Here is a 72089-nt window from a genome sequence, read left to right as displayed (position 1 = left end):
ACATGAGAAGTAGCACCTAGACATGCATCTGGCCAAGCCCTCGAAAGAGGCTCTGTTTTTGTTGGTGTGTTTACATTTGTGCTTTGCGGCAGGGAGTCACGGTGTAATAAGTCCTATATGGCACTCCGTTAAGTCCTCATGAAAGGCATGCGGTCAAGGGTTCGTAATCAACCCCCGCCTAGTCTCATCGAGTCTGTTCAGTATGCGCACGCTTCGCGTTGCTCGCTTCTGAACCATCACAAGATCTTGTTATCGAGTATGTCAGGAAAAGGGTTCATGTAGCCGGACCCCCGCCTTTCCTATAGCTCGCGTCGCTCGACGTTGATGCTCGGTGTACGCACGCACCGTTTTCCTTTACGATCCGTGACGGCTTGGTTGCTGAGAGGGGTCCGCCCTCTTGTCTATGGCCCGATCATTTTCGCGAGGTCTAATGCTTGGTTGACTTGGGTTGAGCTGCTCCCCTTGGCTATGGCGGGACCGCTTTTCTACCATTCGGTCAGTACCGTTGGTTTTGTTTGCTTCACGAGCGGATGCTCGTTTGTGTGATATTATTGTGTGCTTCCCCTTTTTCTCGTAGGTTGTTAGCTTAGCTTAGATTTGCACCCTTTGTATGATAACATTAAGTAGCAAGCTTTCCCCCTTAGCTTAGGTCTTCCTCATGCATTCTTTTAAAACACAAACCACACTCTTTGATTTTCTTTTCTTAAGAGCTTGTTATTTCCGCTCCATTCCCAAGCATAAGCCTCCAAAGGTCGAGCAGCGGAGTGTGAATGTAACTTGTTCACCTAAAAAACACAAAACAAACAGAAATTAGTTAGCCGAGCTACGGTAGCTCTGATTCTGCAAAACAGATACGTAGGCAGCGGGGTAGGGCCCGTGCGAGCATAATCCTTTCTTTTCCCTACATTCTGCATTCATTTTAGTCCAGATTAGCGTAGATTTGCTTACACACCCATAGTTTTAGACACAAGCGTGGATACCATCGAGTACGATGGGCGCGAGGGGTGCTAACACCTTCCCCTCGCGTAACCGACTCCCTTACCCTTTTTCTCTGGTCGTGAGACCGTTGTTTTGTTTTGTGGTTTGCTGGCATTCCCTTCCTTTTCAGGATAAATATGTTAGTGGCGACTCTGTTAATTTTCGCGGTAGCGACAAGGGTGCTCCGAAAAAATTGAAGGCTACACCGAATGACAACTCGTCTACACGGTCTCTTTCTTATTGTGAGCATGTCGATAAAAAATTTCCCGATTCACCGACTCCTAAATCTCAAAAAAATTCAAACAAAGGAGCTCGCATAAGCAAACCGCCTCCAACACCTATTCCACTAAAAATTTCAATCATTGAAGAGATGTTATTTCCACCGAAAATTCCATTCATCGAAGATATGTCGGTTTTTATGCACTCTTACATCAAGCGGATCGTAGATGTTGCGGGGGACGGTAATTGCGGTTACCGAGACGTCTCGGCGTTGCTTGGTCATGGAGAGGATAACCATACGCTTGTCCGTCATCAACTCATCCAAGAGTTGAAGACGCATAAAGAAGCGTACACATGGTTATATGGAGAGGAATCTAAATTTGAAGCGGTTAACGAAGCTCTTGTTCCTTGGATGGGTGCTTACGCACCGTTGTCAAAATAGATGAAATTCCCAGAAATGAGACATCTTATTGCATGCGCCTATGATATGGTGTGCATTGACTACGCGTTATGGTTTTTCGGAATCCTTTTTCCCACTCTGCATCGCACCGCCTACAAATTCAAATGATCACATCATGTGTATTGGATGGCTTTCAAAAGCGAGTCACTTTGTGTAAGTTTACTTGAAATTGGGATGCCCCGTACCACCCACGTCATCAGTATTGGATGACTTTCAAAAGCGAGTCACTTTGTGAAGTTTACTTGAAACCGGCATCACTCATGTGTATTTATATGTAATATTTAATTTTCTATTGAATTTATCAATGTATTGCCGACCAATTTTAATTAATGAATGTTGTTTTTCTCGTTATAAATTTTATTTTTCTGATTTCTTGTTTTGAGTTTATTCTATAGATGTACATACAAAAATGTTTCATATGTGCATTTACGAAAGATTTTCACAAAAATATAAAAAAGTACTCCCAAAATTACATCTAAAAATGAACATTATTAGAAGCACATTGTGCTAAGAGACCCGACGTAGAAAGAGTTTCACTATATAGATCACATAAATTAATTAAATAATCTAAAAGTGGTAAGTTGTAAGTAACATTTACCGGAAAAGCAAAAAGCATGAGCTAAAACACCAAACATATTTCCCTTTCTTACGCTACTGGTACAACAAATACGCACACGTGAAGTTTGCACGCGCAACAGTAGATACGACTTTAAACTCAAATAGTGCAAGTGCAACTACCACAAAAACAAACCCACAAAACAAGACCATGCAAGCAAAATAGCAAATCTACCCCAAATCAGCACACCACCGACCATCTGACTTAGTCCCATTCACCTCCCACGCCGTTCAAACTTTCAATTTCAACCCTCTTACAGTCTTACTACAACAACAACTACTACTACAACTTCCCCTTCAAATTCAATTAATTAATTAATTAATCATACTCGTTTTCTCTTCATTTCAAACTTAAATCTCCATGCACCAGCCCCTACCGAGTTTTTCTCTCTTTCTGACTCTTTCAACGTTCAACGTTCAACCACACGCCATAACAAAAACAAAAACAAAAAATAACACTTAAACCTTTTATATTATTCATTTTTCCTCGTCTTTGAAATATTCTCAATATACTATTCCTCTCTTAGTCTTACTTAGCACCCTTTGACCCCGTGTCTCAAACAACCATCTATATTCCTATATATAAACAAATCCACACAACTCAACAACTACAAATCCTCCTTCAACACAAACAACACAACAACAACAACAACAACAAAAAAGTCAAAAACAAAAACATGGTTTTATCATGGACAAAAGGTAGTAGAGTTTTCCGTCGTGCAAGAAAAGGCAAAGAGTTATTATCAAACTCATGCAACGATCTACAAGTGGAGATAGCGATTCCAACTCATTTCCGTTGCCCGGTGACACTAGATTTAATGAAAGATCCCGTTACACTTTCGACCGGCATAACCTACGACAGGGACAGCATCGAGAAATGGATCGAATCTGGTAACAAAACATGTCCGGTTACGAAAACCGAGTTAACGTCCTTCGACATCATTCCAAATCACTCCCTTCGTAGAATGATTCAAGATTGGTGCGTTCAACACCGTTCCTATGGAGTTGAAAGAATCCCAACACCTCGTATCCCCGTTTCTGCGTACCAGGTTAAAGACACGTGTACGAGGATCCTGTCGGCGGCGCAAATGGGAGACGAGAACAAGGTTATTGAACTGGTGAAGAAGATAAAGGGTTGGGGAAAAGAGAGTGAGAGGAACAAGAAATGTATAGTTTCAAATGGTGCTGCTCTTGTTCTTTCGAATGTTTTTGATTCTTTCTCACGTGGTTCTATTGAGAAGAATTTTGTTGTTTTGGAAGAGATTTTGGAGGTGCTGACGTGGATGCGTCCTATTCCTGAAGAGGGTAGATTTCTCTATTTGGGATCTTCAAATTCTTTGAGTTGTTTGGTTTGGTTCTTAAATGATAAACAACAAACTTCAACTAGACAAAGTGCTTCTTTGTTGCTTAAGGAAATTCATGTTGACTCATTGGTGAAAGTTGAAGGAATAGTTGAATCTTTGGTGAACATGGTTAAGGTTAATGTCGGTGATGTTTCTACGAAAGCATGTTTGTCAACAATTTTCCACTTGGTTTACTCATCAAAGAGTAAAAAAGTGATTATAGAGAGGTTTGTTGAACTGGGTTTAGTTTCAATTTTATTGGAGATTCTAGTTGATGCTGAAAAAGGGATATGTGAGAAAGCTTTAGGCGTGTTGAACTGTCTTTGCGATAGTGAAAATGGGGTGCAAATAGCAAAGTCAAATGCTTTGACTTTGCCTCTTGTTATCAAGAAGCTTTTGAGGGTTTCTGAATTGAGTTCAAGTTTTGTTGTTTCTATTGTTTACAAGATTTGTGATGAGGCTGAAGAAGGTGTTTTAATTGAGGCAATTCAAGTTGGGATGTTTCAGAAACTACTTGTTTTGTTGCAAGTGGGTTGTGCTGATAGTACAAAGGAGAAAGCTACTGAGTTGTTGAAGTTATTGAATGGTTATAAGAGCAAAGCAGAGTGTGTTGATTCATCATTGGATCTCATGCATCTAAAGAAGCCATTCTAATTTGATTTATCCATGAAGATTAGATTTGAATTCATTTCCATTTTTTTTTCATTTGTATATAGGTATTGTTGTCTTAAACAGAATATACTCTTGTACAAAGTTACACAGTCACATACACAAGAACACAAATTGTATCTCTAACATTCAATTGAACTTATGAAATTCAATTTTTTTTAAGGAAGTTTTGATTTGAGACATACATATTAAGATGCTGAATGTTTTTGTTTTTAAACTTTTTATGTTTATCCTTTCCTATAAACAACAAAGACTGATTTGGTCCGTCTTTATACAAATCTCATTCATAGTACACGCCTTTTTGTGAAATAATCGATCATGGATTTGAAACCTTGCTTGAGATTGTTTTTTTTTTATAAGCAACAGGATTTTATAACAAGAGCACCAAGAGTGCAACTTAACAAACATTACAGAGAGCACAAAAACAAGAACAGCTCCTACAACTACCTTTAGATTACAAATTAAAGGAAAAATAGAGGTTGCTTATACCACTCATAGAATGAACAATCAACCTTCTTTTTACTTCCTATTGCCAACCACCACCATAGATACAACTTAACATTGTGGACTATTTCAGCCACATCTTCCACAAGATTGTTGAAAATGATGTCATTTCTTTGTTTCCAAATGCACCAAGAGACTGCTGCCCAAATTGCACCTACTCTCTTTGGTGAACATTTTGATTTCAGTTCAGCCATAAACTTCAGGAAAAAGCTGGCACAGTCAGCCTCATGCACCACATTTAAGCCTAACCACTCTTGAATACTTTCCCACACCCTTTTCAGTTTAGCACAGTACATGAAAAGATGATTAATGTCTTCTTTAATTGGGCAGCCAAATACACACAAACAGTCTTCATTGTCAGCTATTATTCCTCTCTTTAGAAGTTGCATTCTAGTTGGCAATCTGTCTTGAACCAATCTCCACGCGAAAATCTTCACTTTCGACGGCATCCTAGCTTTCCAAATTGCCTTCAAAAGCAGCCTATTATCTGACACTATATTTTCCACTGTGGCTACTGCCTGCAACTTGAGATAATAGGATTTAACAGTGAAACCCTCCAGTCCACCCAAAGGCCATACAATAGAATCTTGCCCAGCTTCCGGTAGTTCCACGCCCCTTAAAATATTCAGCAACTCATCCTTTTCCCCCTGCACCACACCGTTAGACTCCTCACCCGAAAGGTCAATCCTCCAATTCCACACTCGGTTCACTCTCTCACCCATTGATGCTACGCAACCATCACAATGAGGAGAAAGAAGAAAAAGATTAGGAAAGACTAACCTCAATGCTTCCTGGCCGAGCCACTTTCCATGCCAAAATGGTGTTTTTGTTCCATCTCCCAATTTAAAAGACAGCATTTGGACAAAACCACTCTCCTCTATATCATCACCAAGATCCATCATGTCCCTCCACCAGATTGACTTTAAATTCAAATTTGTACTCTTAGTTTTGCAAATGATTCGTTTGAACAACCCACCATACCTTTCCTCTAGAATAGCCTTCCAAATTGCGTTTTCCTCATTAACGAACCTCCAAAGCCATTTGGTGAGGAGAGCCTTATTAAAGAGAAGCAAATCCTTGATACCTAGGCCACCGTCTTCCTTGGATTTACACACCGTTTTCCAGCTGATCCAGTCCACTCCCTTCCTTTCCAATGCACTATGCCATAAGAAATTTCTTTGCAACTTAATAATCTCCTCATTCACCTTGATTGGAATTTTGAAAAAGGATAGGTAATAAACAGGGAGATTGGAAATAACAGAATCTATGAGGGTGACACGGCCGTCTATGGATAGAAGCTTCCCAACCCAAGGAGAGAGTTTTGCCTTCAGATTTGCCAAAAGAGGGTTCCAAAACTTTATCCTCCTCGGGTTCCCTCCCACCACAATGCCAAGGAACTTAAAGGGAATGCTGTCCAGTTTGCATGTTAGGAATTGACTAGCTGCCTGCATAAAATAATTATCATTCCCTACCGCATACAGCTTACTCTTCCACATGTTGATTCTAAGCCCTGAAACCATTTCTAAGCCTCTTAAAATTACTTTCAGCGCCCACAAATTACTCCAGCTCCCTTCACCTACCAATATGGTATCATCTGCAAACTGAAGCAGATCATACGAAACCCCCGCGTTAAAACTGAATCCTTTAAAGCCTCCAACTGCCACTAACCGTCGAACTAAAGCTGCCATGCCTTCAGCCACGATAGTAAACAAAAATGGGGACAGGGGATCTCCCTGTCTAAGTCCCCGGTTTGCATTGAATTCTGCCGTGGGACTACCATTCACAAGAACAGACATGTTACTATTAAACACTCCTGCTTCCATCCATTGCAACCACCTTCCTCCGAATCCCATACTGCATAGCATTTCCTTTAGGAACTCCCAGTCAACACAATCGTACGCTTGAGCAAAGTCCACTTTAAAGAGAAAACATGCTTTCTTATTCCTCTTGGCGTAATCCAAAATTTCATTTGTGACCAAAACCCCATCCAGAATCTGCCGCCCCGGTACAAAGGCCGTTTGTGTTCTTGAAATTAACTTGCCAATGACATTCCTTAATCTGGCAGCAAGAAGTTTGGAGATAATTTTATAGATGCAACTTATAAGGCAGATGGGTCTGTATTCTCCTAGTCCTTGGGGGTTATCCACCTTTGGGATTAATGCTAAGAACGACGCCGTAAAAGCACGAGGAAGCTTTGCTCTGTGATGAAACTCTTGTATGCATTTAACAATATCATTACCCACAGTCTGCCAGCATCTTTTGATGAATGTTATGTTAAAACCGTCAGGCCCTGGACTTCTATCACCATCACAGTTGAAGACCACTTCGTGTATTTCTTCCGTTGAGAATTCCTCTTCCAAAGCCAAACTCTCCTCCGTTGACAGTTTTTTGAAATCTGCACCTACAAACCTCGGCCTTGGCCTGTTGATTTTCCTGAATCTCTCCTCGAAAAATCTCTTCACTTCCGATTTTACCTCGCTAACCTCCTCAAGGACCCCTTGTTCCGATCGAATTGAGACCACCGAATTCCTCCTTGACCTTGCTCTGACAACTGAGTGGAAAATTTTTGAATTACTATCACCCTCCTTTAACCACTTCAGCCTGGATTTTTGCTTTAGCATACTCTCTTTTCGGTTTAAACTTCTCCAAATGTTGTCTTGAATTTTCTTTCTTTTATCCAATATCGCACCATTCAGCTGTGTGGCAGCAGCTAAACCATCATCCTCTATTTCATTTAACTCCTCCACATCTTCCTCAATACTCAAGTCCACCCTACCAAACACATTCAAGTTCCACCAACGCAAACGCTCCTTTAACATTTTGAATTTTTCCTTTAAAATGTGAGCACAATTTCCTGTTACCTTGAAAGCATTCCATTCCTCCTCAACAAACTTTAGAAAACCTTCATGCTGGAACCAACAATTGAAGACTTTGAATGGTTTGGGCCCCCAATTCAAGATGCTAGATTTGATCCAAACAGGCCTATGATCTGAAATGTCTCTCTTCCCTGTCACTTGCGCTACAACTTTCCACCTGTTAATGATTCCTTCTGACAGTAAAATCCTGTCTATCCTACTCCGAGCCTTCCCGTTTGAATTAATCCAAGTAAACAAGTTTCCTATTAATGGTAAATCCACCACCTCCATGAGTTCAATAAACTTTAAGAACTCCTCCATCTCCACCCTACTAGTCTGAATCTTCCCCTTCCTCTCCTCAACCATTTTCACCGCATTAAAGTCTCCTCCAATTATCCATTCCCCAGTGGGCAGATTTTGTTTCCACTCCAACACCCGATTCCATAATACTCGCTTCTCAGCAATGGCGCAAGAGGAATAAATGTTAACGAAATAACAATTTATGCCTTTCCAATTTGCATTTACTCCCAGAATTCCTTTGTCTCTGAAACTGAACACCGGCTCAATTACTCCTTTATTCCAGATAGTTAACAAACCTCCAGACAACCCTTCTGATCCCATCGCAGACCAATCACACTCCTTTAGACCCCACATGCTACTAGCCAAAAATCCCTCCATCTTCTTTATTTTAGTTTCCTGGATAAAGCACAAATCTATCTTAGCCAACTCCAAAATATGCCTGACTCGTCTTCTTTTCGCCGCATTTCCACCCCCTCTTATATTAAAGGTTCCTATATTCATGGAACCCTAGTTTCAATCCCCTTCCCCGCTTCAAAGCAACCTCGTTCTCTTGCTTCAATGTCTCTCACAATTCCTTCAAAAACCTCATCATCTTCGTCACCTTCGATACCAAGCTCCTTAATTGAACTCCATACTTTTGCTGGCATTCCTTCCACCGCCTTCCAAATTCGTTTATTGCACTGGTTTACCCCTGAGTCCGCCACAGAATCCTCACATAGGAACGACCCACTAGAACTTGAAGAAGAGATGGCTTCTGAATTAGCCTCGGCAGAAGATGGATTTTGGGGCAACATCAAAATAGGGTTAGATTGGGAATGTAGCAAAGCAGAGAAATATGACGGAGCGAAAGGAATTTTTAAGTTTTGATAAACTTCTTCTATTGGAATAGTCTTTTTGGGCTTAAGTATACTTGCAATACCAATGGGCCTAGAGGGGGATCCAGAGATTGGATCTGATACTTCCCTACCCATATCGAAACAGCCCAAGATGTCCTCATTTGGGTCCACACTAGCTGACCCTAATTTTATGATACTTGTTCCTTCAGAGTTTGGCACTCCGTCCACGTGGCCAACATTAAATGCTCCCTTACCATCAGCATTTAATGCTGACTTTTGCAACTCAGCATCAGGCACATTATCAACAAAATGAACCTTTGCAGATGCTGTCACCAACCCATAATCCTTCCCTAACGGCTCCGTACTGACTATTTTCGTAGACCCCATATGCTCCACTTCTCCTTCAGCCATATGATGATGATGAGTTACATCAGCTTGGTTTGACCTTTCCTTCCCACCTGACGAACTCTTCTCCCCACCGTCGTCCTCCTCCACCAAATCTTCACCATCTTCCCAACTTTCATCCACCGACTCCGATGAGTTACTACTCTGATCACCACATCTTCTTTCCTTTGGGACCACTATCCTTTTAGGCCCATGCATATCTTCCACCAGCTTAATGCTGTAAACATTGTCATTGACGCCTATATTAAAACTTTCATTCAGATTCATTGAATATTTGGTACGTATTAGAAATCTTGCAACATCCAGTTTTGAGTGCACCATAGTTTCCTCATCTGAGCACACAAAAACACCGACGGGCTTTGCTATAAATTCAAAAAACTCCTTCCTCCACACATGGCAAGGTAGCCCATAGCACCTCATCCACGTCAATCGTTCATTGTCTACGTCCATCGGCGACCATGGATGGATATCCGAGAACCACTTCCCAAGCCATTCCGAAGCTTCCCGAATCAACGTGGACATCTCCCCCACCTCTAAATCTTCAAGTAAGCACAAGTTAGCCCCCATTGGTGTGACTTTCACTCTGAAGAATCCTTCCGCATGGAACGCCTCCTGAATGTTATAAGTTGAGCCAGGTACCTCCGCCACGCCAACGAACGCTTCCTCGAACCGTTTCATATCACACGCCTCCACATTGTATTGGAGATGAGCGAACTTAGGCTTAAACTCCTTTTGATTCCACCCTAAGATCTTATTATTTAACAGGCCTGGTTGAGGAGGCGGTTTACTCTTCAAGACATCAGCATAACTACCACCGTTATTTCTTACCTTCTGATTCTGAAACTGTCTTTTTTCTCCACCAGCGTTTCCTCCTCTCACAGCCCCAACCCCTACACCTACACTTCTCAAGCCTGTTGGTTCCGCCCCTCTTTGGAACCTAGGAACATTTGCATGGAGCTTAACTCCATTAATGAATATATTATCCAGTTCTACCTCCAGCATCCTGCCATCCCTCACCTTGCGAAACCTTACAAAACCATATCGCCGACCCCGTTTATCTCTTTTTGGTGGTATAACCACTTCTACCACCAAACCAAAATCAGCGAAGATTTCAAACATCTCCTTCGCTCCATACTCCTCCGGGAATTCGGAGAAGTAGTAGCTAGTAATCACTTCCCCTTCAATCAAACCCTTTCCTCGCCTGAGATCCCACTGGTGTTGTAGTTTTTCTTTAGGTTTTCCTTTTCTGTTGGAAACTACCTTCCACTCTCTCTGACTTTCTTTTTCTCTTTCTCTCACTACATTCTCTCTCATGCTTGTTTTTTTCTAAGTTCTTGCTTGAGATTGTTGATCTCAGCACGAAGATTTAATACACCGATACAATCAACTTTGGCAAAACGTTCCTTAAGATCAATCCATACATCAATGGCGTTTTCCAAGAACATGATAGTTTGAGCAATAAGTGTTGTAACAAAGTTTAGAATCCATGAATGAACTTGATAATTGCATCATTCCCATGCAGCTCTATTGATGACATCAAGAATCTCAAGGACAAGAATAGATCTGTCAATGAAAGCGAGTTTGTTTTTGGCGCCAAGAGCTTGTTGCATCGATATAGACCAAGAGATAGTTTGATCCATTCATTTGAGGTGTGAGATTCCTAGAATGAGAACCTTCACTCAGATAAACGTAATAAACCAAATCAACATCGCCACTAGAAGGACGAGTTGCAGCAAGATTTGCACGTGGTGGCATGCGAAGTTTTGATGAAATTGCACAAATATGTGCAAAGAAGACGATTGAGCAAAGGAAGCACTAACCAATGTCAAGAACTGAAGAGAAACCGGTCAAATATGGTAACTGATACCATATCAACAAATAACAAACTCATAACTAACTTAAGTTCAAGGGTAAAAAAAAAAAATTTCCTTGAATTGATCAAAGCATCATGTGTTATAACATATAGGGTATATAAGGATCACCATAATCACTATATTGTACTCTAAATCATAATTAACTAACTAACTAACTTCCTCTTTTGGAAAAGCTCTCATTATTAAATCACATTCATAAGTTATACATATTGTCTTGTTGTCCGAAAAAGCCTAGCTCATGTACTTCTTTAGCTCTCATTTCATTGTTTTCTTCATTCACATGAAACCTAGAATTTCTCGAATCCATTCAAAGTAGCTTACTCTCACTCCACAAACATCAACATGAATATCAGGTGATATAGGAACTTCTTGTTTAGCCAAGGTCTCAATCGAGTTTAAGATTGGTGAGGCAATTTACATCTTCTACTAGAAATTTAGATTTCACATCAATATTTTTCTAGTTTAAAACGCCCCCTAAAGCACATGGAATAAGAACATCACATTCACGACCAAAGCATATTTTACTGATTATATTACTTAGGAGCTTATTGGAATCTTATTTTATAGTATTATTTTTATGGGATTACTTCTCTCACTCTTAGTGGTGAAAAAACACCATAAGAAAATCTAAAAATATTTTGTTAAATCTGGAAGTATATTTTTGGACACACTCATTTCATACTAAAACACGTTTTAATTGAGATACACTCCTATTTCCCACAAAATTAGTTCAAAAGTGTATCTTCGGACAATTCCCTTCAATGATTTTGTTCATTTAACAACTCAGTGACAAATACGAAAGTGTAATTGCGTATTTGTCGAACGAGAATTTGAAAAAAAAACCACCTTACATGTATTTTTCAACTTAGAGATTACTCCAAAAGTGCATTTTCGAAAATGTAAAACGAAAAATTTAATAAAACACAACTTTGCATGTTTGCTTCACTCATAAACAAAAACACTGTTTCTTCTTCAAACCCTACCAAAATCATCCTTCACACTGAACCAATTTTTCTACTTTAAAATAATATTTGTATGTTTTTTTTACTTCAAAAGGAGTAAAAGAAGTTGGAATTAAAAGTAATGTACATGTATTTTCTTCCTCATTAATTATATTAATTTGTTTTCAGTCTAAAAATACACTTTCTGATGTGTGATGATGTCATCCGAAACTGTATTTTTGGATTAGTTCAGTGTTGAGTTTGACAAGTTTTTAAATATTTTCTTTTATGATTGGCCTTAGATATGGTGCACCATGATGTTGTCTCCAAACCTATTGTTTCTACGAATTCCGGACCAGTTGATGTCAAGGTAAATGTCGACAAACAATTCACAAATGAACAGGAGTTTGTTATTTGTGATCGTATGCTCAAATTGAGGTTCGGTGTAATTGCATATTCAAATAATGGTCTAGATAGAAGACATGCTTATGTGACACTGAGATGTTAAAGAAATGACAAGTACACAAATCCTATTTGAAAGTTGAAACGGGATGACACTGGAACAAGAAAATGTGAGTGTCCTATTAAGTTGTGTGAGTATTGTATGACAAATAATACATGGAGATTTAATGTGATTCATGATATACATAATCATGACATATGTCGCAAGTTAGCCGATTATCCCATTGGATTTAGTCTTAAGGATGAAGAGAAGGAAATCGTTTTTGACAAGACATTGAGCATGGTGCAGCCCAAAAATACTATTGCAACTTTGTAACAGAAAATACCTCAAAATATCTCAAATATAAAGCAAGTATACAATGTTCATGCCTAAAACAACAAGGCGATAAGAGGGGATAAAACTGAAATGGAATAATTGTTGAAGCTTTTGGATGATAACCATTATGTATCTAGGTATAGAGTCTGCGAGGATGATGAAAACATTCGAGATATATTTTCGATTCATCCTGATTCCATAAATTTCCTCAATACATTTCCCAGTATACTCATTATTGATTCAACATATGAGATCAACAAGTACATACTTCCACTATTGGAAATTGTTGATGTTACTTTTACGAAAAAAACTTTTTCGATTGGGTTTGCATTTTTGAAAAGTTAAAATGAGGACAATTTTACTTGGGGTTTAGAAATGTGCCTCTCTATGTTGAAGGACCAAGAGAACACACCAAAGGTCATTGTCACCGATCGCGATACCCGCACGAACGAATTCGGTTACAAAGTTGTTTTCTACATCATATGCATTACTTTGTAGATATCACATAACAAAGAATTTGAGAAATAGACTTAAACCTACGGTATGGACCAAACAAATTAAGGGTGAAGATGGGAAATGGTTAAAGCGGGTGCGATATTGGAAAGCATAATGGATGTTTAGAATGTTGTAACAAATTCTTCTATGAAAGAGTTATATGTTGATTTTGTTATACATTTCCAGTAGTGTGAGAAATATTTGAGTTTCTTCCAATATGTTTAAAGTACAAGTCTATACCAGGTGAAGGTGAATATTGTTTGTGCTTGAACTAATCAGGTTATGCACTTTGGAAATACAACAACTAACCGATTTGAATCTTCCCATGCTACATTAAAGAATTGGTTGGAAAATAATAAAGGTGATTTATATAGAGAGTGAGAATTTTGTGAACCAAATGATCCAAAATTATCGTAATTAGAGGGCAACTAGGGAAGATTACCTATCTAGAAACCACATATTTGAAACCATTGTCGCAACCGTTAAAAACAAAGGGTGCTCCTAAGAAGGTCAAACCAACATCGAGTGACAATTCAACGATATAGTCTCCTTCCTATTTTGAACATGTTGATGGCATACCCCAAATTTGACTCATTAAGACTTGTCCTTTCTTATTGGCATATCATTTAAAATAGGTATGTATTAAGATATATATATATATATATATATATATATATATATATATATATATATATATATATATATATATATATATATATAAAAGTGTGATCAAGATTATAAATGCATGTATGCTTCAATTCAATCTCTTAGGCTTAACATCCATAAGATGTCATTAGATTTTATTGATTAAATGAGGGTATGCATTAAGTAAAAGTGTGTATTTAATTGGGTTTATTATTCATAAAATATGAGGCCCAATTTCAAAATTCAAAATTAATTTTAAAACTTGGGTTTTATAAACTTTCTTGGTTTATTTACAATATTTTGGATTTTTGTAATTATTTGTTTAAAAATATAATAATTTACTTGTAAATTATTTATATATTTTTTTAAAAAATAAATAAATATGTGCTCGCCTTTCATATGTTTTCAATTGGGTTTTTAATTCAAATAAATAACATAACACAATTGGTAATGAATAAGGCTTGCAAGTAAGAAGTCATAGGTTCGAATCTCATAAGTGGCATTTTCACACTTTTTTCTCCTATTTTTACTAATGGCAAATTTTGGGCTTTTGGATATGGATTATTTCCTTTTATGCATTTTTAACCTAATTTCCATCTCTATAAAAAGGGGTCTTGACAACCCTAAAAAGGGGACTTTTTTTTTACTTTACGTACAATTTTTACAAAGTCACTCACATACACTTTTTTTTCAATTTTTTAATTTTTTAATACGTTTCTCTTCTCTCTCCGAGGGTTTGTCTTAGGGTTGTCTTGAACAACCCTAACCTGCCGTTGTCGATCAACTGACAACGGCAGACAAACCCTTTCCCCCTTTCAAACTCAAAACTCTCAACTCAAACTCAAATTTTTGGCCAATGACTACATATGAGGCCTCCCTTTTTTGAAACCTTTTTTTCAAAACTTTTGTCTGATGATAACCTATGAGACCTCCCTTTTTTTAAAATCTTTTTTTAAGAAAAAAACTTTTGGCCAATGATGATACCTGAGGCCTCCCCTCTGAAAAATATTTATTTTGGCCAATAATTTCTATGAGGCCTGCCTTTTTTTTTTCAAATATTTGTTTTGGCCAATGATTTAACATGAGGCCATCTTTTTAAAAAAAACCTTATTTTTCCCAATGATGATACATTGAGGCCATTTTTATTTTCACTATACATGGTTTTTGCCTTTGGTCATTGTCGTCTCGATCTGACAATGACCCTATCAAAAGCCTTGGGTTTACCAAGGGTATTTTTTTATTGTTAATACTTTTTTTTACAAACCTTTTTTAACTGATGACTGAAATATTATATGAGGCCAACCCCTTGATTTTAATCTTTTTTTTATAAATATTATAATTTTTTATTAGTCAACAATTGTCAAAACCTTTTTTTATAAAACCTAAACCTAAAGATTAAATGGGTCCCCTTGAGTACAAGGGAGGTAAAGGGTGCCTAACACCTTCCTTTTTCCTAATTAACCTACTTACCAAAATCTCTTATTTCGTAAGGGTTTCTCACTTGCTTATTTCGTAAGGGTTTCTCCAACTTCATAATCTCAAAAAAAGTGTTTTCAAAGATGCCCGCAACAGTAAACCGTCTCCTATGCCACCTTTACCAAAAATCAAACACATTGAAGAGATGTTAATTTTTATGCAAAATTAAATTGAATGGATTTTAAATGTTGAGGGTGACGGTAACTGTGGTTATCGAGTTATTTCATATTTTCTTGGTAAATGAGAAGAGAATCATACACTTCTCCGCCAACAATTTATCAAAGAGTTAAAGGCGCATAAAAAATCATACACATCGCTATACGGGACAAAAAATAACATTTGATGCAACTCATGAATATTTTATTCCATTTGTTAGTGGTCCGACACGGAGAAAAAATGGATGTGCTTCCCTGGAATGAGTCATCCTATAGAAAATGCATATACTAGGGTGTTTAATGATCTGACAAGATACGAGTTTCCAAAAACATTTTTTCCACTTTGGAGTGCCCCACCTCAAAATCCTACGAATCTCATTATGTGAATTGGGTGGCTTTTAAAATCACGCCATTTTGTTCAAGTTTATTTAAAATTGAGATATGTCCTATACCACGGACATCACTGAAGTATATAACTCATTCAACAAAGGAAACTAAAACTTGACTGAATCATTTTTTGATAGAATGAAAGAATTCACCAAGTTGAGCGAGATTGAAAGAGAATCAAATAAACAAAATTTGAAGGCAGAACCATCCGTAGATATAAATTTAGGTGGTGACACATGTTTTGATTCATTTTAGTTTTTTTATCTAACAACTTATTTAAGTGGTGACACATGTTTTGTATGTAATGTTTTATTGATATTAACGATGTAAATTGTATACATTGTGGCAGTTGATTACTTCACCAAGTGGATCGAAGCAGAGACTTTAGTGAAGATTACTGCTACCGAAATTCGGAAGTTCTTCGAGAAGAACATCTTGGCTAGGTATGAAATATCACAATCCATTGTAACAGATAACGAGACATGGTTCATGGATAAGAACTTGAAGCAACTCCATGAAGAATTAAAAAGGCGATGCAACACTTCGACTTATTAATACATCCTTAGATAAACAGGCCAGCTGAAGCAATGAACCAAGTTTTATTGAGAGGACTAAATTAAATACTAGAGGTGGCTAAGGGAAATTAGGCAGATAAGATTCCACCTTCCTTAGGTATATCACACCACATCCCACTCGATGATAAGTGAAACACCTTTTCATCTTACCTATTGAACCGAAGTTGTAATTCCTATTGAAATATAGGAGCTTAGTTTGAGGATGGAACGCCTCTTGCTAGGAGAAGAAAACACATAGGCTATCAGGGAAGAAGTCAACTTTTTAGAAGGAAAGAGATCATTTATCATTCTTATGAGTTCCATTGTGAAGCAAGCAACCGCATCCAGATACAACAATTGATTCCTACCTCGAGAGTTCTAACCTAGAGACTTTGCACTAAGGCAAGGTGGTGTTGGAAGGTATAATGACATGGATGGTAAACTTGCACCTAACTAGGAAGGACCATGCAGGATCAAAGCTGGTATCAGAAATGAAGCCTACACGCTAAAAAACCTAATCAGAGAACCAATACCTAGGACATGAAATGCAGTCAAGCCTTTATGGTGCTTTAGTTGAATACCACCCAAGTTGCCTAAGCATAAAGTGACTAATTAATGCCAGATGTAATGCTTTTAGATAAATAATACAAAATTATTTTTGTTGGAAATTTATATGATTGTCTCCCATAAGAGAGCATGGTCAAAGACCAATTAAGCACACAAAACAATAATTGGTACACCTCTCCTCTTGGTAGTTAGTCATTCCATAGTGCATGCGTTGAAGCCTAGGATATGTCAACCTTAAACGTGGCCTTCACCTGAGGGCATGGAAGAGGAGCCAACCTTTGGCCGAGCACGATTCCTAAAGACTTTGAAGCACACTCCAGTCCCCAACCTATGGCGACTAAATGATAAAATAAAGTCATGGAAGACAAAACGAGGAAATGAAATCGTGTGAAATAAAATGATGAAGTAAAATCATGAAAGACAAAATAATGAAACAAAATCATGGTTGGAAAAATGATGAAATAAAATCATGAAATACGAAATGAAGAAACAAAATCATGGGCGACTAAATGATGAAACAAAATCATGCATGAAAAAATAAAAGTAGATCAAAACACTTAATCGAGGGAAAGGATAAATCATCGCAGAGTCATTACTTGGTCAGTAAAAATTTATTACAAGTTCCATAAACAACAACAAATTACAGATATTCATCATAAAATGTATGAACCTTCTTCCTCCTAAAAAACAATTATCTTCCCTTCAAGGAATTACTTATAAGGATCCATCAAATCTCTAGGAACCAGAATGTTCGGGAATATCACCTCTATCTAGTTGATGGAGTTTTGGAAGGCCTTAAAAACATATTAGATGCTACTGTCAACAAAATCTTTATGTTTTTTCCTCACCAACACCGAGCTATCCTCGTTGTCTCTCACCTTCTTCTACTCCTCCTCCACCTTTTCCTTCTTCTCTTTCAAGAAACTCTCTATGTTAGCTACACGAGAGGTTAGCATTACCTTGACCGCTACAAAGTTGGTCACTGAAGTCTTCACGTATTAGGGAGTCTTCTCCTTCTCATACAGGGACGCCTTCAAGGCATTAATTTGTGATGCCAGGTTAGAAAGAGCACCATGGGTCTCCACGTCCTTTAAGAAGCCATTGAACTTTTTGAAGAGCTGGTTACACTCATAGACAATACTTATCCTTCCATTTCTTTTTCTCCTTCAAATGGTTTCTAGGAGCCATACCTTACCATGGCCACCCGCCTTCAGAGACATCAAGGTAACACCGTTTTGAATGAGATAGGTAATCTCCATTATCGATTCCACTTAGCCCTGTCGATGTGGTGTAGAATATAAGAATAATCCCATGAGTGATGCAAGGTCACACCTCTTGAGAAGCAGAGGAAGATCGGTCATTGAGATTCTTGTTTCGACTCTCAAAGGAAGAGCGTCCCTATTCAAGCACATTCACTTGTTCCCCAAGAGAAGCCTTGTTTCCCCTTTGATCCATTTTGATATCCGCTTCTATTTGGACTAGAGTAGGAGTTGGAGTAGGGGATGTGAGCACCTAATCTGCAGCTAGGGACTTCATCCTCTTTAAAATATACTTGAGATACGCCATGTTGTTTGCAAAATAAGACAAAAGATAGTTAGCATAATATTATGATAATGACAAAGGAAAACATAAAAATATTTCCTCTCCTCACCAAACATATTTTTCCTCTTGAGATTAGTGGCCGTGTCCACAACTGCTCTTGTATTAATAAAATGCTTCTTTTGTTGGATAGACGGTCCTTCCTAAGGGACATCACCCTTTTCATAGAGTGTCTCTCCCAAAAGGCTACCTACAACTGCCTTCAGCTTTTCTTCCTCCAAGAATAGAGAGTTGGATGAGCAGGCGCAAGTCCCCGATCCCTAGATGAAATGGTTTTGAACCCAACATCTAAAGACCTGGTCCTTGTATTTCATTATCTTATATCCTGAAGGTACATGGCAAGGAAGTGTTTCCTTCTAGGACCTTGAAACTTTTCCAACTTTCAAGGTAAACATCAAACACTTTAGTTGGCTAACAAAGTGGGCCTCCAAGGTCAGAGGATTCATAAAAAATAACAAACCTTGAAACTTCTCCAACTTTCAAGGTAAACATCAAACACATTAGTTGGCTGACAAATTGAAAGCAACCCTTGTCCCTAATTCCTGTCGATAAAAGTCTGTGTCAGGGTAAAGATGTTGAATAATAGATTCATCAAAGGTTATTTTTCCTGATACTCGCACTAGTACTAGAATATCTTGACAAAGGCCCGGGCTACCGGGTGCAACTAAGACAGAGCAATTCAAAAATGCTTCAACACACCTTCTCCAAAGTCATTGAAAGGTAGCTTGAACTTCAATATAAAGAAAAGTATTCGTAGATTGGAATGGAACATCCGTCAAAGGAGCTGTAAATTCTCTTGAAACTTTCAACGTGGGAGGATCACACATATGTATAGATGCTCTCCAAAAAGAAATCACTATTCAAATAGAAGACTAGCCCCACTGATTCTTCTTCCACCCATGAAGTACCAAGCCCTGGAGCTCCTTTGGGACCATATATTCCCAACTATCACGAAAAATATAATGTTGGTCATGATTCACAAATGGTTTCAAAATTTAATGTGATCTCTAACCTCTCCATCACTACGATATCTTGTTCATTCACCACCCTAAAATATTTAATAAAGCGGTGAGTCATTTGTTCATAACGAACGACCTCAATAAGCTCTAGATCTATATGAGACCATATAGGAGGAAAGAGATTAGTACCCACACACCTACAACAAGACTATCATGGTTTGTCCCTTCATTTCATGCAAAGGAATGTTTTGTACCTCTGATATAATGAAGACTAGAGGGTTCATTATCATCTTCAACGAAACTCCCATTAGACCAAGAGATATCGTTAAGCACGATAAGATTTACAATGTGTTGGTTAACCTCTAATGAGTCAATGTTTTGTATTCACGGATTCACTATTCTAATAGGAGGAGAAGAATCATGACTATTGGGTATATTTATTATATTTGTAGGAACATCTCCAATGTTAGCGATAACTAGAACAATGAACTATAAACAAGAAAGAAAAATATGGTACCTAAAAGAGCTGAAAATGGAGGTAATAGTTAAAAAAGGTGATTCAAAAGGCGTAGTAGACCAAAATAAATGTACAATTCAAATAGGGAAAAAGATTGACGAAAGGGTGTTATCGAAGCTCGGAGAAGAAAATTAGAGTTTGTAGAAGAAAAAAAATTGTGGTTTGTGTAAAAGGATGAAAAGAGTTTTTGAAATGCCAAATAACCATTATATGGAGAAGTAAGGTAATTTAATAAATGGCCCAAAATAAAATAAAATGGAGAGGCAAAAAAAGACATTTGGATTTTGCCTCAGGGATACAACAACATTTGAGTGCACTAGAGTATCCTTGGAAGAGGCGTCGCTCCCTAAATTTATGGCCACGTGTCAAAGAAATCTTGTGAAACATTTCAATGACGAGACTAGAATTTAATGCACTTGCTCCCTAGGTTATTCACGTCGGGTGCTAAACCTCTTATGTTTCTCCAAGCACCGACTTTGTTGCATGGAACCGAACCCAGTTCTATGAATGACTTTACGTTATCATGCCACGAGATCCTTGGAGGCAATTGTTTTGGATCGACCAAATACCCAATAAGAAAAAGCACAGATCTAATTCAGGTCTTGAACACCTCAACCAACTTTCATATATAAGGAATCCCACATGAAGAAAAAGGCATGATTCGAATTCATTTTCACTCACACGTTACTTCTCATTCTCTTTATAACTTGAACGTTAGATTGTTAACCTTATAGTTCAGCTATATCCCCAATGCATCAGAAACTTGCTTTGTCATACCAAGATCTTATTTCACTGTTCATCCAACATTTTATTTCAACAATGGAACATTTTTTAATTAAAAACTTAGTTACCACTTTGACATGATTTGTTGGTGTTATCACTGTCTCTACCCACTTATACACATAATCAACGGCTACAAGAATATATTACCTTTTAAAAGCTTGGGCAAATTATTCTATAAAACATGTTCTACACTTCAAACAATTCAATTTTTAAAATATTTAATAGAAATAGTTAGTTTCATATAGGGTAATACTAACATATTCCCTTAGGGCACACGTTAAGAGTTAAATGTGAAAAAAAAATCTTAGAAATTGTACATTGTTTTCATTAAAAGTTGATAATTAATATATTTATTATGTTTTCCAATACAAATTTTTTATATTTAAATTTCTTAATATGTGCCCACATGTTAGCTTTATCTAATGTCTAATAAGAAATTAAAATAAACCTCAACATAAAGAGAATTATAGGGTAGTTTATCCTAAATTTAATAAAGAGGAGACATAGCTTCTCCGAACTTGCTTATATAGAAGTCAATGATCATATGCATCAGCGAGGGTTTTCCCTCCCTTTGTCAGTCCAAAGTAGGCAGAGATCCGGAATGTCATGCATGTCCTGTGTATGCAATTTGCAATACTACAACATATAAAAAACGGTCAGATTTCAATTTTCTTCATTCATATTGCAGAAACAACACTTCCCAATACTCTTCAAAACTTAAAAAACATCCACCATCACCTCAATGCCATAACAAAAGAGCACATAACAAAAACAAAATCTGGGTCAAACTGTTGACTTTCTACAATTCTACAAAAGCACATTACTCATAAAGTCACAACATTAAACTATCACAAATTAACCCATTAAGTCAAAACTCTCACGATCTACCTCAACTTAGTGCTTACCACAAAATATAATATCCTTAACACTTGACATTAAGAAAATGCTTATAATCTGTACATAAAAATGGGTACCTTCCATGCTAAGTCATCATGATTAAACTCAAAATCAATCATAACAAATATGAGTTCTAATACTAACCCTCCAAAACCCTTAACCACCAATTTACTCTTTATTTTCCTCATTTTATTCACAAATCTCATAACACTCTTTCTTTCTTCCACTTACAATTCCTCCACGTGTACACCAATTTTCTCAACCGCCACCACATCCGCCGCCGTTGTAGATAGCGGCGAAGCCGTTGTAGACGGCGGCAATGACGACAATTTCCCACCGGAATTCTATGCTTCCACGTCACCACAAAAACTCCCTCTTGGCTTCAACCGAAACTTCAACTCCGATACTGTCCACCCTCCCGCCGGCAGCGCTTGCACTCTCTTCCCCGACGATCTCCGCAATTTCATGTCCTACGACGTGAACGGATCTTGTCCTGACGACGAGGTTCTCTCTCAGAGACTCCTCTTAAAGGGATGCGAGCCTCTACCTCGTCGCCGCTGCCGCCCGGCGGCGCCAAAAAATTTCCCGCCGCCGATCCCTTTCCCTGCCAGCCTCTGGTCCACACCTTCCGATTCCTCCGTCGTGTGGACCGCTTACACGTGCAAATCCTACACGTGTCTCATCGATCGTTCCCGCACGCAGAAAGGCTTCGACGATTGCAAAGACTGTTTTGACCTCAACGGCCGAGAGAAGCATCGCTGGACAAACCCTAAATCCAACGGTCTAGATTTCAGCATCGACGATGTTTTAAAAACGCGAGAACCCGGTTCAGTTCGGACCGGTTTAGACCTAGGTGGTGGAGTTGCAACATTCGCGGTTAGAATGAAAGATAGAAACGTTACAATCATAACGACGTCGTTAAACTTAAACGGTCCTTTTAACACTTTTATAGCTTCAAGAGGGGTTGTTCCTTTGTACATGAGTATCTCTCAGAGATTTCCGTTTTTTGATAACACTTTGGATATTGTTCATTCGATGCATGTTTTGAGTAATTGGATACCCGAAACTTTGCTTCATTTTTTGTTGTTTGATGTTTATAGGGTTCTTAGGCCGGGTGGGTTGTTTTGGTTGGACCATTTCTTTTGTGTTGGGGATCAGTTGGAGAATGTTTATGGGCCTATGATTGAGAGTGTTGGGTTCAAGAAAGTGAAATGGGTCACTGGGAAGAAGCTTGATAAGGGACCCCAGTTTCAAGAAATGTACCTCTCTGCTTTGTTGGAGAAGCCATTCAAGGATTCTTGGTGAACAATAAGGTTTTGAAAATTGTTGAAACAAATTGCAAAAACAATGAGAATTGAACAAATCATATCGTTTTAACTTTTGAATAGACACACTCTTTAGTTTTTTTCTTCTCTTTTGTTAAGGTTGAAAGTTTAGGTAAATCTTTTCTGCGATCCTTGTGATCTCTAAGTTCTTTGTACTTTTAAAATTTAAAGAACATCTATCGAAATACTTAGAGATCACTTATCAAAAAGATTTTTATTTTAATTTAGATATTTGTGTTTTTCGAATATAGTTTTATTTAAGTTTAAATAATTTTTAGTAGTTAATTCCCTCTCAATTTTAGCTACAAGTTTCTTTTCCCAAACAAAAATGTCATTAGTTATTTCGAATTTTGTGTATTTTTTATGAGGTGTATCAGCTATCAAAATGGGCCGAAGCCCATGGGCCGGTCCATCTGGCCTGAAAATAATTAAGGCTTGAGCCTTATTTTTTGAGCCCATTTACATTCGGGCCTTTTTAAGTCCGGCCCTAAAAAATATGGACCGGTCCATATGAGCCATGGGTAGCCCGCCGGTAGGGGTGGGAATAGGCCAGGCCGACTAACAGGGGCCTACGGCCCAGCCTACATAGGCCTAGGTCAGGCCAGGCCTTTTAGATAAATAGAAAAGGCCTAGGCTTTTTTATAAGCCTATTTAGCTAAAAAGCTAGGCCACAGGCCACATAAAAAGCCTTTTAAGCCTAAGAGGCCAGCCTATATAATTACATATGAATAATTTTATTATTATTATATTATAGTTTTTACTTTGAATTAAAAATATAAAAATAAATTTTAGTTATCTTGAAGAAATTATGAAAATTAGATGAAAAGAATCTTATGAACAACGTCATAAGTTGTTTCGATAAGTTCTCTCAAACAAATAATATCACAAAACTTATGCTACTAGGTAAACTCAAATAAACTAATGCAAACAAACATTTAATCTCATTGATCTTTTAATTTGTTAGTCTATATAAAGACGAGTTGAATGACTTATTTACAAATGTTCAAATGAAATAGGCTTTTAAGTAGGCTAATAGGCCAATCAGGCCTTCAAAAAGGCCAGGCCCAGGCCAAAAAAATAAGCCTATGATAGGCTACAGGCCAGGCTTAGGCTTTGAATATTATAGCAGGCCAGGCTCAGGCTTGGCAAAGCCTAGCTCGGCCCAGCCTATTCCCACCCCTACCCGCCGGTCCAAAAAAAATTAAAATTTTTAATATAACTAGAAATTATCCTTTCATAATTCATAAAGGTATTCTATAAACAATTTGCTTATTATATATTTTAATTTATTTTTAGCATTATAAAGTTATAAATATCAAACAAAAGTTGATGGTTTGACTTAATTTCAAACTAAAAGGTTTCATCCTAATATAATGATGTAGATAGTATAGAAAAAACACCATGATACATTTTAATCAAAAATAAGGTTGAAATGGGATTTAAAAAGTTATGATGTAATTTTTTATGGTAGGATAGAGTTTTTTTTGTTTTTGTTTTTTTTTTATCACTGGTAGGATAGAGTTAGTACAAATCATATATATAACAATTTGCTATAAAATAATATCCCATCAATCTAATTATAATTGTTATAAAATTTTATAACAGTTTTTTGTTATGATTGTTATAAAATTATAATTGTCATGAATATTTATATCTTAAAATTTGTTGGAACAAGTTATTTAATTTGTGTGCAAAATTAAACATAATTTAAGATGTATTTTGAATAGTTGAAATTAAGTTAATATGTTGTTTTACATTTTAATTGTAACTTATATATATTAATTAAAAATCGTAATTATATATATATAATATATATATATATATATATATATATATATATATATATATATATATATATATAAGTATTATTGCATGCAATTATATGGTTATTAGAAAAATAAGGAAAAAATTTTATTTTTTTAGAAATACGCCCATTTATGGCCGGATAGCCCGCAGCCCTAGACGGGGCTGGGCTTGGGTAGTAAAATTGGAGCCCATTTAAAAATGGGCTTTTTGGGCCCGACCCTGAAAAGCCCGATGCCCGCATGGGCCGGCCCGTTTAGGGCCGGGTAGCCCATTTTATCAGCTCTAGGTGTATGCATCGGATATTTTTTTTTTACTAACTTGTTTTAATCATTTGATTTGGGTTGAATATGTATTTTTAAGTTTCTAAATTTAGAAATGAAGTTATAAATACTAATCTCATCGGAAGTCAAATATAGACCTTTTAAAAAACTTCAACTGATTTTTCTAAATTAGAATATCGTAGGTTTTTCAAAATTGTGTGTGGAAGGATTAAAACTAAAATATGAGAGTTATACCTTTTTGGGAACTTTATCATGTTAACACTTAATCAATTCACAAAACCAAATATGGTTTTGTGATACAAAAAAAGGTAATCAATTGATTTCGTTGTATATTTCACAAGATGTGTTTATATAACGATTCAATATCAATTAATTCTAACCTCGAAAGTTTCTCAAAATTTAATCATCACTAAAGCTCATTTACACACTAATTCTAACAAAACCAAATCTTACTTAATAAATTGCTACTAGTTGAATAAACGATAAACTACGCTAAGAATTGAAATCCTAAGCATGCAATATCCTACAAACAAATTAAATGAGAGAGAGAGAGTACAACAGGATATATAGTGGCTCGACGTTCATCCTCGCATTGCCTAATCCACTCTTCAATGGTTTCCCATTGGAACCTACTTTCTTCCTTTTTATTTTGACAAATATTGCAAGAGTTCATACAATCATTAATCTACAATAATGCCTATCTAATAAATCTTTTATCTGGATCTTGACTTGTATACAACGTAATGCCAAACTCTTACACGTAATATTTACTCAATTCATGCTTCTTGAATCTTCTAGCTTCACCCATCTACTCACAGCCTTCACGTGTGGCAATCACCCCTTGATCCCACAGATTTATTGAGCGATGATGTAACACCCTATATTTTCTATTTATTAATTTAATAGGAATTTAAATTAATTATTCGGAAATTCGATATTTTAATTGGATTAACGGGAGAAATGTGGAATATAGCTATTGGGCCAGAGTTATGGTTAGTAAAGAGGAGGTATGATTGTTAGACTTTTTTATTAAAATTATACTCTATTTTCATAAAAGAGGGAAAATGAGGAAATTAGGAAATATAAGAGCAAAAGAGGAGAAAGAGAAGAACGTGAAAGAGAGGAAGAAGAGCATAGAAAGAGGAAGAGGAAGAATCAAGCTTTTGGCTAAGGTAAGGGGGGACTCTTCCAATTACCATCTCTTATGTATTTCATGGGTGATATAATTGATTTGGTGTATTATTGGGTCAATTAGAATATGTTAGGTTTTGGGAATTTTGGGTGATTTGATGCAATTAAATGAATGATGTTGTGTATGATGTTTGATGCTAAAACATGTTAGAGTTGTGTTATAATGTGTATTCTTGTGTTGTTTTATGATACCATATGTTTTGACACGATTTGGGTTGAGTATAGAATGGAACAAATGTTGTCAAACTAGTATTTTTGAGTTGCAGGTACGAGGTAACCGGTTACCTGAGGGGGGTAACCGATTACCTGAAGTTACGTAGACGAAAAAGTGTTTTTCGTTGTGAAGTAACCTGTTGCATGAGGTGAGGTAACCTGTTATCATTGTTGGATTTGGTGTTATTGTTGTTGTCTGGGAGGCAGTAAGCGGTTTCTTGGATTGAGGTAACTGGTTACCGCTGTTACGAATAGGGATGTTGGTTTGTCTGCCAGGAAGTAAATGGTTACTCCAATTGAGGTAACCGGTTACCACTGGGCTTTTTCAAAATAAAAAGTTTCTACCAGATGCAGTAACCGGTTACTTGGATTGAGGTAACCGGATACCGCTGTGTGTTTTTGAAAAATAAATTATTTTCTAAAATTTGTATCTTTTGAACCATGTATCTATTTTGAGTGTCGTTTTGGATGTTGCGAAGCTAATTAAATATTCTATATGATGAAATGGTGTGATGGGCAGTGACTGATTTTATCTTAAAATCCCGATTTAATTAGTTTTGTGAAATTAAGCATTGTGTGCATATGATGTTAGGTGTAACAATGTATTTGATGTGATGATGGATTGATTGTGATTATTATTATGATTGTGTGATGAATATGTGAATGATTTGAATGATGCTGATGACATGTACATAATTTATTCGGTGATATGGTGTTGAGATGAATTGTTCATCGTTATTGGTGATGGTAAGTATGTTATATGTGCATGCATTCATAATCAATTTGGTTGCTGAATCCCGGTGATGTTTTGGATCAGTGAGGGCATAATTCCCATTGTGTGGAATTTGTGCTTGTAGGGCCGTATCTCGGTGATGTTTATATCGGTCGGATGGGTTAATCTCATGTTTGGTACCACATGCATAGAGTTAGTATATCTCATATGCATTATTGTTATAACATGAATGAATGGCTTCCAGTGTTATATTTTGGATGTACTTGTTGTTGTTGTTGAATGCATGTCTGAAAATATGAATATATTGTGATTGGGTGAATGGCATACTTATGACGTTTTATTATTTATGAACACATAATATTTGTTAATTGTGAATGATACTCCCCCTTACTATTGACATTTTTCAGATTGAAGAGTAGCGGCTTTTGGCTTGGTGAGGATAGCTTATAGGCTAGTCCGTTTAGAGTAGCGTCAGTGTCATGCTCTGATTTGTAACACTGGAGAACGCTAGTTTGGAACTATTGATTATTATTTCGGTTGATTTCGGATTTTGTTTTCTTTTGAATCCTGTTTTGGGGAAGATTAAACTATTCTGTGTTGAACTATTTCCGCTGTGATGAACATGATTTTATAATATACGATGATTTGTTCCTCGTGAAGCATGACATTTAACTGCGATGTTTTATTTTGTCTGAATTGTGATACCCTTGTTCATGTTTAATCTGATTATTTTATTAATTACCGCGGAATTTAGAAGGGTGTTACAGATGAGATGTGTGAAGATTTGAGAAGAACTTCACCTTGTCTGTAGCCTTCCACACAGTCACTACCAAGTAGGGATGGAAATAGGTTAGGCCGAGTTAGGCTTTGCCAAGCCCGAGCTTGGCCTGTCAAAAAAACAGAAGCCTAAGTCTGACATGCAGCATCTTGTAGGCTTATTTTTGGCCTGAGCCTAGCCTTTTCGAAAGCCGGGTTATTCTGTTAGCCTACATAAAATCCTATTTATTTTAGACATGTGTAAATAAGCAATTAAAATAATGTTTAGATAGATTAACTAACTAAAAAACCAAGAGACTAAAAATTTATTTGCATTGACTTATTTTAACTTACCTATTAGCATGAGTTCTGTGAGACTATTTGTTTAAGAGAACTTATGAAAACAATGTTCATCACGTATTTTCATCTTATTTTCACATGGTCTTCAAAATAATCAAGTTTTATTTATGTATTTTAATTCAAAGTACAAAACATAACATAATTATAATAAAAAATTATTCATATTTATTCATCATATTTGTTAAAATCATGAGACTATTTGTTTAAGAGAACTTATGAAAACAATGTTCATCACGTATTTTCATCTTATTTTCACAAGATCTTCAACATAATCAAGTTTTATTTATGTATTTTAATTCAAAGTACAAAACATAACATAATGATAATAAAAAATTATTCATAATTATTCATCATATTTATTAAAATAAATGATGGAGGAGAGAGAGAGAGAGAGAGAGAGAAAAATCATGACATATAATCTCCACTATCTATTTTAAAATCGAATCGTTCAGATTCATTATCATGTTCTCATATAAAAATGACATTCTCATATTAACTAAAGTTCTCATTTGATATATATATATATATATATATATATATATATATATATATATATATATATATATATATACATATACATATGAGAATAAGTAAGTTATATGAGAACGTGAGAATGTAATAACAACCATTGGATTTATATTTATTGGTTGAAATTAAAAGATATTTTTTAAAATTTGATTCCTCTTACTGACACATGATTTATCAAAAATTATAATTTAATCTCAACTATTCTTTTTTCAATCTAATGGTTCTTATTCATTCTCACATTCTCATATAACTTATTCATATATATATATATATATATATATATATATATATATATATATATATATATATATATATATATATATATATATATATATATATATATATTATATTATATTAGTTTGGAATTATTGTCACAAATATTTAAATCAATAGTAAAATTGTTGTATTATTATTATTCAATATTTTGATGAATAATTTTATGTTTCCGTTAATATTCAATAGTTTGATCAATGACTTCATGTCCCCGTTAATATCTAATATTCTAATTAGTAATTTCATGTTCTCGTTAATATTCAATAGTTTGATCAATAATTTCATGTTCCCGTCAATGTTCAATATTTTGATAAGTCACTTTATGTTTTCGTTAATATTCAATATTTTGACCAGTAATTTCGTATTCTCGTTAATATTCAATAATTTGATTAGTAACTTCATGTTACCCTGAATTTTCAATAGTTTGATCAATAACGTCTTGTTCCCCGTTAATATTCAATATTTCAATTAGTAAATTCACGTTTCCGTTATTATTCAATATTTTGATCAGTAACTTCATGTTTCTGTTAATATTTAATATTTTGATCAGTAACTTCATGTTCCGTTAATATTCAATATTTTGATTAGTAACTTTATGTTGTTCTTAATATTTTCTTTAATATTCAATATTTTGATTAGTAACTTCATATTCCCGTTAACATTCAATAGTTTGATCAATAACACCATGTTTCTGTTAATATTCAATATTTTAATTTGTAAATTCATGTTTCCGTTATTATTCAATATTTATATCAGTAACTTAAAGTTCTCGTTAATATTTTATATTTTGATGAGTAACTTCATGTTACACTTAATATTCAGTAGTTTGATCAATAACGTCATGTTCCCGTTAATATATAATATTTCAATTAGTAAATTCACGTTTCCATTATTATTCAATATTTTAATCAGTAACTTCATGTTCCCGTTAATATTCAATATTTTAATCAGTAATTTAATATTTTTGTTAATATTTGATATTTTGATCAGTAACTTTATGTTTCGTTAATATTAAATATGTTGATTAGTAACTTTATGTTGTCCTTAATATTCAATGTTTTGATTAGTAACTTTATATTCCCATTAATATTCAATATTTTGATTAGTAACTTCATGTTCCCGTTAATATTCGATAATTTGATCAATAATGTTATGTTCCCATTAATATTCAATATTTTAATTAGTAAATTTATGTTTCCGTTATTATTCAATATTTTTATCAATAACTTCATGTTCCCGTTAATATTTTATATTTTGATCAGTAATTTAATATTTTTGTTAATATTCAATATTTTGATTAGTAAGTTCATGTTCCCGTTAATATTCAATATTTTGATTAGTAACTTCATGTTCCCGTTAATATTCAATAGTTTGATTAATAACTTCATGTTCTCATTAATATTCAATTTTTTTATCAGTAATTTTGTGTTCTCGTTAATATTCATTTTTTTACCAGTAACTTCATGTTTCCATTAATATTCAATATTTTGATCATATTTTTAAAGGAAATATATATTTTTAAAATAAAAATAAATTTGTTTTACCAAAATTATTTTATATCAATAATATATATTTTGATTTTGCATATATTATCTTGAATAATTTTGTATCTTGAATTATAAATAATTTCAAAATAAAAATATTAGAAACATAAATGATTAAAAAATAAAACATAACATTTTTATCGTGTTTGGATCAATAAAGTATTTTTAATTTCATTTTTTTAATTGTGCCAAAAATATAATAATTCGCACGTATGCACGGGTTTTGATAGTGTCACTCATGCAAACACATGATAGTGGTGTGTTACTCGTGCGAACACATGATACTTGTTCTTGCTATTATTCAATATTTAAATCAATAGCTTAAAATCTATAGCCGTATTACTCGTGCGAACACATGCGCGTACCATATCAGTAGTCGTATTTTAAAAAATAATAAATTAGGATTTGAATAAATAATATATTTTTCCCCTCTAAAAAAATAAAAAATATTATATCTATTTTAGCGTTATTTATAAAAATATATGAATCAATAGTAAACTTAGTCCCACTTATAAAAATAACATTGTTTAAAAATATTTGATGATAGTAAAAATATTTTATAATAATAAAAATATTAAATTGACAAATAAATAGTGAAGAAATATTCAATCAAATTTATTAATTCAATCAAGTTTGTTAAAAATATTTTATAATAACTATTTAATATAATTGATTAAAATCAATTTACAAAGCAAATATAGTATTCTATATATAAAAATATAAATATTTTTGTTTCAGAATTATTTATAAAAATATTTAAATCAATAGTAAACTTATTCTCGTTATTATTCAATATTTAATTAATTATGTTAATATTAGTACTATATACACATACCATATAAGTATCTATGTGTATCCGTACTTTATTATTTTGTATTTTGATGAAATTGACTTTGTTAAAGTTTAAATTTTATATATGACAAAAAAATTGTATGATTAATAAAAAATGTCATATAATTTTGTATTTATTAGTATTTATAATGAAGTTCATTTAATTCATTTAAATTGTATGATTATTTTGTATCCAAAAAAAATTTGTATGATTATTTATTTATATAAATCTATTATCTTTTGCCCATATACATTTTAAAAATTTGACGCCAATAAAATGTGCGATTCTCCTATCAACTTATAGATGAAAAACTCTATACACTATTTTATTTATAGTAATAAATTATTGTGTTCTCATATTTAATATTTAATTATCTTTTATTTAATACTTTACTAAACTTTTTATAAATTTTTTATATATTGTAAACTTATAATAGAATAATTGTGTACATATTTTTCTTTAAAATATCACGAGTCTTAATAACCAAAAATAATTTCTTTTTATTTTTAAACAAATTTCACATTCTTTTTTTAATTATTTTATAACAAATTAAATTCTAAAACTTAAATTAAATAATGAAATTTATAAAATTTTAATTAAAATACGTATGAAAACTCAAAATATATTTAATAAATTTTTAAAAAATGAATAATGAGTTCATAATAATTTGATTGTTAATAAAAAAAATTAAACAAAATATTTTTTTTTGAAATATTTAAATTTAGACGAAACTTATCAATTTCATTTTTTACTTTTTTTTTTTAATTTAGAAGGTAACTATTCTGCGGTCATTATTTAATATTTTTTTTTTTTGGAAAAATAGAGATTGTGATTAATTCCAAAAAACACAAAGAAATACATGGCGATCGCTCGGATCCAGCCATCATGGAACCAAAAGGAACAAAAAGCCTAGTTTAACATTAAACTAACAATATGAGGCTTAAGACTTGGGATATACCACCCTCTAAAAATAATTTTTGAGATAATGTCCTGAATAACACTTTCTCTATCCATAACTTTACCAAAACAAGCACTATTCCAAAACATCCAGATACCGTAAATAGTTTTCGCGGCTGCTAGTTTAAACAAGGCAGCCCTCCAACCCTTACCTTTACCCATCTTGATACACCATTTGAGTTCCTCATCCCAGTTCTTAGGATTATGATTTATTTGGATCCATTGAAGCACACTTTTCCAAATCAAATTCATAACATCACATTCAAAAAACACATGCTGAATAGACTCTTCTTTCCTGCAAAAAAACATAGTCATTGTTGGCTATGAAGTCCAATCTCACCAACCGGCTCTTTGTGGCCAATCGTTTATAACACACAAGCCAAAGAACAAATCTCGCACGAGGACGAGCATGATTATTCTGCACCAGACCATAACAGCCCTATACTGAACCATTTATCATACTCTTATAAGCAGTCTTCATTTGGAACTTGTCACTACTTAATAAGGAGTTCCAAACAGTAGGATTTTGAAGGATAAACTCTCGCTGATCCAAGATTTTCCACGTGATCCAGGTACTGTTAGTTGTAGCCTTGACATCCATAATGTCATTCCTCTTAAGATAGTAAGCATGAATCCAACGCACCCATAACGTATCACTCTTCTTACAGAGATTCCAGAGCAGCCTAAGCATAACACATTTGTTCCAAGTCTCCAAATAAATAACACCAAGGCCCCCCTTCTTTTTAGACTTGCAAATATTATCCCATGCTACCATACTTTTCCTGCATATAACATCAGTTTCAGACCATAGAAAAGAACGACAAATAGCATTGATTTTGTTGATCACGGCTTTGGGAATGGGGAAACAGAAGAGCCAGTAATTGGCCATAGAAAAAGTGACACTGTTAATCAATTGCAGCCTACCAGCATAACTAAGAAATCTGGTAGCCCAGTGACGAATCCGACAAACAATCTTATCCACCAGGCCCAAGTAGTGACAAATATTTAATTTTTTACTTGAGAGAGGAACCCCAAGGTATCTAAAAGGTAAACTACCTTCTCTAAAGCCAAACATATTCAGAATCATAATTTTAACGGCCCCATTAACATTAGAAAAGTAGATATTACTTTTATTAGCATTAATTTTCATACATGTCGAAGAAGCAAAGTCCCTGAAGGATGAGAGCATAAGAGAAACCGAAGTGGAGTCACCTCTTGAGAACAACAGGACATCATCAGTAAACATGCGATTAGTTAGCTTCAAATTTGCACATTTAGCATGATGTTTGAAGGAAGGATTATATTATATGTGGTAAAGGCATCTGTGAAGATATTCCATAATGAGGGTGAAAATTAAGGGCGATAGCGGGTCACCTTGCCTAATACCACGCTTAGCTAACATCAATGGAGACAAGGAACCATTAACCTGAAACTTGTAAGACACAGCTGAAACCCCTTACATAATCCATTGAATGAAAGTGGGATGGATGCCAATCTCTTGCATGATACTTTGTAATGATGTCCAACTGATCATGTCATATGCCTTTTGCATGTCAATTTGAACCATACATCTAGGAGGCCCTTCATTCCTACTGTAGCCTTTGATAAGCTCATAAGCTAGCAAAATGTGATTTTGAATTTGCAGTCCTGGGATGAAAGCAGCCTGGTTTGGACTCACAATGTTACCAATAACCTGACCAAGCCTATTTGTCATAATTCTCGAAATAATTTTATAAAAAGTGGAACAAATAGAGATAGGTCTAAACTCTTTCACACTCTTTGCATCATTGTTCTTTGGAATGAGAGAGACAATGGTACAATTGAATGCTTTATAGATTCTACCTTTTTCAAAATATTCATGGACAGCTGCTATTAAGTCTGTTTCAATAAGATGACAACTTTGCTTGAAAAATTTGGAGCTAAAACCATCCATTCCTGGGGATGAAAGGTTGTCAATCCCTTTAAGACTATTGAAAATCTCTTCCTCACTAATAGGCTGCACAAGACTGTCCCTCTGCATTCTTCTAAGTTGAGGACCATTCCTCATAGCTCTAACATCAATACTAGACAATATCTCATCACTTTTTCCCATCAGCTGACCAAAAAAATCAAGAACCTCTTTTTCAATGTCTTCTTGACTGGTAGCAACAAATCCATCATCTTTTTCCAGTCTGTACATTGCTTTGTGATTTTGTCTAGCCTTGACAGAAGCATGAAAGAAAGTTGAGTTTTCATCACATTTTATGATCCGATTGATTTTGGATCTCTACTGCAGAATATCCATTTCAATCTTGTTCCAATTGACCAAATCATCTGTACATTTTTTCACAGCTGCAATCTTGTCACTACACATCCTGTCAGCAGCAAGAGCACATTGAGCTTGGTCAAGTAATTGTCTTTCCTGAGTAATATTCTGCTTTGCTAACAGAAGAGGTTTATGTATTTTGTAAAGAACTGGTTGAAGTGTCTTATGCTTTTTCCAGAGCACAAACATTGGGCTACCATTAATCTTCTCATTCTAACTATTCTTCACAATATCATTATAACCATCCACTTCAGTAAAACAATTAATAAATTTGAACCTGGGCCACCTCTTACTATGTCTAGACTGATTGGCAACATACAACAAAGCAAGATCAGAAATAAGAGGAGGAAGATGCTGCAAAGTGAAGGGTAGATTACTATTAAACCATTCAGGGTTAGCAATAAATCTATCAATCCTTGAGTAGATAGGATCAGCCAACTGCTTATTAGACCATGTAAAGTAATCTCCATGACTCTCCATCTTATCCAGTTGATTATTATCCATAAACACTTGGAGATCTTGAAATTCTTCCTTTGTGACTAGGCTCCCACCAATCCTATCCTGAGCCTTAAGGACATTATTAAAGTCTCCAATGAGACACCAAGGACCAGTCTGCTGTAAGTTCTGAAGATCTGTCCACAATTTTTTCCTTTGATCCAGTCTATTGAGGGCATATATGGCTGTAAGACAAAATTTAAAGACACCCTGGATATCATACACTTCACAGTGGAGCATTTGGCTAGAACCAGCAGTGACTTTAATATCAACACTAGTAGGGTTCCACTGCACCCATATCCTACCATTATTATGGAAGTTGTAATTATCCACAAACCTCCCACCTATATTAAGCTTATTCCTAACAGATAGAGCTTGACCAGCCTTAGCTCTAGTTTCAATCAACACATTTATATCCGCATTAATCTTAAGGAGACGGGAGCTAATCTCCCTTAGCTTAACCAGTTTATTACACCCCCTAATATTCCAAGAAACAATCATTAAATTGTTTTTTGAAGCTCTTACAGATCACTCAAAATCCCAAGAGCATCAAAACCATTGTCACATAGCACAGTATTAGCAGGAGTATCAATCATAGGTTTCTTACCTCTGTCCTTTCTTGAATTATTGAATTCAATTCATTGCTCATTAGCTGCATCTGTTTTCCCCTTATCATCATCAGCAGGGTTCTCCTTCTCTTTAGCAGTCTCTGCAGTAATACTCACTTCTGGTGGCATAGGTTTGGGCTTCCATTGCATAACATTTGTCTTGATCTTTTCACAATTGTGCCCCACTTTTTGGCATTTGCCACAGTAGAGAGGCCTCCATTCATATTCTATTCATTGCAACATCTTTTCACCATCCCTGTCACGTATGGTAATGGTTTTTGGTAATTCCTTAGTGATATCCATTTCAACCAAGATCCTAGCATAAGAGACTCTGAGACGGTTCGCAGTGCATTCATCTGTGACAATTGGGTTACCTAAGGCACTACCAATCTTGTTTAGGCTAACATCTCCCCAAAGATATAGTGGCAGGTGAGGCAATTTCACCCATATAGGTAAAGTACGCAGCAAATCGTCTTTCAAGTTAAAGTCTGGTCTCCATTCTCGAATTAGAAGGGGCATACTGCGAATCGTATAAGGTCCTTTCATCAACACATCATCTCGTTCCTTGAATGATTTGAACCGCAGAATGAAGTACCCCTCTTCATGGTAATACATGTCTGGAAGTTGAACAAAATTCCAACTCTTCGTCATAAAGGCCTTGACTGCGTTCATACTAAGTTCTCCACCCAGAGCATAAAGGACAAGAAACTGTTGCCAAAACTTCAGTTCATCTATGATATCCTCAACCTCAATCTCTCCATTGATAATTTTAGGTGCAATGAATTTCATCTGTCTTCCCTTAGCAGGGTTCCTATTATCATTCAGAACATCGACCCATAGCTTTCTCTCTTCTACCTTGAATCCTAAGGTTTCACCAATCTTAGGAATTTCAGTAGGAATAGGTTCATCTTCATTTGTAATTCCATCTGGCTTACTGGAGCTTGCTAGATGACTTTGAGTATCAGCGTGGACAGCATTCTCGACAGTGGTCACCGTGACGCTGGCCGGAGAAAGATTAGAGTTTCGTGCCGGAGGCACCGTCTTCTTCGGACGCCCTCGACTCATCTGCTGCAAATAGAGACACCCATTATATTTGCTAATATTTGCTTTTTTTGTTATATAATGTTTTTTAATATAAATTTGTATTATATTTAAAAAATTATAAATTCTATAGCATTTTTTTTTGAAATAAAAGATTTTATTTATTTCAATGAGCAAAAACACTCAATGTCAATACAACATAATTTGACAAAACTTTACATAAGAATATTTACATTATGCTTTCTAATCTTGGGTTTTATCCACCCCCTATATACAATGGAATCAATTATATTTTTAGTAACCCTATGAATATCACTGTATGTCCCTTTATTACCAAATATTTTGGAGTTTCTGTACATCCAAATGCCATAACAAGCTTGTAGCAGCAGCTTTGATCACTTGGTTTTTCCAACCTTTTCCTTTTGCCATTCTTTTTAGCCAATCAAGGTTCACAGTTCACACACTGATTCAGATCCATGTTCATCCACATCATCATGTCTTTCCAGATTTGAGCAGTAGCTGGAGAATTAAACATCAAGTGGTTCATATCTTCCTCTTCCACATTGCAAAGCTGGCATGTAGAATGGTGTAACAGGCTCATGTTCTTCATTCTAACCTTGGTTGCTAATCTGTTTTGACAGACTAACCACATGATCACCTTAGCTCTAGGACGAGCAAAATTGTGAGCTATCATGTGATACCAGTCAATCCTATTGTTATCTTCAATCAGCAATTCATAGACTCGTATCATACTAAACTTCTGATTAGCTTTCATGTTGTTCCAGAATGAGCCAACTCTCCCTATCATCTCCTTAGAAGCTGAGATATTCTAGTAATCCAAGTGCAGTTGTTATTTTGGATGTCACTGAGCACATTTTAAATAAATTGAATATTAATTTATTTATTAAAAAATTTGTGAAGATTGTTTAAAATTGAGAATAAATAATATTTTATTATAAATTCACATTTTTATTTAAAAGTATGTTTTTTTATAAGTTTTTTTAAGAAATTTATATTTTTTTTATTAGTTACGTGAGTTTTTAGAAAAAGATTTTATTTAATAAATGAAAATTTATTTATTACCAAAAATTGTCAACTATTTTTAGTATGAATTAATTTATAGTATCAAAAGTTTAATAAAGACGGAAATCATTAGTATAATATATTTGTGTAGTTTAATTTTTTTTTGTAAAGAGAGATCAAATTGGACCAATAAATTATTTATTTTTAATAAATAATCAAACACAAAATTTGAATTTTAAAATAAAAATATTAATTTGAATATAGACATTACATTGGTTTTTAAATAAAAATACTATATCCTTATAAAAGCATTTTAATATAAAAATATTATGAAGTATAAAGCATGAATAAAATTGGAAATAAAATAATTTTTTGAATCACAATAACTTTTATATCTCACCGATTAGTATTCTACATAGGCATAAAATATTTTTTTTTATCACATACATGGGCATAAAATTAAAACTTACAATAATGGACTTAAAAAAACAATTTACAAATCTGCTATACCACTAGATTTGTTTATTCCAATTTTAATGGATTTGTGGGTAACTGTCTAAACCTAACGTTAAATTAATTATATTTTAAAAGGAACACTGATGTAATTTTTTTAATATTAATTATATTTTAAAAGGAATACTGATGTAATTTTTTTAATGAGTATTGTATTTTAAAAGGAATACTCATGTAATTTTTTTAATGAGTAACTTAATGGTTGGAATTTTCAAATAGGATATTTTGAGTTCAAACTTATCTATATCACTAAATAATTTTCAAAATTAGTTTAACAGTGTTAATTTGTAATTCCTTGTGTCGAGGCAGGTTGTTACTCGAACACAAGGTGTGTCTAAATGTGTAACAGTTTGTTACACATAAGTTTGTTTTAAATTTAGATAGTTTGTTTTAGATTTAAAATAGATTAGATTTGATTTAGCTCCAAAATAGGTATTTTGGGCTTTTATAGTTTTGGGCTTTGGCTTAGGGAGAAGGCTAACCTAAATCTATAAATAGGGAGTAACCCTCATTATTTGTAATCAAGTCATTAATCTTGTATTCACAGAAGTTGCAGTTGCAAGTGAATAACAGAATTTCCACAGTTTGTGGGCAGAGAGAAACTCTGCAGAAAATACTTCCTTCTTCTCTTTTAATTTCCGCAAACCCTAATCCTAGTTTTGTTCCTATTTTCTTCATTGTCATCTTTAACGATAAGGAATTACTCAAAGGTTTGAGAGTCTAATTCCAACATCTGGTATCTAGAGCTCCGGTTAATCGATTCAAGGCAAGAAGAATGGCGATGGCAATGAATCATCCGAATGGGCATTTTCCAGCAACACTACCAATTCTGAAAGGAGATAACTATGAGAATTGGTGCAAGCAGATGAAGGTTGTATTCTGTTGTCAAGATCTTTGGGATCTTGTAAAAGAAGGGGTAGAACCGCTTGCAGAAGGTGCGAAGGAGGAAGAAAAAGCTGCTTATAAAGAATTGAAGAAGAAAGATTATAAAGCTCTCTTTATAATTCATCAATGTCTGAGTCCAGATAATTTTGAAAAGGTTAGTGATATAGAATCTTCAAAAGAAGCTTGGGAGATTCTTGAAAAATCTTTTGGAGGTGCAGAAAAGGTGAAAGAGGTGAGGTTACAAACTCACAAGAGAACATATGAATTACTTCAGATGGAAGATAGCGAAAGCATAACTGATTTCTTCACTAGGATTACGAAACTAGTGAATCAAATCAAGATATGTGGAGAAGTATTAACAACAAGAGCTGTTGTCTCAAAGATTTTAAGATCTTTGGCTCCTAAGTTCGACCACATCGTGGTAGCCATAGAAGAGTCGAAGGACTTGTCGAAATTGACAAAAGAAGAGCTTCAAGGGACGCTTGAATCTCATGAACAAAGAATGGCTGAAAGAGCTGCGGGCAAGTCGAAGAGCGATGTGGCTCTGCAGGCTCAGTCAGCAAACGAAAAGAAAGGCAAAGGAAGCTGGGCTGGAAATAAAGGTAGAGGTGGCTACAACAATTCGACTGGTCGAAATCAGCAAGAAGGAAATTGGTCGAATCAGAGAAAACCCTCATATCAAGGCAACCAAAGAGGTGGTGCTGCAGGTAGAGGAAGAGGTGGTGGTCGAAAGCCTGACAAGAGTCACATTCAATGTTTCAACTGTCAGAAGTATGGTCACTATTCGACAGTTTGTCCAGAAAAGAATAAAAGTCAAGAAAGTGATGCAAAGTTTGCAAAACAAGAAGAAGAAGAGATGTTGTTGATGGTCACAACAAAAGATGAACATAAATTCAAGGACCAATGGTACTTGGATTCAGGATGCTCATCACACATGTCTGGAAGAAAAGATTGGTTTGTCAACATAAGACCCTCGATGAAAAATATGGTGAAATTTGCAAATGACAATACTCTAGCAGCTGAAGGTATTGGTGATGTAATGATTACGAGGAAAGATGGAAAGAGGTCAGTAATTTCCAATGTGTTGTACATACCAGGCATGAAGAGCAACTTACTCAGCATTGGGCAGTTAGTCGAAAAGAATTACAAAGTTTCGATCGAAGACAAGATGATGAGAGTTGTCGATGCAAGTGGGAGGTTAATCTTGAAGGCTCCTATGTCACAGAATAGAACCTTCAAGATCGAACTCAATGTGATGGAGCACGAGTGCCTTGCAACTGCAGCTAGCAGAGATGAATGGATATGGCACTATCGACTAGGGCATCTCAACTTCAATGACATCAGAGACTTGAAAAGAAAGAATATGGTTTCAGGACTGCCAGAAATCGACATTCCAAACGAGGTATGTGAGGAATGTGTGCAGGCGAAGCAGCACAAGAATAGCTTCAGCAAGGATGCAGGAAGTAAGTCGAAGGCTATTCTCGAAATCATATACTCTGATGTATGTGGACCAATCCAGGTGGATTCGAATGGAGGTAACAAATACTTTGTTACATTCATAGATGATTTCAGTCGAAAACTATGGACTTACCTGATCAAGAAGAAAAGTGAAGTGATCGAGGTATTTGTCAAGTTCAAATCTATGGTCGAAAGACAAAGTGGTCGAAAGCTCAAGGTTTTGAGAACTGATGGTGGTGGAGAATATGTGTCGAAAGACTTCGACATGTTATGTGAGAAAGAAGGGATTATGCATGAGGTGGTGCCACCCTACACTCCACAGCAAAATGGAACTGCAGAAAGGAAGAATAGAACCATCATGAATATGGTGAGAAGTATGTTGAAAGGAAAGCATTTACCTAAGGAATTTTGGGGAGAAGCAGTGTCGACTGCAACATACATTCTAAACAGATGTCCGACAAAGAAGCTAGAAGGAATTACTCCAGAAGAATGTTGGTCTGGTGTGAAGCCTAGCTTGAGCCATCTGAAGGTATTTGGATCTATAGCACATAGACATGTGCCAGATCAGTTGAGAAGAAAACTTGATGACAAGTCGAGTCAAATGATACTTATAGGATATCATTCGACTGGAGGATACAAGTTGTTCGACCCAGTGAACAAGCAAGTAGTGATCAGCAGGGACGTGATCATAGATGAGCTTAAAGAATGGGATTGGACTGAAAATGTCAAGAAGGATTCAGTGAGAATTCTTTATGACGAACCAGCTACTGAAGTCGAAAGAGAAGAAGTTCGACAAGAAGAAGTCAGAGGTGATGCAGGCTCAGGCAGACCTCAGAGAACAAGACACATGCCTGCAAGGTTGCAAGAATGTGTGATTACATCAGATGATGTAGTCAATGATGAAGGTGAGCTGGTACATTACGCTTTCTACGCAGATGTCGAACCTGTCAATGCAACTGAGGCATTGAAGGATTCGAAGTGGGTGAAAGCTATGAATGAAGAATTGAAGTCCATCGAAGACAACAATACTTGGTCACTTGTCGAATTGCCTCAAGGCAAGAAGGCAATTGATGTGAAGTGGGTATACAAGGTGAAGTGTAATCCAAAAGGTGAAGTGACTCGATACAAGGCGAGGCTTGTGGCAAAAGGATTTCTTCAGAAGGAAGGAATTGACTTCGATGAGGTCTTTGCACCTGTTGCCAGGATCGAAACGATCAGGTTGGTTGTTGGTCTGGCGAACATGAACAATTGGCACATGTGTCAGATGGACGTTAAATGTGCATTCCTGAATGGACCCTTGGACGAAGAAGTCTATGTTGCACAACCAGTTGGGTTTGTGAAACATGGAGAAGAGAAAAAAGTGTACAGACTGCATAAAGCACTGTATGGGCTGAAGCAAGCTCCAAGAGCTTGGAATAAGAAGATCGACAGTTTCCTAAGGGAGAAAAAATTTGTGAAGTGCACAACTGAACATGGGGTATATGTAAGAAGAAGCAAGAGTGAATTGCTTATACTATGTCTCTATGTCGACGACTTGTTGATAACAGGTAGCTGCAAGAAAGAGATCGAAGGCTTTAAAGGTGATCTCAGCAAGGAATTTGAAATGTCAGATTTGGGCGAAATTTCATACTTCCTTGGTATTGAATTCTACAAGAGTAGTAGAGGTTTGATGATGCATCAAAGAAGGTATGCAAGTGAAATTCTCAAGAGATTTGAGATGGAAGAATGCAATTCGACTTCGACACCTGCTGAAACAAGATTGCAACTGTCGAAGAACCCAGATGAAGAAGATGTCGACCCAACCCAATACAGAAGACTTATTGGGTCATTGAGATACCTTTGTCACACAAGGCCTGACTTAGCGTACAGTGTAGGTATGATAAGTAGATTCATGCAGAAGCCAAAGGTATCACACCTAGCAGCGGCGAAGAGGATACTGAGGTATCTGAAAGGAACTCTCGACTATGGCATTCTGTTTCCTGCAGCTGATAAGGGAAAAGAATGCAAATTAGTGGGTTACACCGACTCGAGTTGGTGTAGTGATGCTGAGGATCGAAAATCCACAGCAGGATATGTGTTTATGCTAGGTGGTGCACCAGTTGCTTGGAGTTCGAGAAAGGAACCAGTAGTGGCACTATCATCATGCGAAGCAGAGTACATAGCTGCTTCTCTTTGTGCATGTCAAGCAACATGGATGGTGAACTTGGTCGAAGAGATAACAGGTAAAGATCATGGAGCAATTACCATGAAGATTGACAGCATGTCAGCTATCAATCTTGCGAAGAACCCGATAGCACATGGTCGAAGCAAGCACATCGAAATGAGGTTCCATTATCTTCGAGAGCAGGTAGCTAAAGGAAAGATGAATTTGGAACACTGCAGAACTGAGAATCAGATTGCAGATATCATGACGAAGGGAGTGCTGGTCGAAATTTTCAGAAGACTAAGAGCTATGATGAATGTGGATAGCTTAGACACAATGAATTAGGTGGTGTGTTAATTTGTAATTCCTTGTGTCGAGGCAGGTTGTTACTCGAACACAAGGTGTGTCTAAATGTGTAACAGTTTGTTACACATAAGTTTGTTTTAAATTTAGATAGTTTGTTTTAGATTTAAAATAGATTAGATTTGATTTAGCTCCAAAATAGGTATTTTGGGCTTTTATAGTTTTGGGCTTTGGCTTAGGGAGAAGGCTAACCTAAATCTATAAATAGGGAGTAACCCTCATTATTTGTAATCAAGTCATTAATCTTGTATTCACAGAAGTTGCAGTTGCAAGTGAATAACAGAATTTCCACAGTTTGTGGGCAGAGAGAAACTCTGCAGAAAATACTTCCTTCTTCTCTTTTAATTTCCGCAAACCCTAATCCTAGTTTTGTTCCTATTTTCTTCATTGTCATCTTTAACGATAAGGAATTACTCAAAGGTTTGAGAGTCTAATTTCTTCTCTTCCACATACACTTGTATCTGTTGAGAATCAAGTGTGAGTGTGGATAATAGTCCCACATTGGAAATGTGTGTGGTGACTTGAGCATATATAAGTGGGAGAACCCACTCACCTATCACCTTAAGGTTTTAGGTGGAGAAGTGGTGTCTCTCCCACAAAAGTGTGTTGCCCAAAGGAATGTCCCGTGATTATCAATGCTCCCGAACTCGACTCCCCCGATGTTGCGCCAACAAACAGAATTACATGATAAATTATTTATACTTGAAAATAATAATTTATTTTAGGAAAATCGGTTGAGCATTGGCACTTTTACTATAAAAAATAAATTAATATAGTATTGAATAACATTATCTGATTTGATCATATTTGCTAACTCATTTAAATTTAAAATAGTAAAATCATTGATGTGTTTATATTTCTTTTAGGACTAATATCTTTTTGATCTTTTATGTTATTTTTGTGCTTTAATTTAAATATTTTTTATTTAATAGACGACGAAAAACCTTAAAAATTAATAAAATCATTGTTAATTAGACACAAAAATGTTAATATGATATATTTTGAATAGTTAAAAATCAATATAATTTTTAATTTAAGAAAACACAATGAATTCTAAATTAACATGCAATATATAAAATATTAAATTTTATTTTATGAATAACTGAACTATTTTCAAAATATTTATCGGAGCATTGAGTCACCTATTTTTAAATAAAAATCCTAAGAAAATATTATAAATTTCATAACAAGTAATTTTATTTCTTTGAAGTAAAATCCACACCTGCTTAAAATAAAGTACAATAATAAAACAAATAAATTAAAAATATTCAAAGATTAAAAAATTAAATCATAGACAACTAAATTCCCATTATAGGTTTGGCATGAGTTGTAACTTGTAACCACCATAATATTAATTTAATTTTTTTCTTTTAATAAGAAAAACGTTTTTCCTTATAAAAACATTTTAATATAAAAATTTATTGCAGTATAAAACACAAAATTTAATGAAAAACATTTCCAATAAATTAAATTTTATGAGGCACAATAACATTTATGTGTTACGATTTATGCCTGTATAAATTTGTAACTTACCAATAATGTTTAGGAATTAAAAACAATTTGTTCCAATCTTAATTGACCTGTCCACTCTCTTTCTATATCGTGCTTATATATAGAGTTCATCTTCACACTAAATTTCATCAGCAAACTTTTAATTTATTTTAATTCTATTCAATTTTACTTTAAAAAAATGTTGTCTAAACTAGTCTTGCTCATGCAAGGCCTTTTGGCCATGATTATTTTGATCTCTTCCATGGGAGAAGCTAGGAACTTGGGTAAGAATTCTCCAATCTTGAGTAGTGAGACATTTTCCCCTCTTTCATTGATTAGTTTATTTTAACCATAGTAAATTCAAGGTTTATATGATGCTTCGACATATTGATTAGCTTATTTTAACCATAGTAAATTCAAGGTTTATATGATGCTTCGACATATTTGTTGACTTTGTGTATGAATATATATATATATATATATATATATATATATATATATATATATATATATATATATATATATATATATATATATATATATATATATAATTATTATATGGCTTATCAATATTATATACATTATTCTAACAAAATTTGTGTTTTATTATTCATAAATGACTGATATATTTGAAGGAAGATTTTTTTTAAATAAGTGACTTGTGTTTTATGTTTTTGCAGTTGAGGTCGTTACAAAGAAAAATAATGATGGTGGAAGTTCTGATTCTCTCATACCTGGACTTCCAGACATTCCTGGACTCCCACCCATTCCAAGCATTCCCGGGATTCAATTCCCGCCCTTTGGTATTCCATGCATTCCTGGATTTCCACCCATTCCTGGAATCCCGTGCACCCCAATTTCAATACCACCTTTTCCAAAAATTCCAGGCATTCCCAGCATTCCAGGATTTCCCAGTCCACCTTCTGAATCTTCCAAACTCGAGGTTGCTACAAAGAAAAATAATGATGGTGTAAATTTTGATTCTCTCATACCTGGATTTCCGGACATACCTGGAATCCCACCCCTTCCAACCATTCCTGGAATCCCAATTCCACCCATCGGTATTCCATGCATTCCAGGAATCCCACCCATTCCTGGGATCCCATGCACCCCAATTTCAATACCACCTCTTCCAAAAATTCCAGGCATTCCCGATATTCCAGGATTTCCCAGTCCACCTTCTGAATCTTCCAAACTCGAGGTTGCTACAAAGAAAAATAATGATGGTGTAAATTTTGATTCTCTCATACCTGGATTTCCGAACATACCTGGAATCCCACCCCTTCCAACCATTCCTGGAATCCCAATTCCACCCATTGGTATTCCATGCATTCCAGGAATCCCACCCATTCCTGGGATCCCATGCACCCCAATTTCAATACCACCTCTTCCAAAAATTCCAGGCATTCCCGACATCCCTGTAATTCCAACGCCTCCTTCTGAATCATCATAATTTGCCTCCTAAAACATTATGTTTTTCTTCTAGCGTAATCTACTTTAGATTATTAAAGTGATTTTTAGTGAAAATAATGTTAGTTATATCATTTTGTGATATCAATTAGCACAAATAACAATTTTGTTGATTTAACTATGAGAATGCAATACTAAAATTTTCAGTCCATTTTTAGAAGAGAAATATGTGAAATATGTTTTTAATCATATCATAGTTATATAATTAACTCAATGGGTGTGTTTATTAAGAAGAATAAAAATAATAAAGTTATTTAGACATCTTTTTAGGTGTCCAACACCATATTTTTATAGAGTTTTGTATGCAATATTACTTTTTATTATTATGTTGTCTCTTTATTTACCTTTATAAATGATGTATTTGTATATGATGTTAGAATGCCGAGTCAATATTTAAGTGTTAAAATAACACAACTCATTTGAAAAACATTCTTATCAAAACCCCAAGCATTGAATTAACCTAATCGATTATTTTATTGAGACCCAACAAAGTTAAGGTCTTTTATATATTATTAGACATGGTATACTGATACACCTCAATTACATATTAAATTACTTATATACTCAAAAAAATTTATCATTTTTCTATTATTTTAGTATTCTTTTACTAACCAGCCATAATTAGTGTCCTTAGCACGCTATCTTCATGACTCGGATTTTTTAGTCATTAATACAGTATTTTAGTATGCTGATAATACTTTTTATTGTCTAATTACCAATCAAAAGTTATTATAATATGTTATTACTCATTTCCATATTTATTTAATTATGATCTCTTAGTAATTTAATCAATAACAACTTAAAGAGTTCTCCAATCTCTTAGAAATTTACAATGTAAAGCTAAGCATTTAAATTTAAGAGAAATATGTAGGTTTTAAAGGTTCACCATGGTCCACCATCTCTATTCAGTGGTAGGCGAGAATATCTAGTTCAAACTATTTACTAATTTCACATTCATTTCATAAAGTAAATCATAAATCATTTTGATTGGTGATTAGACAATAAAAAGTATTATCAGCATACACTATGATAAATAACTTAATAATACTAATTAAAAAGAAAAAAAAGTTATTTAAGAATATAAGGTTATTTTCAAAACCATAAATCAATCTTCTTTCACAAATGGGAATCCATTTATTCATAGCTAAAATAAGACTGACGAATAGAGTAGCAAAAATATTCCACATAAATGAATGTTAAGAGAAGCTCAAACTCCAAAATTAAAGGGCGCCTTCTCTTTTCTTTCTTGTGTTTTTCTCTTTAAAATGGTAGTTGTCTCACGAAAACCTTTTTTTCCCTCCCATGGTATTTGCTTATATAGTAGTACAAGGGATCCTATTTTAGATTGTGATGGCGTAAAAATGTGCTAACTGAATTGAGAATGAATTTTAATTGAAGAAGAAAAGCATTGTAGAAGCCTGGACATATTGCATTTTCGTAATAGGAAAACGCATTGCGCCTTGATGGAACCAATGCATTCCTAGAATGTGCAAAATTTGTTTGGACTAGGCCAAACGCATTGTTGGACACGTCAATCCTTCTTTTTGGTCATCAATTATCCAAATTTCCTTTAATCTTTTAGGAATATTTGAATTTTTCTCGGTATTTTACATTATTCATCATATTTGTTAAATAATACTAAAAAAGAATAAATTTCGATTTCTTGGGTTAACCGTCATTTATATAGAATATGTAATAAACTTATTTATAAGCAAAAATAAACTACATAGCAATAAAAATCAGGGCCGTCCTTGGGACAGGGCAACCAGGCCCACGACCCAGGTCCTCAAAAAATTAGGGGCCTTAACATAATTTTTTTGTCTATTTGAGACTTTTGATGTAATATGTTTATTTGCCTTTGTCAGAAGCTTTGTTGATGTTTGAGGTTTTATCTATGTCTAAAGCTTTGTCAATCCTTATCAAACCCATGACTTGCATCTTTAACTGCTTTAAGTACATTGGTTGACTTTCTTTATGATTGCATCTTTACTATGCTGAATGTTTGTCTTTCTTTTATGATCTTTTACTGTTGTCATCATGTTGCATCTTTATCATGATGAGTATCTGTTTCTTGTTCTTCACAGTTGTCATCATCAAAATAAAATCTATTACTTGCAAAACACGGTTCCACAATTATGTCATTTTCATCCATCTTGTTCCTAAATACCCAGATAGTGCCAATGACGGTTTTATCACCTAGATGTGAAACAAGGTCCCAAACGTCGTTACATTTAAATTGAATAAGTTCTTCTTGCATAGCAAGTAACCATCCCTCGTCATGTATGGCATCAGACATGTTCTTAGGTTCAATATGAGAAATGAAAGCAAAGTACTTACAAAAATTATTACCCTGTGATCTAATACTTACACCTTTTTTTATATCTCCCATAATTTGATCCAACAAATGATCTTTTGCAGTTGTCCAATCATGAGGAAGCTGGTTTAAGATCTCTTGTTTATCATCCTCATGTAAGCTTTCCTCTTTATCTTCATTAATGTGCTCATCCTTTCTAGATGGAGGGTCCTCTTTGGGATTTTTCTTGTTGATCAAGTTCTCTATTATCACACTTGAAATATCAGAACAAATACATTTCCCCGTATTTTGGGGTGAGGATTCATCAATTGAAACATGAATATATTCTTCTACCAAAAATGTTCTATAATTGTAAACTTTATAAGTTTTAATCGTAGATGAGCACCTTTAGAATATCCCTTCATTGGACTTAGCATCAAATTTACCAAAATTGTCCTTATTGTTATTTAAAATGAAACATTTGCAACCGAAAAATGCGAAAGAAAGAAATGTTTGGTTTTCTACCTTTAAGTAACGTATATGGTGTCTTCACTAGGATGGGTTGAATAACCACCCTATTCAAGACATAGCATGCAATATTCATCACATCCGCCCAAAAGTACTTAGGTAGGATTATTTCACTTATCACGGTGCGAGCCAATTCTTCAAAAACTCGGTTTTTACGCTTAATAACATCATTTTATTGTGGAGTTCTTAGACATGAAAAGTTATGAGTAATCTCATTTTTGGTACAAATTTTTTGAAATTGATGGTTAACAAATTCACCACCATTATCACTACAGAGTGTCATTATTTTCAAACAAAACATTTTGTACAAGCTTAGCAAAATTAACGAAAGTCTTAAAAGTTTCATCCTTATGGGTTAAAAATAAAATTCAAGTGAATCTAGAGTAGTCATCGACAATCATAAATCTGTAATAATTGCCTCCAAAACTTCTTGTCCACGAAGGGCCAAACAAGTCTAGGTGGAGAAGCTCAAGAGGTTTCGATATCGAAATAACCTTTTAAGATTTAAATGACACTCTCGTTTGCTTTCCCATTTGAGAAGCACCACATAATTTATCTTTTGCAATTTTCATTTTAGGAAGACCAATCACTAGATTCTTGGATGCCATGGGTTGAAATGTTAAGCCCATCGAATCCCTAAGGGTGACGTTGGATTAATAAATCCAACAGATGAACATGGAAGCATCTCCTGTGTCTTGAACATCCGCTATTTAGGAACCATGGCCTTTTCTTGGAGACAAGACCTTTCTCTAGACAATCAAATAAGCAATTTAGGTACTCAAATAATGGGTCCTTTAGGATTAGTTGAGGTACCCTTAAGTATCCATGTCATTTTACCATTGGGAAGTTGGACATTCCTGATATGACAAAGAGGCCTAATGTGACCCTTATCACCACAATAATGACAAATAGCTATAGTTGAAATGCTTTTTCAACTTATCCTAGCGACACATGGGTTTTTCTTGAAAACCGTCCCTCTATCACTTGAAGAAATAGTAACAGATAGTGAAATAGCATGAGTTAGTTGTCCTTAGAGAGTTTCATTTTCAAGTTTTAAAGTTGGACAAATAACACTTTCTACTTTTTCTATATTTTCAACTAAAGTGTCAAAAACATTAAAATGCTCATCAACTAGAGATGTATGTATTTCCTTAAGGGATTCCAAAGCGCTATTAAGATTATTTATCTCCTTTTCAAGTTAAAAAAAAGCTCTTTTTGGATAGAAATTTTCTTAGAAGCATTTATAGAGTCCACATACATATCATTAAAAGCTTTCGACAATTCAATATATGAATATTCATCATAATGATCGAAAGTGCATACTTGTGAGCCTTCACCTTTCTTAAGTGCCATAAAACATAGGTTAGCACACTTATCATCTGAACTTGAACTAGAATCTGAGGAGGAGTTCTCATCCTCTTCTTCCCACACGATTTAGGCTCTACGACCTTAGGCGTCTTAGCCTTTCATCTTGTAGACTTCCTTATCTTTATTTTTATGATGCCTGGTGAGACTTGAACAAGTAGTTCTGTAGTGTCGTGATTTTCCATACTCATAACACGTAACATCAACATCATTTTTCTTATGTTCTTTTTTAGGTGGGTGAGTACTTCTGAAATATACCAAATTTTAGGTGGGTGAGTATTTCTAATGTCACTAGTTTTCCAAATTTTAATCAGCACTAAAGGTCAATTAGGCGCCAATTCTAACAAAACCTAACTTTACATAATAAATCGCTACCGACGGAATTTAATGATAAACTACGCTAAGAATTGAAAACCTAAACATGCAATATCCTGCACAATAAAATGAAAGAGTGAGAGAGAGGGGGGGAAAAGGAGAGAGGGGGAGAGAGAGAGTACACCATGATGTATATTTGTTCGACTCTTTCTTCGAAGGAGCCTACTCCACTCTCCAATGGTTTACCATTGAAATTTTTTCTTCCACGATGTTTTGATAAACATTATTTGAGTTCATACAATCACCAATCCACAATAATGCTGAGAAAAATAAATCTCCTATCTGGATCTTGACTTGTATACAACCTTTATGTTGAACTCTCTCGAAACCTTTACTTGATTCAGGCTTCTTAATCTTTCCAGCTTCACCAATCTTCTCCAAGTCTTCGTGCGTGGTAATCACCCCTAGATCCCACTAATTTCTTGAGCAATAAACTGCCCAAAGATTGAGAAAACTCTTACCCTATTCGTAGGCTTCTACACAACAGTTCCAAGGTCAACGAGAGAGAAAACCTCCTTCTTTTCATTGGAATTTGTCATTACCAATCACAACAACCATAATCTTGCAAGCTCCCTAAAAATCTTATTAAATTCTTCAAAAATGATTAGTTTTCAAGACATGTTTCACTTAACAATTATAGATCTCTATAATCAAATCAATATCTAAATCTAAACAAGAGGTTAAAGATGAAAGAGATATTGTTTGCAAGAGATTTTGAGTTTTCAAAAATGGAGGTTGTTGATTCTCACAAAATCACTCTGAAAATGTTATCAGTTATGTGAGTTGTGTTTGAAAGAAAATGATAAAATGAATTTAAATGTGCTTGTGATTAAGCACAAAAATGGATGGAAAATGTTAGTTGTATTCGAGTCAATAATATTTCATGATTTGAGTCAAATGAGGAAGTAGGGTGAAACAAGATCTCATAAATAAAATCTACCCATATTTATGTGATTCAAGACAATTGTAAGCTTGATTCGAGTCATGAAAGTTCATGATTCAAATCATGTACAAGCTTGATTCGAATCAAACTACACAGAACCAAACAGGAAAATGTGAAAAACTGTGTGATTTGAGTCACGTAGAAAGTGTGATTCGAGTCAAATTAGGCAGTGGCTAGCAAATGGTGTGTGATTTAAATCTATGCAACTTGTGATTCGAGTCACAGTGTTGCATGATTAGAATCATGTGTAAACAGTGATTTGAATCAGATACATCAAAAACTTTATGTAATCCTCTATTTGATTTAATTCAAGTCATGGATTGTGAGTGACTCGAGTCACACACAATAAATCTCGAATTTTCAATTTTTTCAAAATAGTTTTAGATTTCACTTCCCACATAACTTGAACCAATATCAAATATGGTTCTTATTTCGTTAACTCCAGCAATTGACTTAAAACATCATGATCAAACTCAGATACTATTACGAGTCTCACATCGGACAATATATGGCCTGAACATTTGCTTATAAGTGGGGGCAATCCTCACCATACAAGGCGATTTTTGTAGGGATGAGTTAGGCTAAAATCTAATATGGTATCTAAGCCAGGTTTATGATTCAATGGACCACCTGCTATCAAATTTCTGTTATCGGACCACCCATCATTTATTTCCACGCTCAAGTTGTTCAGTCCTAGGCGCGAGGGTGTGTTAAGAGTCTCACATCAGACAACATATGACATAAACATTTGCTTATAATTTATAATTGAGGGCAATCCTCATCCTACAAGCTAGTTTTGTAGGGACGAGTTTCACCAATCTCTAATAAATACGACCAATTGAATTATGCATGTTAAAAAATAAATTAATTCAAAATTCAATTCAAAGATGTGCAATTGATGAGAAGACTTAATTGAAAAAGATAGAGAAAATGAAGCTTAAAAGACAACTAAAAAAATTGTATTGAGATTAGCATATTCTTAATTTTTTGTTTCTTGAATGTTGATTAGTTTGACTAATTAAAAGCCCTTGATAGAACAGATTGAAAGGAAAAACAAAATCACAAATGATAAGTAAATAATTCATTACAATATGAAGTTTAACAATGAATAAAAAAAATCAAATCTAAATACAAATTCTGAAGGTTTTTCTACTATGCAACACTAACACCTATAATGAAAGGGTGTCAGTGTCCGACCCGCGTCAATGTCTCAAACCACCAACATACCATGCTCCATAATTTTTCTTGATATACATATTTTTTATCCAAATTGTCAAAATATCCACCCGATCTTTTAAAGAAATAACTATTATTCTATTCTTGCTATCTTTAATCAATTCAAAAGCATAGCAAAAATCTTCGTCAGGAATGTAATTTTTGGAGTCCTTTAAAATTTTCAAGACATCAATGCAATTCGAAATAGAGTATTGTCCTTGCGCATAAGATGTGGCTGCAATATCATCATTTTCAACTACATATTGTGCTGTCTTTTTTTCCTTTTCCACCTAATGTAAAAAACACAACAAAATAATGTCAATATTTAGCCCATATTCAACACTCAAACAATATAAAGCTACAATAGTAAGCAATTCATGGGAATTTAAGAGATATATAACTTATAATTCATATCATCCAAAAACATAAAAGAAGGATGGACATTACATGAGACTCTGACATAGAGCCTTCTGTGTTGTTGTCCATGGCAGAAGGGAGAAAAAGGGCTTTGGGGTTGCAATAGTTTTAGACTTTTAAAGTTAAATCTATCTAAGTATCTATACATATTTATAGGACCCAAAATGGTCCATTAACAAAAGAAATGGCGACTTAGTCTCCCACTTTTTTTTTTTGTTTGACAAGATAAAAAATTTAGTCAAACAAAAATTTAATCATTAAGCCAACTATATCATCGGCTAATGTGTGATGTTCTCACCACATCTATTTCCTTCTTTGCTTTTATTCATTTTTTATTGTATTTTTATATTTTATTATGTAACAGTTGAAAACCAAAAAAATTGGCTAGGTCTACAAACTTATAGTGACGTGACAAATATACATTCAAATATTTGAAACATTTTTTAATATATAATTATACCTCAATGAATAAAATAATAACATAATAATAATAATAATAATAATAATAATAATAATAATAAGAGTATTAAAAATATATTTTTACAAAAATAACATATAACAACTTATTATTTAGAAAACACATAAACACTACAATTAGTTTTTTTAATTTTATAAATACTACTAGAATTAGGGGTGACAAAAACGGACATCTCCGCCCCATTTACGTCTGCTCCGCAAAAATCCGCAAAAAACTAGAGCAGAGCGGAACAATCATAATTAAGGATGCAAACATAAAACCTTGGTCCATCTTGCAAAAAAATGAGAGTGAGGCCGGCTAAGCCCGCAGACACTACAACTTTTAAATCTAAAAATGCTAAAATTTATATTAATTTTCGTGCCAACAAAAGCCCACATAAAAAACGGCGCGGGCGATCACATTAAAGGGTGATGATCTAAAACTTCAGTCTGCCCCGCACTAAAGTGCGGCAAAACAGGGATCAGACCCGTTTTATCACCCCTAACTAGAACTTCTGTATATGTTTTTCTTTATTTCTCTAATATATAAATCTCCATATATATTATTGACTTAATTGTAATTTGGTTATTCTTTTTTTAATTTTGTTATCTCTTTATTTTAAATTTGGGGTTTTTATTATTTTTTTATTTTGAATCCCTCAATTTTTAAAATTTAGATTTTCTATTCCTAAATTTAGTTTTTTTTTTTTTTTAAATTTTAATCCTCCTTCTAATTTCAAATCAAATTTTAGTGGTATGGTAGTCCACTATCACAGTCACAGTCACAATCCCAAATTTTAGTGCTTCAATTGGCTTTTAACTAATAAATAAATGATTTTGTGATTTGCCCCCACTTGAAAGGATTATTTTCTTCCCACACATTTCATAAATAAAGCTTTTAACTAATAAATTTTTTGGCAACTCTTTGGTGTTCCTCGAGGATGTTCCATGATTGTGTCTTGGAATGTGAGGGGTTGGATAAAGCAGGTAAGATTAAAGAGATAAGCTCATGTCTCCAAAAACTTAACCCTGCTATTAAGTATTGATTGAAACTCGAGTGAAACGGAACAAAGCTGAAGGGATTATGAAAAGTATGAAGCTTAAAGGTCTTGGATAATTATGAGAAACACGAAAATGGAAGAATTTGGAATTGTTGGGATGATGCTCAAGTTAAGGTAGAGTGCGTGGAAAGTACGGACCAGATGATTCACTACAAAGTAACTGATACTTATGGAGAATTCTTGTACTGGTTAAGTGCAATATATGCCCAAAACCATCTTCACTTGAGGAAGAAACTCTAGAATGATATTGAAAATCAGAATGCCCATCAAGATGGCCATGGATGCTTGTTGCACCCCAGAATTTTTCATCCTGATTTGATTTCATTGGCGCATGCTTTAATTTCATCTCGCATCCTTTTATTAGGAAATTTGCATAAACATTCATTCATTTCATAAAACACTTGTGGTTCAAAGGTTCAACAATCGCTCAACTTAGGGTTTTTACAGGTTTTCTTTTAGTTTGAAGATTCTTGTCCAATAAAGGTTTATTCTCTTGCTCTTCCTCAAATAATAAAGTGTGGCTTTAGGGTTATGAAGTATGTTTATCAAGAGTCTGTTTGGTTAAGATACAACGAGTGAAGGTTCGTTGTACCCAAAGTTGATTTTTACCCTTGTGTACATAAATATGAATAATTTTATTATTATTATATTGTATTTTGTATTTTAAATTAAAATATAAAATTAAATCTTAGTTATCTTGAAGCAATTATGAAAATAAATCTTGTGAACAATGTCATAACTTGATTCTATAAGTTCTCTCAAACAAATAGTATCACAAAATTTATGTTATTAAATAAACACAAATAAGTCAATATAAAAAAAACATCTAATCTCTCTGGTCTCTTAATTTGTTACTCTATATAAAGTTAAGTTGAATAACTTATTTACAAATGTTCAAATGAAATAGGCTTTTAACTAGGCTAATAGGTCAATTAGGCCTTCAAAAATGTCAAACTCAGACAAAAAAAAAAGCCTACGATAGACTACATCCAACTTAAATTTTAAATGTTTTAATAGATCAGACTCAGGATGACAAAATCTAACTCGGTTCAACCTATTTCAAACCTTTGATACAAGCGCCTCCTAAATACACGAAGAAGTTAAAGTCTTGTTGCTTTAGGGTCTGTTTGGTTCAAATGAGGGGGAGGAGAGATATTTTAATGGAGGGAAGGGAAGGGGAGGGGAGGAGAGGGATTTTTTGTAATTATATATATGTTTGGTTCAAACAAGGGGAAGGGAGGGGAGGGGAGGGGAAGGGAGGGGAGGGGAGGGGAGGGGAGGGGAGGGAAGTGATTTCGTTTAAAAATATGTTTGATTCACGAGGGGAGGGGGATGGATTTTAATAATAAGTTGATGGAAGCAATAGAGAAAAAATCAAAAAAAAAAAAGTAGGAACATGAAAGAAAATAATATTTTTAAAATAATAAAATAAAATCGAGGATATTTTAATAAATATATTAATTAAATTAATATTAAAACTCAGATCCCCTCCCTTCCCTCCGAATCTTTCGATTCAGAGTAACGCAAAAAGCGTCATTTGGAGGGATTTTGCTCCCCTCCCCTCCTCTCCCTTCTAAAAATTGAATCAAACACATTTCATTTTAAATATTCTCTCCCCTCCCTTCCCCTGGCTCTACCTCGAACCAAACACATCCTTAAGCATCAACTTATCTTATATACCACATCAAACGCTAAATTAGGGTTCCTAGAGAAAACATGATCAAACCAAAATTCCTAAACATCTTTCAAATTTCAAAAACACTTCCTTTAAACCTAAATTTAATTTGGGTATTACTTTTAACTTAAGCTTTTGTCTTCTTTATACGCTGAAACACCAGCTATGAACTTCTCCTTTTTCCTTCGCTTTATTCTTCAATCGAGAAATTACTGCTATGAATGGGAATCCCACATCGTTGCCTCCTCCATACATTGGCGGTTCTCAACAAAATTCAGTCTTTCGTTTTGATTATGGCTAGGTAAATTTGTATTTCTAATTGTAGTTTGTAGCATATTTGTTCAATTCCTATTACATTGACAGTTTAATGGAATTTCAATTCTGGGTCTTGCTAAAAATAGATACTTTGTATGTAGATATTCATATTTGGGGTTGTATTGGTTAGAAATTGAGAAACCCATTTCATCCATATTGTTATGTTAGTTTGTTGCATCTTTGTTCAATTCCTATTACCTAAATGCATAAGTTAGTTTATAGTATTAGTAGTTAATAGTGCTTGATTTGGTCTATGAATGTTCAATTGCAAGAATAAAACTAAGAAAAACTACTAAAGCGTAACTATTAGTATTATTGTTGTGTGAGCTCATATTTAGGGAAGAATCTCATGTAGAAGTAGTTGATTAAATGATTGACACTTAATTGGAATTTCAATTCAAGGTCTTGCCAAAAATGGAAAATTTGCCTATAGATATCCGGGGTTGTGGTGCTTAGAGATTGAGAAACCCATTTCATTTCTTCCTTTCTCTAACAGTGTTGTCAAATATTAGCCATGTCGGTGGCGGGTTTTAGGCTCTCTGCCATGGGCAAATATGTGAGGGTTGATGGCGCCATATGGTAGACGTTATTGTGGAATTTTGGCTCTCCACCATGAACCGCAATAATAAAATTAAAACATTGAAGTTAGAGTGTATGTAGAATTATATTTTCGATATATAAAGACATTTTTTTCATTGGCCTCATCTTGTAAGTTAGAAATTCGCCGAGAAAACCGAATTAATCCCAATGTGATTTTGCCTATTGTCAGATTTGGCAGTTATATTCAAATTCAAATGTATAACTTTAGTATTTTTCTTGATAAGGAAAATAATCATGGTTGTGAAAATGAAACGGAGCTCGTCTAATGACAATTGATTTTTTAATACAAGACTGCAAATTGTCAACTATGAAAAGGAATTGAGAAGAAACGCTTCGGTTTCGTCAATTTAGTCTTTGTCGAGTTTATTTTATTTTCACTACCGAGTATATAAACTCTTATATGATCAGAAAATGAGCCTCATTTCAGAACGGCTGCTTTCTAGGGTTACCCTTTTCTCTCCTTTTCTTCTGGTAGTATCTTGCCATCAGTCAGATCACCCAATTGAATCTAGAAATTCTCCTTCGAAATCTTCTCATTGCGAAATTTCAAACTATCTTTCATTTTTAAATCTGCAAGAAAGGAATGGCGAGCTCGTTTTCAACCAGAAAAATGAATGAGGTAGTTGACCAAATATTTTCCGCATGTGTATAAATTGATCAATATTTAACGAATCTTCCTTGGTTTTCAAATCACTCTCTTTATTTCCTTGATTACAAAATTACCTAGTATTTTGTGAGAAGATTAGTTGTCATGTTGATAGTGATAAGTTCTTTCATTTTGGCTATATTCTTTATTGCATTGCATTTGAATAGGTAATATTTTCTCTCCGGCATAAACTGAAAGAATTTTGCAATTTAGCATCCTTATATATGATCATCTCTAACATAGTTTACATTCGACCTGGTCTCAAATTTTTTTGTTTCTTCATACTGTTTTCACTCATTTTTCCATCATGTTGGTTCTGTTTGCAAAATTGTCTTTATCTCAACAACTAGTTTTGTTTTGAAAAAGGGGGGAACTAAGCAATGAAAAGACATAATTTGTGATATTATTAAAAGAAACATGTAGCACTTGGAAGTAATAAATTGCCTTTATTTGTGATTGCCTCATATGTATTGAGTTTTGTATCGTAATGGCGACAGGAGTTAATAGGGCTCCGAAAAGGAATAAAGAGTGTATAACATCTGTTTTCGATTTTGGTATGCATATAATTATATGTGACGGCTGGAGAAAACGAAAATTGAGAAAAAATATGTTGAAAGTAAAGTAAATAACAAAGTCACGATCAATGATGTGATGACTTTATTTATTATTTTTTTTTGTAACTTTTAGTACTGAATTTATTAACATGATTTTTTGTAGGATGAGCAAGAGGTTCAAAATGAAGTTCACCAGCCAAGGTGGCTTGACGATTTTTTGGGGAAAACGTTCTTTGAACCGTGTTCTTCTCATTTGAATCGATGGAATAACTTGAATATTTACTGTATAAACTGCAAAGTATCTGCTTGTAAGTATTGTCTGTCCTCAGGGCATCATCAAAATCATCAGATACTTCAAGTTTTCAGAAATGTTTACAAGGATGTTGTCTGCCTTGCTGCTATGGAAACTTATATCGATTGCTCAAAAATTCAGGTCTTATACTATATTTATATCTTACCTTGACTATAGATTTGCGAGTCTCTATTGTGTCTCATGAAATGTAACACGAAAGCATAGGTGAAAATTGATTTAAAAGCACTATTTCTTCCTGTTGCAATTGTTGAGATTTCAAGTAATTGAGAAATTGCAAACTTCTTGTTTCAGTTAAGTGGTGGTATGAAAAATTCTGACACAGTTAGATATAGACATTTAGTGCAACACTGGATGATCAACAAATATTTTGCTAATTGTTTTCAATTGCTTCTACCTATATTTTCTTGTAGACTATGAAACTCAATGTGTACCGACTCTCTAAGTGGTCTGTATGTCTCCCTACCCATACGCCTAAGAAATTCTTACCACAACTATGTTTGCCTATGAGAGTAAATAATGGGTTTGATAATTCAATCTTTTTGATTAATGTTAGTTACAGTGTCTGTATTTCATTCTTCTTTGATTGCAGCCCTTCAAATGCAACAAAAGGCTGGTCTTGAATTGTCTTCCAATTTGTGGATCTACATTTGATGACGCGGCATCATGCAACACCAGTAGAAAGTCGAAAGAAGCTCATCCGTATCACTACTGCTCCATTGCTTGCATGGTGATGACAACAATTTGATGACCACAACATTTATTGTTTCCATTTCAATACACTTCTGACATTTAGTTGTTACTGTCTGATCTTTTTTATTTGATCTTTCAGGTAAAAGCTGTTTCAAGAAACTCTGATGATTCAGTTCCTTCCATCAGTTCCATCCAAGCTCCTTCTCATGAATCACGGGTGGAAGCTTCTGAACCTTCCAAGCGAAAAAGGAAACGGAAAGGAACACCTCACAGAGCTCCATTATTTTAAGAGCCTTAAGGGGTCACCAATTCTTTGATAATTTCAGTTATCGAACTTGAATAAAATAATAAAGTTCATATAGACGTGAATTAGTCATGAAGTTTTGAATATTAGAAATATTTTGGATTTTGTTATTTTATTTTTTGGCTTGAACTTCCTCATTATCTTCTGGTACTATATCATGATGTTTTATATGATATTCAACATTTTTTACTCTTAATCTTAACTGTTTATTTTTAACATCAATTCTTAACATCTCGCATCAAAGTTATGTGATGTTGAAGTTGCTGTCGATTTTTTCTGAATACGAGTTATCGTGATTCGTCGTTGTTTAGAAGTTATTGTTTGCATAGAAAACAATTTGGAAGTGAAGACATAAGGTGAATATTTGCCAGAAATTTATGGAGTTCACAAGTATTTTGCCTCAAATTTGGTGTTACATTTTAATATCGAGCTCTTTCTCTCAAATGAAAACAAAGTACTATACATTTCGCCAAAAAAAGAATCGACATTACAACGATTAGTCAGTTATCAAAAATTAGCATTTCAAAAAATTGTTTCAACAAATGTATAATCCAACAAGGTTTTGTTCAACAGTTTACAATCAGTCTATCACATTCAGTACCCATAACCATACTCAAGCAAATGAGTAGCCTCAGGTGAAACAAGAAATGCATCAGCACAATCCACCATACCATAGCTGATAGATTCAATCCTTGGTGGCACAAGTGAATCACAGCATCCAGTACACACAAACAATGGTGGAACAGTCTCAGTATCATCTATTCCACAACATCTTGTATGCTGCCACACCTCACAAATATCACAAGAAACCATTCTCTCACCATCATCATCCTGTGCTCCACACTCACACCTCACCTTCCAGTTATCAGACCCTCCTTGATATTTCAATGGTGTACACAAGTCTATACTAATTCCTCTAATACAAAGCTTCACACCTGATTCAATCAACCCGAAAATCACTTCGCTATCGTCTACACCCATCAGTTCTTTTATATCTGTCACTATCAGTCTCTCAGCTATGCAATAAGTGTCCCTTAAAGCAGCCTCAGCAGCTTGTTTCAAGTCCCTAACTGTGGCATGCAATGGAACAGTTACAATCTCACCACAAGTTGGCCCTTTTAAATCAGCTTTATTCTCGACGAAATTCGGTTTCAGACGGCAAATAAATGTCAGAACCTGTTCCATTTCATCTCTCAATTCCCATTCTTTCACAAAGTGTCTGCAGTCGAGAATTGTTTGAACTGCTAATTCCACCGCCTCTGATTCTGGATAGCCCAACAGCACGTTCTTGTAGAGGTAAACTACATCACTGTAAACATCATTACCAGGAGTTAAAGATGAGGCTGCTGCTGCTGCTGATGAATCTACTTGAGGATTATCGGCAACTGTCATTACTCCATGTTCTGCTTCAGGTGCCTTGAACCCTTTCCCAAGCTCATGAATGGTATACTCAAGGATCCTTGATGAAGGGTTAACCATGCGACGAACGACATAGTTTCCAACAATCACATTGTTCAATGATTTCAGCACATAATCAAGTAAACCTGTGTCACCAATGTGAAGCCTAGCTGCATCCCTCACATCTTGTCTTGTCATTCCACTAGATCCTGATTTCGTAGCTTTGTCTTCTTTCAACGCATCCACAATCACTTGAGCTGCAAACTCTAGTCTCCTTGTTGGCCATCTACTATCCATATTCACCACTGCTGTGCTGAATTTCTTATACCTTGCTGATTTTTCCTTACTCATAGAATCTGATCTACTACATGAAAGTGCTTGTTTTGTTGAATTTCTTGACAGAAATGTTGTAGTAGAATAAGAAGGTGAAGCAGAAGCAGAATTAGAACCAGAAGAACAAGTGATTGTTATCTTTGACACGGGTCGACGAGACTTGACAGTGAGCATGAATCTGAGAAGCTCTCTAATGGTTGTGATTTGAGTTTCACTCATATCTCTATATAAACGAATCATCTGTTTGATATCTTTATGGTACTTTGTCTTACTCAAATCCCTTACAATCTCATCAAGAACTAACGAACCAAGAGTTTCGATTGCTTCATAGTAGTTTTGTTCTGTCGCGCCAAAGCTTCCGCGACAAAACCTGTAGCCCCATCTACCAAACCAAGAGTGACCATAAGCAACTCCATGTAATAATCGAAGATCCATCGACCTTTTCCTTGAAGCATCTTCTACTGCAATTTGCCTGCATTGAAGAAAAAGGCCAAATAAAACACTGAATCATGAATGCAAGAAATATGTAACTACTATAGCTACTACTATTTCTATTACCTTGCTCTAAGATTGCTACAAATTCTGTCCCATAGATCCATGATCTCTCTGCCACTGAGATATTTGGAACCACCTTCAATGCCATTAAGACACACCAAATGGCCATAACCATTGCAATGAATCACACCATGTAACAGATGACTTTGATTATCTAGAGCTTCTTCGTTTAACGGTTTATGCCACGCATTGTCCATCGGAATTATGAAATGGTACCTTCTCTTCGATACAAAATGGCCACTCCAACCTATCAATCATAAACCAAACCCCATACACTATCAGTATCAATATCACCAAAAAACCCCATTTCAGTTCTTAATTAATAACAGATCATACACTTCAAACTAACCGTTTTCGGACACAAATCACAGTTAAATTTACTTCACAATCAAGAAAACAATAAACCATTCGAAAGAGACTGAAAATTCATGCATATACCAGATTCAGAAAACGAACAAACAAATCAAAATCATTGCAAAACGGAACCTACGCATTTCAACAATTTAAAACAGACGCAAAATTCAAAAAACTGAACGGACCCATTTCAAGATTGAAAATCGAAAACGAACCTACGCAACGGCAATGATCACAGAACGGATGAGAAGAGTTGTAAACTTCTTCTTCAAGAGTATAGAACGGAGCCATGAGGTTACTCTTATCATGAATGAGAAACGTGGACCAAAGAGGATTACCCAAAACCGTGTAATCTTCAGGCTCACCAGCTTCTTGAAGAAAGAACCGAACGTTATCACGGAAAGGACCTGAAGGTGAAATCGGACAACCAGGGTCTGCGAAAGATTGTAGCCGGAAAATCTTTGGCCACCGTTTTCTCTTCTTGCAACCGTCGGTGAGAGAGAAAGACATGGCGGGTTGTTCTTGGTGGTGGAAAAGATACCAGCTTTGATCTTCTCCGTTTGTGGGTATCTCAGTTTCACGTGTTGCTTCCATGCACAAAACAGAGCTCGATGCAAAGAGAGAGAAAGAGGAGAGAGAGAGAAGACAACGGCTTAACTGAAAACTGAAAGTGAAACTGATTCAGTTAAACTTCTTTTGCGCGCTCTAGAGTGTTTTGAAATTCAGTTGGGGGCATAAGTGTCTTTTCAAGATGGGTAATATTTTCGAATATTTGATTATTTTAGATATTGAATACTATAGGAATAACTTGTTGTTTACACTCCTACTTTTTACTACCTCACTCACTCACTCACTAGATTATTTTAAAAGTCTGTGCTTTTAAATAAGTTATATTAAAAATAATAAAATTTAAACATCAGAATAATTGATGGTATGATTTTAAAAAAATATGTTTATCTTTATTAAAACTTGACCAACTTCATAAAACAACATTTAGTTGAGTGGCAAGAGTTTTATTTATTTTAAGAGTTTTATATCTAAAATATTTTTACACTGTCATCTAATAAAAATTTATCAATTAACTATATCAATTGATTAACGGTGTAAAACTATTTTATTCTCTTATTTTAATTAAAAATCTTAAATCTAAGAGAAAAGAGGATATGTACTGACTGTGTAAAATTATTTTACACTGTCAACTAATCACCACCATGTATTCCGCCACATCATACTGTAAATTTTAAGTTACTAGTATGATATGGCAAAACAATTAATTTCTACTGGTTGATAGTGTAAAACTAGTTTACAATATAAGTGCATAACTATTAAACTCTAAATTTAACATTGAATCTGCAGCATTAAATATTTTGATATATATATATATATATATATATATATATATATATATATATATATATATATATATATATATATATATATATATATATATATATATATATATATATATATATATATATATATATATATATATATATATATAAAAGACCACCTCCTATCAAGTCATGTTACAATTAAAATTTTTTATATTTTATTTAAAAAATTTTGGTCAAATTATTTAATGGCGAAAATTTATTTTTTATAAATGAATAAGTGATGTGTAGTGAATTTAAATTTGAATTTCTGTGCAATTGAGCATTAAAGATTTAATGATACTATTTTAGAAAAGTAAAAATATAAAAAAATTCATTTTATTTTGATTCAAATATATTTTTAGTCCACATTTAAATATGTTTTTTTGGTCCCCTATATTTCGTGGCTGATTTTGATAATATGATGTACTTAACACATTTAATATCCATATCATTTTTAAGGACAATTTTGCTGAAGTGTTATATATAAATTATTTCACTTAAGCACATCATGTCAGCAAAATTGACTCCAAAATAGAGGGGTAACTAAAACACAATAAATAAATAAAATTAAGAAACCAAATGAAAGGGTAAAAAATTTAAATTATTTTTCAAATAGAGAGACAAATGTGCATTTAAATCTTTTAATTTTTGGTTACAAAAATGACTATAAGCCATGTGATTGGAGAAGCTTAAATAAGGAAATACCGGTTAGAAAATGCATCAAGTCCAGCCATAAAATTGAGTGTTTGTGATTCTAAATTGATTATTATTTTGGAACACTTCATTAGTACGAATTTTATCTTGGGGTGTTGGAGCACTTCACTCCAAATGAAGATCATCTTTTAATATGTTAGGAGTATTGTCAACTCCCTATTAAAATTGTCTTTCAGAAGGTTATGCTTTAAGCATAGTTCTGACTTATTCTTTCTTGTTGAACCCTAGATGAAATTCTCTGATTTTCCTATAAAAACTTTAAATCAATTAAATTACAAGTTATTTTTCACAAACATTATAGATAATATATGGTTATTATGACTTACTCATGTATCAATTATGGTATGTGGAAGTTCCATACACTTTTCCATCTATGCTCCACCTATTATTATCAATTCAGCTCAGATTGACCAAGGGTATGATGAGTACATGAATTATATTTGTCAGTTGAGGATTGAGTTGTCCAAATCGTGCATGGTTGAGAAATTGTACATAGATATATCATGTGGTATTATAAGATATCATGTTCCTACTTGATTCTCACACTAGAAGAACAACTATCTATACCAACTAACGAGGAAACCCTTCTAGAGAAGGCAAAGTAAGGTGGAATTGTGGAATTGTGGGTGGTCTGGTCTGGTCCTTATTTGCGCTTTCATGTGAGACTTGGCAACCTGCTTACTATTTGTGGGACAGTTCAAGCGGATACTAATATCCACATCATTATTCAAGATATCTTAAGGGAAGTCAAGAATGCCTTGCAAGTGAAGAAGATGAAGAAAAGGGTCAGTAGTTTTCGTACGACCCAATAAAAAAATATTTTAAAGATTGTTTGGTTTGGATTGGGTTGTATTTTATAACATTATAATGTATTCTACTTTAAATCTTACATTATTTAATATTTTTGATATTTTTCATTTAATTTTTAATGTCATTTTAGGGTATTGTTTGGGTTGATGTGGTTTAAAGGTGTTATTATAAAAAATATGAACTTTAATGTTTTAAAAAGCTCTTTTGAATTATAAAATCTGAAACCACTATAAGATGTGTCATTTGGATTCAGATGCTAAAATTCAAAACATGTCAATCCATTGAATTCTTTTGTATAGTCTATATTGCACTAACACTTTCAATGAACTAAAATGAACATGAACTTGTTAAAAGTTGTAATTCGATGTTTTGTAAAAAAGTTAGTATTCGACTGTGTCGAAGTAACTAACTGAAGTAGTAGGAGTCATCTGTATTCGACAGAGTCGAACATAACATTTAGTTGTTGTGTCAAAGCCAAAATATAACTTGTCCGTTTTGGACTTGTGTTGTAATTGGGATTGGGGTGTGAGTTTGGGCTTGGGCCTCGATCGCCTATAAATAGGCATGCTATTGTAATAGTTTTATACAACACGCTTAACAGTAATAATAACTTTACAAATCAATTTACAGTTTTCTCTCTTTTTTCTCTTCTTCTTCTTCTTCTTCTTCTTTTTCTTCTTCTCTCATCTTTATTGAAAATCCTAACTATCCCAACAAATCAGAATCAGAGTCTGGTTGCGATTCAAAGATCCGAGCAACTGGTTTAAAATCAATAGTGATGGTGCTTGTCTCCAAAATTCCGGTCTTTCAGTGTGTGGTGGTATTTTTCGAAATCATGAGGGTAAATTTTTGGATGCTTTTGCTTGCTTTTTGGGATTTTCCAACTCTTTCATTACCGAACTTATGGGTGCTATGCGAGCAATTGAGTTCGCCAATGAGAAGGGTTGGCATCATTTATGGTTGGAATCAGATTCTACGGCGGTGGTTCTTGCTTTCAATCCACCTTTTGTTGTGCCTTGGCAAATTCGTAAAGATGGCTTAACTGTGTTCATATAACTAGAAATATGTCTTTTGTTGTCTCCCATATTTATAGAGAAGGGAATAGCTGTGCAGACTCCCTTGCTAACTTAGGCCTTATTATATATGACTCGATTCACTTTAGTACTATTCCTCTATTCTTGAGGGCATATTTTGTAAAGAATAGGCTTGGTCTGCCTTTCTTTAGGTTTTCTTCTTGATTAAGAGGGTTTTTGGTTTGGTCCCCCCTCTCTTGTACTGTTTTCTTCTTTTAATATAATCTTATTTAAAAAAAAGAGAATATGTAATGGCTAATGGAACAACAACATCAATGTAATTTCCAACGAATCTACATTTTTTAATGGTGAGAACTATGAGAGGTGGGTTGCACAAATGAAGGTCATCTTTAAATTTCAAGATGTGGTTGAAATCGTTAATGATAGAGTACATGCATTAGAAGAAAATGTGGATGATGGACAGAAAGCTTTGCACAAGGATAAAAGGAAGAAAGATGGAAAAGCTTTGTTCTTGATTAAACAGTGTCTAGATCCTAACGTGTTCGAGAATATTATTGACGAAGAAACTACTAAAGGAGCGTTAGAAAATTTTAAGAACTTGTATGGCAAAGATGAAAAATTAAAAAAAAAAAAAAAGGGTGAAGTTGTAAACATTGAGAAAGCAATTCGAGATGACACAGTTGAAGGAAGATGAATCAGTCTCGGAATACTTTTCACACGTGGTGTTGTTAACGAACCTAATGAAGGCGTGTGATGAATCATTCAACGATTTGTAGAAGATTGTGAAGGTGTTGAGGTCTCTAACTGCAAATTTTAATTACATTGTCATGTCCATTGAAGAGTCCAAGAACCTAGCTAAGATGAAGTTCGAAGAACTTCAAGCTTCAATAGAGGCTCATGAGATGAGGATGAATAGAGAAACTCAGAAAGGGAAAAGGTGGCTGAACATGTACTACAAGTAAGATTCACCAAGAAATCTGGAAAAGAGAAAGCGAATAGGGAAAGAATCTTGCTAAGGATGAGAAGTCAAGTAAGAATTTCAATAATCACTCTGACTCAACCAAGAAAGGTATGAGCAACAAGTATTCAAGGAAGAAAGTTGACATGAAGGAGGTGCATTGTCACAATTGTCAAGGATTTGGCCATTATGCTCGAGACTGTCGAAGAAAGAAGGAAGCATGAGCAAAATATAGAGATCAAGCACAATATGCACATGGTGGAGATAGTGATTCTGATGACGTGCTATTCATGGCCAACAGTCAGTCGAACATTAGGCAAACCAACATGTGGTACCTGGTTTCACGATGCAGTAACCACATGACTGGTAATAAAATCTGGTTCACCAAGTTAGATGAATCAGTTAAAAATATGATAAAGTTTGCAGATGGCAGGCACATCACATCAGGAGGAAAAGGAAATATTTATTTGGTGAGAAAAGATTATCAAAGGTCCAGTATCACTGATGTGTTGTATGTACCTTCGATGACAAGTAACTTGATAAACATAGGTCAATTACTCTCTAAAGGGTATAACATGAAGCTTGAAAAGTATCAGATGAAGGTGTATAATAGTGATGAGAGGTTGATTTTGAAGGCACCATTGGCAGTTAACAAAACCTTCAAGGTAGAGATCAACATGGTTGATCACAAGTGTCGTAATTTGACTGTAGAAGAAGACAAGAATTGGCTATGGCATCACAACTATGGAAATTTAAAATTCAGAAGTTTAGGAATGTTCAACCAAAAAAAGATGGTGTATGGCTTACCTCAGGTGAAGGAACGAAGTTAGGTGTGTGAGGAATGTTGGAAAGCAAAGCAAGCTAGGAAAGCATTCCAGCAAGAATTGTCAATGAGGTCAAAGAAAAAGCTGGAGCTAGAACACTCTGATGTGTGTGGATCTTTTGAAGTAAGGTTGAATGGAGGTAACTGTTGTTTCCTAACTTTCATAGATGAATTCACCAATTATATCTGGATTTACCTTATTAAAGGAAGAGTGAGGTATTCATATAGTTCACGAAGTTTAAATTGCATGTCAAGAAACAAAGTGGATGTAAGTTGAAGAAACTGAGAACTGACGGTGGTGGTGAATACACTTGTCGAGAATTTGCTAGATTTTGCAATAAGGAAGGTATATGGCATGAGGTCATTGTACCCTATACACCTTAACACAATGGTATAGCTGAACAAAAGAACATAAGCATACTAAAAATGACGAGGAGAATGCTGAAAGCTAAAGATATGCCAAATAGATTTTGGGGTCAATCTGCTTCGACAACAATATACATTTTAAATAGATGTCCAGCAAAGAAGATAACCGAGAAGAAATATTATGAGGCTTGTGTTAGAACAAGATTTGTTCTGATCAATTATCTTAGTTTTGATGATAACAATAATATGAATTTTGCTTAAGATAATATGGTACTCTAATCCAATGCATTTTCCTTTTCAGGAAATATATAAAGAGTATGCATAATTCAGCGCTCAGAAGCTTTGTCTCTCAAGGGTTCAGCATGCAACATCAGAACATGGTCTGGCAAGACATCAGAAGATGGTCGAAGCAGAATCAGAACATGGGTCTATGGAAGCATCAGAAGAACATGAGATCAGAAGCACTGAAGTTCTGATGGTATCACGCACAGAAGCACTTCAAGGTCAGAAGATCAGAAGATGCTTTGCACCAAGCTGTTTGACTCTGATGATATTCAAACGTTGTATTCACAAACATCAGATCAGAAGGAAGTACAAGTGGCAGGCTACGCTGACTGACAAAAGGAACGTTAGAAGCTATTAAAGGCAACGTCAGTAGACACAGCGTGAACAAGGCTCGAGGTAGTTGACAAAAGCGTATAACATTAAATGCGATGCTGTACGGAACATGCAAAGCATTAAATGCACTCAACGGTCATCTTCTCCAACGCCTATAAATATGAAGTTCTGATGAGAAGCAAGGAAAACGATTCTGAACAAAACAACTCATATTAACTTGCTGAAACTCTGTTCTATTCAAAGCTCAGAATCTTCATCTTCATCAAAGCTCACTACATTGCTGTTGTAATATATTAGTGAGATTAAGCTTAAACGTTAAGAGAAATATCACAGTTTGTGATTATAGCTTTTAAGAAGCAATTGTAATACTCTTAGAATTGATTACATTAAGTTGTAAGGAACTAGAGTGATCGTGTGGATCAGAATACTCTAGAGAGTCTTAGAGGTTATCTAAGCAGGTTGTAACTAGAGTGATCGTGTGGATCAGAATACTCTAGAAAGTCTTAGAGGGTTTCTAAGCAGTTGTTCCTGGAGTGATCAGTGTGTGATCAGAAGACTCTGGAAGACTTAGTTGCTGACTAAGTGGAAAACCATTGTAATCCGTGCGATTAGTGGATTAAATCCTCAGTTGAGGTAAATCATCTCTGCGGGGGTGGACTGGAGTAGTTTAGTTAACAACGAACCAGGATAAAAATAACTGTGCAATTTATTTTTATCGGTCAAGTTTTTAAAGCTACACTTATTCAAACCCCCCCTTTCTAAGTGTTTTTCTATCCTTCAATTGGCATCAGAGCGCCGGTTCTAAGGTGCAAGCACTTAACCGTGTTTAGAAAAGATTCAGGAAGAGAAAAACGCTTCAGTAAAAGATGGCTGATGAAACTGCAAAGTCTACATCTACATCTGGCTCTGCTGAGCAACACAACGGTAACAATGGTTATACTAGACCGCCGGTATTTGATGGTGAAAACTTTGAATACTGGAAAGATAAACTGGAAAGTTACTTTCTTGGTCTAGATGGTGATCTATGGGATCTTCTGATGGATGGTTACAAACATCTGGTAAATGCCAGTGGCGTAAAGCTGACAAGGCAAGAAATGAGCGATGATCAGAAGAAGCTTTTCAGGAATCATCATAAATGCAGAACTGTTTTGCTGAATGCTATCTCTCATGCTGAGTATGAGAAGATATCTAACAGGGAAATGGCCTATGACATATATGAGTCCTTGAAAATGACTCATGAAGGAAATGCTCAAGTCAAGGAGACTAAAGCTCTTGCTCTAATCCAGAAATATGAAGCCTTCAAGATGGAGGATGATGAAGACATTGAAAAGATGTTTTCAAGATTTCAAACTCTTACTGCTGGATTGAGAGTTCTTGACAAGGGATACACCAAGGCTGATCACGTAAAGAAGATCATCAGAAGCTTACCCAGAAGATGGGGTCCTATGGTGACTGCATTTAAGATTGCAAAGAATCTAAATGAAGTCTCTTTGGAAGAGCTGATCAGTGCCCTGAGGAGTCATGAAATTGAACTGGATGCAAACGAGCCTCAAAAGAAAGGTAAGTCTATTGCATTAAAATCCAATATCAAGAAATGCACTAACGCTTTTCAGGCTAGAGAAGAAGATCCTGAAGAATCAGAATCTGAAGAAGAAGATGAACTGTCCTTGATCTCCAGAAGGCTAAATCAACTCTGGAAGAACAAGCAAAGGAAGTTCAGAGGCGTCAGAAGTTCAAAGAAATTTGAACGTGGAGAATCTTCTGATGACAGAAGATTTGACAAGAAGAAGGTCATGTGCTATGAATGCAATGAGCCTGGACACTTCAAGAATGAATGTCCAAAACTTCAGAAGGAAAATCCCAAGAAGAAGTTTCATAAGAAGAAAGGTCTTATGGCAACCTGGGATGAGTCAGAAGATGATTCAGACTCTGAAGATGAGCAGGCTAACTGTGCGCTGATGGCGACAGAAGATGACGGATCAGAATCTACATCAGAATCAGATTCTGAAGAGGTATTTTCTGAACTTACTAGAGATGAGTTAGTTTCCAGTCTAACAGAACTTCTGGAATTCAAGTCTCAGATTAGTCTCAAATACAAAAAGCTGAAAAAGCTATTTGAATTTGAAACGAAGAAGCTTGAGTTGGAAAATTCTGAATTAAAAGAAAAAGTTTTAAAATTATCCAATAATGTTGGATCTCCTTCCAATTCAGAAAAATCCACTCCTAGTCTAAACCATATTCTGAAAGAATATGATTTAAGTTTCAGGAAGTTCTTATCTAGAAGTATTGGCAGAAGTCAGCTAGCTTCTATGATATATGCTGTGTCTGGAAACAATAGAGTCGGCATTGGTTTTGAGGGTGAAACCCCATACAAACTTGAACCTGTTGATGAAATGAAAATCACATACAAGCCATTGTATGATCAGTTCAAGTATGGCCACTCCCATGATATTAGGCACACTTCACATGCTCAAAGTTTTCACATAACACACACCAAAAAGCATGTGACACAACCTAGGAAATATCATGAAACTCACATTAAGAATTATCATGCTGTTCCTCCTATTGCTTACAATGTTAAACCCAAGTTCAATCAGA

General features: G+C 34.7%; 6 protein-coding genes across 6 annotated transcripts; 4 read left to right on the top strand and 2 right to left on the bottom strand.

Moving 5' to 3' along the window:
• The first annotated feature begins 2780 nt into the window (after positions 1-2780).
• Positions 2781-4444, top strand: LOC131617515 (U-box domain-containing protein 21). Its single transcript, XM_058888795.1, has one exon. The coding sequence runs from the start codon at positions 2950-2952 to the stop codon at positions 4267-4269; it is 1320 nt and encodes a 439-aa protein (XP_058744778.1). The 5' UTR covers positions 2781-2949; the 3' UTR covers positions 4270-4444.
• A 17300-nt stretch (positions 4445-21744) lies between these two features.
• LOC131617513 (probable methyltransferase At1g29790) lies at positions 21745-23279 on the top strand. The gene has a single exon (XM_058888794.1). The coding sequence runs from the start codon at positions 21938-21940 to the stop codon at positions 23114-23116; it is 1179 nt and encodes a 392-aa protein (XP_058744777.1). The 5' UTR covers positions 21745-21937; the 3' UTR covers positions 23117-23279.
• Positions 23280-45106: 21827 nt separating this feature from the next.
• LOC131617512 (uncharacterized) lies at positions 45107-46417 on the top strand. Its single transcript, XM_058888793.1, has 2 exons — positions 45107-45219; positions 45616-46417. Exons 1-2 carry the CDS (start codon positions 45135-45137, stop codon positions 46386-46388), a joined length of 858 nt encoding a protein of 285 aa, XP_058744776.1. The 5' UTR covers positions 45107-45134; the 3' UTR covers positions 46389-46417.
• A 6345-nt stretch (positions 46418-52762) lies between these two features.
• LOC131617511 (uncharacterized) lies at positions 52763-53644 on the bottom strand. The gene is made up of 2 exons (XM_058888792.1): positions 53572-53644; positions 52763-53414 (listed from the first exon to the last, which is right to left on the bottom strand). The coding sequence occupies exons 1-2, from the start codon at positions 53608-53610 to the stop codon at positions 53112-53114; spliced, it is 342 nt and encodes a 113-aa protein (XP_058744775.1). The 5' UTR covers positions 53611-53644; the 3' UTR covers positions 52763-53111.
• A 3067-nt stretch (positions 53645-56711) lies between these two features.
• On the top strand, positions 56712-60870 carry LOC131617510 (uncharacterized). The gene is made up of 4 exons (XM_058888791.1): positions 56712-57034; positions 59012-59281; positions 59751-59888; positions 59991-60870. The coding sequence occupies exons 2-4, from the start codon at positions 59249-59251 to the stop codon at positions 60138-60140; spliced, it is 321 nt and encodes a 106-aa protein (XP_058744774.1). The 5' UTR covers positions 56712-57034; positions 59012-59248; the 3' UTR covers positions 60141-60870.
• Positions 60750-63389, bottom strand: LOC131619388 (PHD finger protein MALE MEIOCYTE DEATH 1). The gene is made up of 3 exons (XM_058890491.1): positions 63011-63389; positions 62445-62688; positions 60750-62358 (listed from the first exon to the last, which is right to left on the bottom strand). Exons 1-3 carry the CDS (start codon positions 63387-63389, stop codon positions 60750-60752), a joined length of 2232 nt encoding a protein of 743 aa, XP_058746474.1.
• Positions 63390-72089: the final 8700 nt, after the last annotated feature.

This window comes from Vicia villosa, linkage group LG7, assembly GCF_029867415.1.
Source record: "Vicia villosa cultivar HV-30 ecotype Madison, WI linkage group LG7, Vvil1.0, whole genome shotgun sequence".
In the NCBI taxonomy this organism is placed as follows: Eukaryota; Viridiplantae; Streptophyta; class Magnoliopsida; order Fabales; family Fabaceae; genus Vicia; species Vicia villosa.
This window is presented reverse-complemented; position numbering and strand designations above follow the sequence as displayed.

Excerpts from the sequence above, each read along its gene's own strand:
- LOC131617512 (XM_058888793.1), top strand. The coding sequence starts at position 45,135 with ATGTTGTCTAAACTAGTCTTGCTCATGCAAGGCCTTTTGGCCATGATT. Across the intron at positions 45,220-45,615 it reads GGGAGAAGCTAGGAACTTGG|TTGAGGTCGTTACAAAGAAA; the intron begins GTAAGAATTCTC and ends ATGTTTTTGCAG.
- LOC131617515 (XM_058888795.1), top strand. The coding sequence starts at position 2,950 with ATGGTTTTATCATGGACAAAAGGTAGTAGAGTTTTCCGTCGTGCAAGA.
- LOC131617513 (XM_058888794.1), top strand. The coding sequence starts at position 21,938 with ATGAGTTCTAATACTAACCCTCCAAAACCCTTAACCACCAATTTACTC.
- LOC131617510 (XM_058888791.1), top strand. The coding sequence starts at position 59,249 with ATGGAAACTTATATCGATTGCTCAAAAATTCAG. Across the intron at positions 59,282-59,750 it reads TCGATTGCTCAAAAATTCAG|CCCTTCAAATGCAACAAAAG; the intron begins GTCTTATACTAT and ends CTTTGATTGCAG. Across the intron at positions 59,889-59,990 it reads ACTGCTCCATTGCTTGCATG|GTAAAAGCTGTTTCAAGAAA; the intron begins GTGATGACAACA and ends TTGATCTTTCAG.
- LOC131619388 (XM_058890491.1), bottom strand. The coding sequence starts at position 63,389 with ATGGAAGCAACACGTGAAACTGAGATACCCACAAACGGAGAAGATCAA. Across the intron at positions 62,689-63,010 it reads TGATCATTGCCGTTGCGTAG|GTTGGAGTGGCCATTTTGTA; the intron begins GTTCGTTTTCGA and ends TATGATTGATAG. Across the intron at positions 62,359-62,444 it reads TGTAGCAATCTTAGAGCAAG|GCAAATTGCAGTAGAAGATG; the intron begins GTAATAGAAATA and ends TCTTCAATGCAG.
- LOC131617511 (XM_058888792.1), bottom strand. The coding sequence starts at position 53,610 with ATGGACAACAACACAGAAGGCTCTATGTCAGAGTCTCAT. Across the intron at positions 53,415-53,571 it reads GCTCTATGTCAGAGTCTCAT|GTGGAAAAGGAAAAAAAGAC; the intron begins GTAATGTCCATC and ends TTTTTACATTAG.